Below are 72,089 nucleotides of genomic sequence, written 5' to 3'. Positions count from 1 at the left end.
TGATGTAAGCAGTAATAAGCTTGCTTTTTGTCTTCCTGGAAGGTACTGATTGCATGGCTGGTTGAGAAGTCTCCAGGGAGAGAACACGTGGATACTGAGATACTGAAAAGCAGAAAAAATAAATTGCAATGACTTTTTGTCTTAGAACAAAAAAAAAAAAAAAAAAAAGGACAAGAGAAGATGTTTAATGAAAGAACCTCTCAGAATGAATCAGCTCCTTGGAGTGCATTAAGTAAGCTTTACAAAACAGGCTGTTTCTATGTATTCACCATACAGGAACCTTCACTAATTCAGTGAATTAATTTTTTCAGGAAGTTTCTCAGAAGTGCCTCACCAACATTACTGGAGAATTAATCTTTATAATTCAGTTGTCAAGCAGTGTGACTGATCACCTGTAGTCTAATTCTTGCTCCCTCAATAAATGATCTCTGTTTCAAAAAGACATTTTCCTCTAAAAAAAATCATCCCCTAGTCACAAAATTAATCTTGAATTTAGGCAGCCTTGAAGATCAAAGTTTTTAACTTTGTGTTTATTAGTCTCAGGAAGTGAACATGTCTAGGGCATAGACAATGGATTTGAAGATGCAGGCTGACCCTCTCAAATAACCTTGTATAAGATTATTCAGGCTTTTGTAAGATGGGAGTATTAATAAATCAGAAAATATTTAAGATATTTATGATATTTAAGAGAATGATGGATTTGGATGTCCAAAATATCATACCAGGTAATGAGACTAGGGAAAGAGATTAAGGAGGAAAATACCTGAGATTTGATCAGTTCTGAGGTAGGCAGTTTGAGCAAGAATCTATCCAACACAAAAACCACCAGCGAAAGGTTGGGGAGAGATAAGAAGTTTTAGAAAGCAGAACAGAGATATGTCTCCCTTGGTGGTATTTAAAATGTGAACTGTCCAAAACAATTGCAAGAAGAAATCATATTCATTGTCCTTATGCAGAGCCACTGAACAGGCCCATCTCCAGTTTATTCATACATTATTGGGCTGCCAGAGCAGCACCTCCATTCACAGGCTCTCCAGGATGGTGAGAACAGCTGCAGAGATTCACACAAAAGTTTGATGACTACAGAAATCGTGCATGTGGTCTTTCCGTAAATCAAACTTAAAATGAAGTTCCTTCCTGCCACAATAATTTAGCAACAGTAAAGCGCTTGGTTACTGTAGAATGCTACATTTTCAAATCATCACTGTGTAGGAGACACACAGCCTGGGGATTTTTTCCACTTTCATAATCCCTGAAAGACAGTTTCCTCTAATTGTCCACTAGAAAATATTATTTCCTTTTCAGATGTGTAGACATACCATGGGACAGTTTACAATGTGCAGAGATGGCTGGTCTTCTACATTAAGTAACCATATTATTTGAGGGGCTGTCACTGAAAACTTCATTTGCTATACTGTCTAAAGTTTATGCAATATTTACTCACCTGAATGTGCTTTTAAATTTAATAGAGCTGCTACGATAATTAAGTCTTCACATAGAGGACAGACAATGTGGTTCTTGCTACATGGGAAGTGCTAAATATAGACATTTTTTTTTTCTGGTTTGGTTTCATGCAAGAGAACCAAGAATTTCCTCTGCTACACAACAGATGTGAAATATGCAGCAAAAAGATATTTCTCAACGAGAAAAACACACTTTTTTTCAGTTTGTGTGTGTGCGTGGGGTGTTTTGGGTTTTTTTTTTTTTTTAGTTTAGTTAATTTAGAACAAGACAACTTGATCATGAGAGAATAATGTCTGGAACCAGAATGTGAAAATAACAAAAGGAAAAATTGCTTTTCATTGAAACACTGAAATGGAGTGAAAAAAAAACATTTTCCAAACTTTAGTTTTAATTAACACCTATTAAAGTACAGCCCCACATCCAAAGCAAAAGTATGACATCTTATTCCAAAAAACCTAAATGGTAAGATATAACTCCCATAGAGATTTTCTTCATTTTAAGGATCTTCTAAGGATGCTTAAATGGGCATGAACCTCTTAATTATTTTGCTCTTAAGCATTAACTGGATAACCAGGTAATGTGACAGATATCAGGAGCAAAAAGTAAAAAGTATGGCACCAAACATAAACAGTTTGAAGGTGAAACTACCTTAGACTTGGTTGTTCCAATGTACATTTTTGTTGTTGACAGTTCTCCTTCAAATTAATGATATTCTTATTTCATCTAGGTTTTCTTTCTCTCCTAGATCACGCAGAGCAAATTGAGGAGGCATTGCTGCCTTAAGACTCCCTTCCACAAAATCCTCATGAGATGGTCACAGATGTGCCACAGATGTGCTAGGAGTACAATGGATCTATAGTTTGCTCCCTTTTTTTCACTCCCTGGAGCATGAAAGTTTTTGGGCCTGATGTTTTCCCTTTCCTGCAGTCACCTTTAAAAGCCCCACTTTTTCTGCTAATGGCACATCTAGTCTTGACATGAGAATGACAGAGTGATCCACAAAATGGTGCCAGCCTTCCCATCTCTTTTGCACTTTCTATCTGTTGTGCTTTCTTAAGGAAATGTGCATAAAGACTTGTATAAACATGAGTTCCAGCATTTATACTGTTGCACATGAAAATACTTGCCTAATACATGGAATGCTAGGAATGTTACCTGGGGTTCAGGACAGCATCTGGCATCTGTCACTAGCAAAGCTGACAAGGATAAAAACATAACACTGTAAATTCAATTTATAGGCATGGAATAATGGAAAATATTCATTATGGGTTTAACATGTTCCTTTTGCACTAATGTCTGTGTTTTATATGCAAAGATATATGCTGCCTATTTATAGGCCCAAACTACATCACACATATTTGGACACCAGACTGTGCCTGCTCAGATGTGCAAGTCCAGATTCATCCCATCCCCATCCCTGGAAGTGTTCAAGACTAGGCTAGATGGAGCTCTGAGCAATCTGGTCTGCTGAAAGGTATCTCTGTCCATGGCAGGGAGATTGGAATTAGAGGATATTTAAGGCCTCTTCCAGCTCAAAGCATTCCATCATTCACTCCAACTGATCGTGCCCTTGTAGGCAGCTCTCCACTTTCATTCTCTATTATCTGTGTAGGATATACAGGCAGGAAAGAGATTGTCTGCCTCCTGAAACGTGTCTCCAGTCCTGAAACTTGGGGTCCTGTCACCAATAGCCCAAAGCCCTCTGCCCCAAGTCTCCATCTTTAAATCAATATGAAAAATATTGGTGGGTTAGCCACCATCTGCTTGCTGACCACGTAGGGTGGGAGAGCTTGGGGAACCAGATGTTTATCTCAGGCACACCATTTAAGAAATCATTGGGAAAGCTTTAGAGTTTCCTTCTATTTGGTATATTGCAAGAGAGAGATGAGGGCATCCCTGGGCTGGTAATTCACCCAAGATGATGGACACTGGATAGTGACCTCTAATCCAGCACCACCTGGACCAGTAGACTTAGACCTTCCTCTTTCACCATCCTCACTGTGCTAAAACTGTACCTAACCTCCTTCAGACCTGTTATGTCATCTGCCTCACTTGACACACTGCTGTCACAGATTTTACCACTCCAGAAAGAAGACAAATTACATTTTATTCTTTTTCTTGGAGCATTGATATTGAAGTCTGCCTCTGTTGTTGAGTAGCTTGGAGCTGGCTTTCTTCTCTCAATTTCAAGTGGGTAGGCAAGAACATTTTTATCCTCGAGCTCTGGTTCACTGCTCAGAGCTGGCAGAAAATCTCATTGCCTTTCTTACTAGACCTTGCATGCCCACCTGAAATAGGTTTGCTGCAAGGAAGCAGGCAATTTCTGTCTTGGCTAAAGTCCTAGAGTCAAAATTAGCAGTTAATCTAGTTCAGCATTTGGAAGGTTCATGTCAGGATAGGTGTGAAAACAGTATGACTGGTTGTGGCAAGGCAAAAGAGAGTGCAAAGAGGAACTAGCAGAAAGTCTCTATTAAAAAAAGAAAATTACCGAGAGTCCTGTGTTTCTCATAACAAACTTCCATGCTGTGTACTGAACCAGATGTGTGCAACAAAACCTAGCTGTGCTTGGGTAATCTCACAGGCACAGAAAGGAAGTCAGTGCTGAGCATATTTCCAAAGCAGTCTCAGAAATACCAGTGTTTCTGAATGCTTCCTCTAGCCAATGGCTTTTCCATCATTGCTATGAAGTGACTGCTTCAATACCACTACTCTAATGCAGAACACCATGAATTATGAAATTCAGATTTAGCAGTGAAGAAACACTGTTCCAGAAACCAACCTCTCAAGCCAGTGAAGAAAAATGGCAGAAGTATGTTTTTGTTGACCAGTGTGCGTTTTCTTTTTTTTCTTTAACAGTACTAAATCAGTTTAACTTTGGCTTCTGCAAAATAAGCAAGTTGTCCATCATCACAAATAAGCAACTGTTGAAAGATAATTTTGGGTCTAAACATTCTCTCAAGGTTTTGTTTTTTCTTTTTTTTTAAATAGGGACTCCAAATTAGGCATGATTGGCCAGAGTGGTCTGCTATCAGGAGGTCCAGAGAACCAGACAGTTCAGCTGAAGTTAATAGGACTGCAGAGGAATTGTTAACATATTAAATTAGGCAGTCATTGCTGAAAACATTGATTCTTCTTCTCCCTGTTTAAAAACTGGTTCCATATGAAATCGAAGTATTCTGAAAATAAACTCTGATTTACTTCCTTGAATGTTCCTTGATCAGTATATCCATGGTGTGTTTTACTATTAGGCTATATTTGCACACAGGCAATTTGTTCCACTCCAAAAAATAGCAGCAAACTGTTAAAGCTTGCCAAGAGATCATAGCGACAGCTTAACAGATTGAGAGAGCAATTTGCCCATTTAGTACACAGACATAAATCTTTACACCTAACAGCTTTGTTTAAGGGCCAGCACTGCTTGCTCCTACACCTGAACCTGCCACCAACACATGTATGGTTGTGCTGGGAAAGAAGCAGCAGTGAGGGAGAACGCTTGGATTTACAAATGTTGACTTGAAGAGTGTTGCTCTCTCTTAAGTGATTTTACACAGATGCAGAGCTCATGCTGTCATCCAGACTTTTTATATTTAGTCCTCCAGTGCTTGTGGCTGTGTGAGCCATACATGTACAAATTCCAGCTTCGCCTTCCCCACAAAAATGCAGCTCTTTGGCTGAAGGATTATGGTCAGCTTGTGCCCCTGATTGGTCTCTCAGAATTCTGCAGAGGAGGGATCTTGGTACAATTTAGCAAACAGCAGGTACCACATTCCTTTCTCCAAAATCTTCTAAAAACAAGAGCAGTGACAGATTTCAGCACTGCCCCCCCCACAATATGCTCAGAGGGCTGGAGCACCTCTCCTATAAAGACAGGCTGAGAGAGCTGGGCTTGTTCAGCCCAAAGAAGAGAAGGCACCAGGGAGACCTAATGAGGTCATTCAGTACTTAAAGGAAGCTTATGAAAAGAAGGGAGAGGCACTTTTTATATGGGCAGATAGTGACAGGACAAAGGGCAATGGTTTTAAATGGAAAGGCAGCAGTTTTAGGTTAGATGTTAGGAAGAAATTCTTTACTCAGAAGGTAGTGAAGCACCTAAACAGGTTGCCCAGAGAAGCTGTACATGCCCATTCCCTGGAAGTGTTCAAGGCCAGGTTGGATGGGGCTTTGAGCAACCTGGTCCAGTGGAAGCTGTCCCTGCCCATGGTAGGAGGTTTGGAACAAGATGATCTTTAAGGTGCCTTCCAACCCCAACCTTCCTATGATTCTATGTGAAAATTATCGCTCTATTTTTAACTAAAATTATTAAGTTAAAAAGGAAGAGTTCTTTTATCATTAAAAAAACCCCCTACATAATTGCTACAGCTCAGTGCTCAGTAAGACACTTAGCTAAGAGGTCAGCACTAGGTAAGGGTAAGGATCCTCTTGCCCAGCATTATGTTCCTGAACAAGACCAATAGCAAATGCTCCAGGAAAGAGTGTAGCTGAAGGACAAGCAGGTGGTGACAGCTTTGCCATTCCAGTTCCAGCAATTACCATTTTAAGGATTTTCTGAATAGAGATTGGAGCTGGACAATTATGCTTAATAGCCCTTGATGGATCTTGCTAGTAGCTATTAACCAAAAAGGGAGCCTCTTTTGTCATTCTGTGACTGATTAGTTGCTTTGAAAGCCTTTATTGAGGACCTTGTGTAAGGCTTTTTTTAGAAATCTAGGTAACTGCAGAAGCCAAATCACTCTTATTCATACAATCACTAACTTTTTGAAATAATGCTATTAGGTTTCTGCAGCATGTGTTCCCAGGGGACTAAGCTGTGCAGGTGCCTCCAGAGCCTTTGTGGCACTACATTTGTTGCTCCCTGTTTTCTGGGGCAACTCCCACAGCCAGTTAAATAACAGCTAGTGGTTCAACATGTTCACATTTTAATTTGTTCAAAATAGCTGGTAAGCTGCATCTGATCTCACCAATATTATTAATGTCTTCAAAATCAGCCACAGTGCCCAAAGTATCAGTCCTAACAGCAGAACGATCCCTAAGTTCCTGCTTTCTTGCTCCAGCTAAATGCTTTTATGGAGCAAATACTAAAATCCTACATCTTTAGTTCTTCATGATTACCTTTTAAGGAGATCAGAACCTCTGTCTTGCCACTCCTGACTGGCAAACGTTATTCTTAGCTGAAACTCAAAATTGAGTGTAATAAGTCTTCATTGCCTTTAAAAATGAAAGAAAGGTCATTGATAAAATACACCACTAACAGCTGGTGTGAATCAGTGTAGCTTTAATAATATCCCTGCAGATATAGAAAAATAAATAAAAATTTTATCTTCTCTTTAAATACATAAATGTTCCCCATGGTTCTGCTGGCTGACTGGCTGGTTGGACAGATGGATGTATTTTAAGACTTATTTTAAAAAAAACTTATTTCAGTTATCAACTGGCTTCAGATCTCGGCCACCTGGACACACACTGGCTCATGCCCAGCTGACTGTCAACCAACATCCCCAGGCCCTTTTCCACCAGGCAGTTTTCCAGTCACTCTTCCCCCAGCCTGTAGCGCTGTGTGGGGTTGTGACCCAGGCGTGGGACGTGACACTTTGTCTTATTGAGCCTCATCACATTGGACATCACACTGGACTGTCCAGACCCCTCTGCAGAGCCCTCCTGCCCTCCACCAGAGCAAGATTCCCACCCAGCTGTGTCACCTGCAAACTGAGTGAGGGACTGCTCAATCCCCTTGTCCCTATTGTTGATGAAGATAGGAACCAGGACTGGCCCCAGCACTGAGCTGGGGTGACACCACTCGTGACCAGCCTCCCTCCAAGCTCATGCTGAATGCTGCCTGGAGCGCAGCCACTGTGAGGAGGTCCCTCTGGAGACAGGAACCTGCCTAATGCCCTGCCAGCCAGGCATCCTCAGGTACTCTCGGGCATCTCACCTGCCTGAACCTCCCAATACACAAGACAGGGTGATTCTGAAGAATATAGGTGGATTCTAAATTCTTGCTGGCTGATGAAAAATAAGGGTAATAAATCATTCCTTGATGAATTCCACTTGTTTCTTTAGACTTATGCCCAGGATAAGTGATACAAACACAAAGCTTCTCATGGCTGGACCAGTAGGAAGAGGGAATTAGACTGAAAGTTGTCAGTATTGGGTTTTAAAGGCATCCATCACACCCTGTTACAATGCTAGCAACAGTCTCCAATATGCCAATTATTTAGAAACTCTGAACCATACTAGTCTATACAAATTGAAGGGGGCTGATTTTATTACAAATATTTCTGCCTTTTCCAATTAAGAATGTAGCATTATGTAGTGATGTGAGACTGTCTTGTTAATTTACCCTTGGAGTTCATTTATTCCAGGCACACAATAACAGTAACAGAGTAGAAATTAGTTTTCCTCTCTCACTTGCAATGATTGTGATGGGGCTTAACAGGAATGTTAATAACAATCTTGACCCAAGCTGCATCTAATCTTCTGCTGCTATAAATGGAGTGACAGCAATTTGCACAATCTGATGATATTTTGTTCTTTGCTTCATGGCAATAGCTATATAAAACAATTTCAGATTATCCACTCTTTTCTAAAGAAGGATTAAATCCATACATATTTACAAAAAAAAAAAAAACCCTAAAAGAATGTTGTTAATCAATTTCTACTCAGTAATGTATTTTTCAGCATGATAAAAGATCATTTTAGAAGCACACCTGATAATGCTTTACCATTTAAATCCATTGCATTGTTTGATTTTGATCTACATAAACAGGTATTGCTAGAAGAAAAAATGACAAAACCCATAAAGTTGTAAGAGGGAGATAGAGAGGAACATTTATTCTATACTCCTATCTATTTGAATCTATTAGATTTATATCTAGGTCAGTCCTTGAATAATATGGCCTCTGAATTCCATTAAATTTCTGATAGCTCTATTACAATCCTTGCACAGTCCATCAGAAATAAGAATTTTATTCTTTCGTGTTCCACTTCTCTCTCACAATAGAGATCAAAACCTGGATATTACAATCTGTTGTCACAGACATTATTTCAATATTACTTTTTTGTTTAGAGGATCGAGGGGGGGAAAAAAGGTGGGTTTTGTAGATTTCCCTTAAAAATGACATACATTAAGTGAAATGTAGAATCGTACTGCGTACACAGATTCATTCCAGAAAATATCACCCCTGCAGAGTATTTTTCTGTTAACATTGTTGAGATAAAAAACACATCTTCGCATTGCCGATTTCCATTTGAACGCCGCCAGGAGAATTTCCATTCTTTAAGTCGCACTGCCCTCTAGGGGAAAGGATCTTTAGCTGTCGCTCCGTGTCATGCCGCGAGCACAAAAGCCACCGTGGCTTTTCTCCTCCAGTTCTGAAGGCTGAACACTCTGCTTCCTCCAAATGTTACGCTGATGCTTGGTACGAGCTCGGCATGAGTAGCGCAAAGAGGAGCTTCGTACAGTACAGCCATGTTTTATTTGCGTTTTTATTCTCTCACACGTTCTATTTGTGCGTGTGATGCCTTGCCCGAAGCATAAACCCGTTTAAGTAGTGAATCTTGTTGCCCTGTCGAGCTCACCCCTCCTCTCAGTGGTCTGGGGACTCGACTCAGGGGACAAAAGGGTTACCGGGGCTTTTCTGCTGGAGGTTAAACCTTGTGTAGCCGTGTTTGGGATCCTCCACAAGGCAGCTCTGGGCTCTCTGCAGATCTGGTGCTCACTGAAGGAGCTGATCACAGTTGCTCGTGCCGACCATGAAACTGACAGGTTTCTCTAGTTTAGAAAAATTATCATTTTCCAATAAACAGCTGACAAAAAGGCAGGTTTTAGTGAGAAGCTCCCTAATACAAAAAAGAAAAAAAAAGTTATTTCTGCTATTTGAATCCTGTTATTTTCTAAAAAGAAATAACCAGAGAGCTAGTAAAATAATGGACAACTATGATTATCATATTCATACAAACTCAAAAGGGTCACAGGGAAGAGAGATACCACACTGGGGAAGCCATTTGGGATATATATCTGGATATGATTAATTCCACCCCCCTTCAAATGAAGTAGAACCGGTATTTCACAATATAATTTAAAGCTGTCAGGCAACTGTATGGCTTGAAAATGGAACACAATTCCAGAAGAGAAATTCCTATAGCAGATCTTTTCTCTTTTACAATTTCTTAGAAAAGATGTGTAGTGAAGGAGGAGCAGGACGTGGTTCAGTGAAGTGTACATAATGCTTCAGTATCTTTCCACAGTAGATACTCCAAATAAGATAACAGAAATAATGACTGAATCAGAGAACAATGATGGTGTTTAGTATTTGAAAAAAAAAAAAGAAAAAGAGATCAGGGGTATGGAGAGAAATAGGCTGCCATGGCTATCAGAAATTCTTGTAAGGAAAAAGAGCACACTGTGAAAATTGTGGGAATACTGAAGCGGAAAAAAATCAGTAGCTAATGAAAACTCATCTTTGAAGAAGATGAAAGGTCCCACAAAGGAGAGGGAATGGAGATTATGCATTCATCACATGAAGCAAGCTGCAATGTTAGCTGTGAGCTGATGCTGCGCCTCCAGCACCTTGTGGCTACTGCAGTGGTGTTATGTGGGAGATGAACACAGCACACTTCACTGGCTCAGGTCGGTGCACAAGCAAAAGTGAACATGAAGAATTACTCTTGTGGATCTATTGGCCTCCAAAAATTTTCAATGTCCACTGATTCTGTGTACTTAGCTTTCACACAAATAGCTAGAACAATTTTATTAATTATTCCCTTTTTCTCACAATACAATTGCAGCCTTAAACCTTCAGCCTGCAAAAATTCCTTCTAGGCCTTTTCATGTTTGATTTTGAAAATAGGATTGCCTTTAGATTAATTACAAAGGACATATTTAACAACATCCATAGAAAAATCAAATCCGAGCCCAGCATGTAGTAGTGTAATGACTGTATGTTAGTAAGAAGGGAAAATTGTAAGAGACAGAAATGTTCTTAACTTGTAAAACAATGTATACTTCTAAGTATTTTTTTAAAAAATCCAATTTCTTTATGTATCCTTCTTAAGTGTCTAGTTTTGGATCTTAAAACTTTTTACAAATGAAAGGGTTGTATTTTTCAGCTGAGATGGTATCCTTGGTATTATAAAATCCTTATTATAAAATATTTTTAATAAATATAAGTATATATTATGTTTGTATTATTAAGTGTATAACCTACAGTCTCTGTTCCTCAACTGATTGTTTTAAAAGATTTTTTAGGCCTTACTTTTTCTTTCAGGACTATTTTCTTTTTTTGTGCAACTTTTTCCTTTTTTGGGGCTGTGTTCATCTACTGTGATCAGCAATTTCCATACAGTCTACATAACCCCAGCTAACATCTTTGCACACAGAGTGTGAGGGTCTGCACCTGGCCAGGGGTCTCAGTGACCTGTAAATATGACTTTTAGTACTATAATGGACATAGTTCAGCAATAGGACACATGGACATCAAGTATTTTGCCAAGTTCATAAAGTATCCCTAGACATACATTGATACCTTGATTTACTACATCCTTAAAGTTAGTTAGCTCCCAGGTGTCCTTGACTGTTTTATTGATGTACAACATTTTGCTTTACTACATCCAGTTTGCTGCACCTTGATTTGCTACATCCACATCTGACAACTAACAAGCTTTAAGCTTTATCTCCTGGCTGCCCTTGACTGACAGACGCTGGCTGCTGCTGTTCCCCTGGTTGGATCTCCTTTCTTGATTACTGACAGAAGAGGACACAGTCTCAAGCTACCTCAGGGAAGGTATAGCTTGGATATTAGGAAGAAATTTTTCATCGAAAGAATAATAAAGTACTGGAATGCTCTTCCCAGGGAGGTGGTAGAATCACCACCTCTGGATGTGTTTAAAAAAAGACTGCACTCGGTGCTATAGTCTAGTTGAGGTGTTAGGGCATGGGTTGGACTTGATGATCTTAGAGGTCTCTTCCAACCTCATTCTTCTGTGATTCTATGATTATTAGGCCTGAAGGCGTGCAGAGCCCCGAGCCCCAAGCACACCCGGCTCCACAGAACGCCGGCGCGTTCCCGTGCGGGCCGGCAGTGACGTGCCCGCGCCGTCAGGCGGCCGGAAGCGCCGCGGGGAGCAGTAAACAACGGCGTCGGGAGCCGCGGCCGCCGCTTCCATCTTGGAGGAGCCCGAGCCCACCGGGGACCATGGGCAGCGTCCTGGGCCTCTGCTCCATGGCGAGCTGGGTAAGGTGGAGTAAGCGGGCGGCGAGGGGGTCCCTCCCTGCCTTTCCCTGCCCGCCGCAGGCTCGGAGCCGGCGGCCGGTGCTTCCCCCCCTCCTTCCCTCCCTCCGCACCCGGGCCTCGCCCGTCGCCTCCCCGCGCCTGTGTCTGTCAGGGCGGCTGTGGCGCTGCCTTCCCTCCTCCTGCTGCGGCACGGGCAGGCTGCAGGCCCCTGCGAGGCCCCTGCCCGGCCCCATCCGAGCTCTGTCCGCCCCCGCTCCGCCGGCCAGGGCTCTCTCCCCGCCGCGCCGGAGGGGGCGGGCCCCGCCGCGATCCTTCTCTCGGGCTGCTCCCGGGATCCCCAGCGATCCGTCGGAGCCGTTTTACCGGCGCTGTGGGGAGCTTCGTCCCTAAGCCAGCCAGGCCGGCCCGTCGAACTGCTGGGCGCCGCTTAATCCGCGTTGCTGTGCGGGAGGTGCTGCGGTGTCCGCTGAAATGACCTCTCCCCGAATTTCTAAAGAGTCTGATCAGATGCTTTAAACTCCAGCGTTTTTTTCGGGAAAATCAAAACCTGCACGTTTTCACGATTCTAATATTTGTATTTAATGCCTCTTTCTTACGGCTTTGTCTGTAGCAGCTCCACCCTTTGTAGCATCTTTGTCTCGCCGAGCCATCCTTTCCTGGCGGCACAGTAATCCGTGGTAATGTGTCACCACGTCAGTCAGGTGATTTTTGTTCATGGGAAGCAGTAGATTGAGATGGCATTAAGACTCTTGGCACGATGTAGGAGAGCAAAGAAGTTGGTAACTGGTAACTTCAACTGAGACACTGCTTTTTTATCAATAAGTGATACGTCTTTCCAAGTCTAGTCCCTGTCTATATTGACACAGTCAAGTGGTTTGTGAGTTTTTAGATGTTTGCTGTAAGAATGTCAGTGGGATAGTGAAAATCTGAATTTTTTCATACCAAAAATATTGTACTATGCATGAATTAAATTAACTATTATTAAAGCATTCATACACACATTTCTAGTGATATAACAAAACCTCATGTCTATCCAAGCTTCTACATCTGAATGTGTGGGCTTTGGCTCCTCTAGTACTGTATGACCTTTAATTAAGAGAGATGATCCATATTCCCTTAATCTCATGTACAAATTTTATGAAATTATCATAAAACTGGAAAATCTGCATAAATTTACTTCCAGGCTAATATGCCTATAAATAATCAACTAGAACACTCATAATATCCTTTTACCTTTGCTTCATTTTGCTCTCATTAACATTTTCTTTCCACATTTAAAACCACAGCTAATCAGCACTTGAAGCCTATACAGCAGTTCTGAGCAGGAGATCTGTCCACGCTGGTCTCTAGGGATACATCAGTACAAACTCAGTTTGTCGCTCTGAGAAGGAAGCACACAGTGAGGGTGAGGGAGCCGCCGGACCGGGTGCACTGGGGTTGGTGTGGTGCGGGCTGTGGCAGGCCGGCAAAGCTCCCCTACCCGTGGGGACGCTGCTGTCACTGCTGCTCCTCCCCAGGGCCACGTGTTGTGCTGTGCAGAGCTGCTCTGCTCAGGCCTCCTGCCGTGCTTGTCTCTTCTGGGCTTTTGTGCTGTGCTGCTGTGTGTTACTGCTCTGCGCTTCCCTGTGCTGATCAGGTAGCGCTTCAGGTTAGCATTTTTAAGAGCAAGGGGAGCCTGTCAGAGGTGGAGGTGAGACTGAACCTGTAAGAGCAGAGCCATCTCAGCAGAAGTCGTCTTCTAGTGACAGCCTAGGTTGATAAAGCAGTGCTGTTTTCCCTCTGCTGTGTCTTGCTTCTATTGTTCTCTTCTCTGAAACAGCTGACCTGCTGTTTTACTCTTTTAATATTCTCTGTCAAGGCAAAGATCGTGATTAATTCAGTGTCTATAAGCATAAGAGTAGGGATGATGTAGCTAAACCCTAACTAGGCCCATCAGGGGCTTAATGTTTTTGCAAATAATTAATTCAGTATATAATCATTTAGTCATTACTCCAGTAGGAAGATTATGTTTGATTTTAAAAACTTGTTCTGTGTGCATCAGGGGCAATAAAATTTGTCCTTCCGTGATTTCGTGGGGTTTTCTGTCTTATCTCTCCTTAAGTATACATCTTGTTACATGTTCTCATGCAATTTCCACTGCTCTGGGGAATGAAGTGACTCGTTTAGCAGGCATGAATTAACTTGTATGCCCTGCTGGCTGCTCCCAGAATAGGTGTGTGGGTTTGTCTTTTCTTATTTTGCCTTAGTACACCAATGAGCTGCTTATTTCTCCTCAAAAATGTAAAGGGATATGAGTTGGTAGGTAAGTAAAGTTTCTGGAAGGCAGTAGATTTTATTCAGTTGTGTCTGAGTAACTTTTGTCTAAGCTTCCTTAAGGAAGCAAATGAAAAAGTACATGTGGAGTAACTTTTTGTCTTCATGTGTGACTCAGCTGAATCACATTGGGGAGTTAAGCTTTGATCTCCATAGTAGTATCTTCCTGTGTGTACTACTGAAATTTTTGTGTGAGTTGTGCTTTAAATTTAGGAAGAAAGTGGCACAAACTCACCTTGTCTCCTCTGCTGATAAGCTGAATTCCATGGGCTGAATGTTCCTTGGTTCCTGTTCTTTGTGAAGTCTGTAACAAGTAGTTTTGCCCATAGTATAGCACTATTTTATTGGAATGGTGTGTATTTTATTCTCCTTTGCCAAAGAAAGAGAGAATTGGACTGTAACGTGATTCCTTGCGTAAGTAGCCGGCTTGTATAAATAGTGTAGTGTATCAACAGGTGTCTCTTGTTCAGAGATGGATGTGCATGAGCTGTTTAGGGGCAAAACATTTTAAAAGCTGGTGTTGGAGCTCAGACACTCCTGTGAGTATGGCCTTTCTTGAGGCACATTGTTTCCCAGTGAGGTGGAGCCAGTCATCTTCATTTCAGCTACTCCAAGTTTCTCCTGTCTGTAGAAGCATTCATGCTTGTGCTTCCACTGAGGCAGGGAGCAAGTTGCTTGAATTATTTAGGTATTTAACAAACTCTGGGATTCCTTACAGAAGTGAATTTTCATAACCAGTGCTTCTGTCCCCATGTTTTCTGCAGCAGATGAGCCTAATCATATATTCTATTCTGCCAAACTCAACCTTTTAGTCAAAAGTATGTTTAGAAATATTAATGCAGACAGAATTAGTTCAAGAAAGTAATTTTTTGAACAGAGAACTGAGATATTTTTCACTTTGGTGAAAAATATTTTTATTAAAATTATTTGTGTGTGTAGGAAATAGTGTAAGACAGTAGTACTATAAAATTCTGATGCATTTTGAGACAATATTCGCCATACGTTTCCTGCTAACAAAGTGTAGATGCACCTAGTGTAGTTGCCTGCAGTTGTAGAGCAGCCTCAAATGTCCATCTACTTCATCTTTTATGAAGAAGAGGGCCTGAGTGGGATGATCTGGTACGCTGTCCAGTTGCATCTTGAGCACCTCCCATGATGGAGACTCTACCATATCCTTGGGGAGGTTGTTGCTGGGACTGGTTGCTCTCGGTCTAAATAATTTCTTTATTATATTGAGATGAAACCTCCTATAAATCAGTGCCGTCATATTATTTGTGCTGCACTGAGTGGAGGAGAAGGTAAAAAGGGGCAGTATAATAGCTTTTTACATCCTGAAATACTTATAATGAGAATCTACCTAGTTTCAGTTTAGAAAGATAAATGTAATGGTGAAGTTTGCTGATTTAAAGATGATTCTGTAGCTTAGTGGAATGAAGGTTGTTGGCTCCTTGGGAAGGAACACATGCCAAAAAGAATACAGGGAAGTTATTTAAACGGCAAAGTTTGTGGGTTCAGTGTGTGAGTCTGGTTGAAATTGTAGGAATGATAATTGGCCTTTTCCGGAGGGCTTCTCAGGAGGCTGCCAGCAGTGTTGTGGCAGTCTGTCTGCTTTTCCTGGCCACCCCTGAGGCTTTTCCGGTAGCAGTGGACTGCTGGCATTTTTGGTTGTCATATGACTAAAGTGCTGAGAACTCTTTCTGACACATGCCTGTCATACTGGGTGATTGGATTGGAATGTCCTGCTTGTGTGGCCTTGTAACTACTCCTGTCCTTACCTGACTGTGTGTCTCTCATGCAGTGATGGACACCTGTGGCTTTTGTCCCATGGTGGAGTTGTCCCTGGATGTGTGCTGGGGGAGAAGCTGGGTTTTAACCCTGTTCTGTATCTTTTTGCTGTGTCATGGTTTATTGTTGCTCAGAGTAGGGCAGTGATCGCACATTTTGATTGTACCTTTCCTCCTTTGTCTAATGTTTGCTTGTGGGACCTTGCCTTTCTTTTACTTCCCAAATTGTCACATTGCACGTGACAGAGAATTGTTCCCTGCTTCCCAACCCTTTCCTGGTGAAATAGCTCCCTTTTTTTCTTCACACAATTTTCTTTGTGAGAATTACATACAGGTAAATTTTGTCCTGTTTGTTTTTTCCCCGCTTGTAGTATTACAACTGTACAGCATTCCTATCCACTTCTGCTGTTGATATTTGGTATCAATAACGCATGTACTGCATATTTGCTCTGTTCTTACTGTTTGTAACTTTTACATTGCGTAAGTTAATTTTGCGGACTAACAGAATTATGTGATAGGTGAGTAACTGCTAATATGAAATAGTTTACAACTTAAGATTTAGGCTCTATCACCTGTTTTTTGTGTTTTGGAAAGATTTATGGCCCCAGTGAGGATTTTATCCCAACTGTGCCAAGTGCTGAGAGTGTACCTACATAACAGTTGTGCTCATATCTTTTTCCGGTGGTGTGTTTAGTTTCTGCAGCTGTGGAAGGGAGGGTGTAGTTGCTAACAGAAGCATTCCTTGCATGTCAGTTGGCTGAAATGAAATAAAATTCAAGAGAACAAATGAGCCTGAATCCAGTCTTTATTTCTTCTGAATGGCTAAATGATTACTTGTAATCATTGAGAAGTATTAGAAATCACTAATTTCACTGTGCAGCAGCACATCGAGAAGCGCTGTTGTTTGGTGGCTCTGTAGAATGTTGCAGTGACCAATGGTGGGATGCGCAAGATGAGTAATTTTCCATCATATCTGATGATCTGCACAGCCTGATTAAATATTGAAATCTAGTAATCCAAAGCTTTTTAAATAATTCATGTTCTATCTTTTTGTTCAGATACCATGCTTGTGTGGGAGTGCCCCGTGCCTGCTTTGCCGATGCTGCCCCAGTGGAAACAACTCCACCATAACTCGGCTGATTTATGCCTTCTTTTTACTTCTTGGCGTGAGCGTTGCCTGTGTGATGCTAATACCAGGCATGGAAGAGCAGCTGAAGAAGGTCAGGTTATTTATTGGCAGCATTTTTTGGTAGAACAAATGTCACAGATAATAGTAATTGACATCTTGAAAAGCATGGATTTTATTTGGAAATATGTCGTTTTGCTGCAAATTGTGCTTCACAGTCACCATTAATTTGTAAGTCAAATAAAGAAGTTGTAGGAAGATCTCTCTATAGATGAAAAGCACTCTTTTGAGGTAAAGCCTCTTCTTTAAGTGCTCAGAGCAGAAAAAAAAATTTGCATCAAACAAGAAAATTTATGTATGTGTAATTTCAAATTAAGTATTATTGAGATGCTTGTATTTATGGCACTTTATTGATTTTTATTGTGGTCATGATTAAAAAAAATAACCACACCCTAAGATGTCTTCTAGTTTCATTGGGCTGTACTAGTTAAAATTCTATTTTAAAGTCTGTAATGTATAACAAAAATATTTTTCACTCATCATAGTACCTGTTTTCCACTCAGGGAATTAGGAAGTGTTTGTAGGATCTTAGAGTTTATTAGCTGTATGAAGATGTGATATAAAACTAGAGAATGGTGATGTGAGTTACAGTAGAGTTTACTGATTCACTGAACTTGGATTGCATGTACTTCAGTTCTGTTTTGCAGTCTTTAGTTTTTTTCAATAGATAGTAGCTTTGGTTAGGCATAATTTTCATGGTTTTTTCCTTAAAATTATTCATCTGTAAATGTGTATTGTAGGTTGGTATACTTACCACATTAGAGCTTCAGTGAGAGCCATGTTAGTCACCTAGGAAAGAAAATTACAGCCTTCTGGAATATGATTTGACTTCTGAAAGATGTTGCTTATGTCCTGGTAGTGACCGGAGAGAATGTTCTCAACTGTTTCATATGGGAATTACAGATACACCTAATTGATGGTGATTGGAATTACGAATACACCTAATTGATGGTGATGGTACTTTTTTTGGGAGAGGCTGTGTCTGTTTTAGAGATGTAAGCAGGCTGCCACCTCCTAGCTATGTCATAAGCCTGATAGTAACTGTCAAGTCAAATTTATCAGTTCACAGATCTTTGATTATCTCTTGATTCAGATCTGCAAGGGAAAACTGCATTTCTTTGAGAAGTTCTGAAATTGCTAATACCATAAAAAACCAGTTAATAAGATCCCTGTCCTGTTCATGGAAACATTCAAGGTCAGGTGGGATGGGGCCTTGAGCAACTTGATGTAGTTGAAGATGGCCTTGCCCATGGCAGAGGGGTTAGTCTAGGTGACCTTTAAAGGTCTTCTCCAACCCAAATTATTTTATGGAAAAATTTATTTTATTTTATCCTTGTCTGTGCAGTGCAGTTTTTTTAAACTTGCATGTGTTTGATATTCTAGTTAGACTGCAGCTAATGATGCAGTCCTTCAATATCATATTTTCTAACAGTGCTAATAGTTACATAATGTTACAATATTAATGAATTGAGAATTGGAAATTTATTAATATTCCTTTACTGACGGAAAGCCTTTTAATGACGACTGATGCATGTTGTATTTTTCACAGATTCCTGGATTTTGTGATGGAGGGTTGGGAACAAGTATTCCTGGTGTGCAGGGCCACGTGAACTGTGATGTCCTGGTTGGCTACAAGGCCGTGTATCGCGTGTGCTTTGGCATGGCCATGTTCTTCCTTCTCTTCTCCTTGCTGATGATCAAAGTGAAGAGCAGCAATGACCCCAGAGCAGCAGTGCACAATGGGTAAGATGCAGAAATGAGTGCTGAGATGAGTTAGTGATTAATTTTTGTTTCATTCTACAGAGATTTTTTTCAAGAAATAAAAATATTTAAGAGCTTCATCTAAGTTATATTCGTCTTAACTTTGAAGTTTGTAAGGGCTTTTGTTCTTTTCTCCACAGTTTTCTTTAAAGGTTATAGCGGTTACACATATATATCAATATAGATGTATAAAACGTATCTTTTCTCTTTCTACTATCTCTTCAGTTGCCTCTCTGCAAAAAGAAATGAGTTAATGTATCTAGTTTCTGAGCTTTCCAGTGGATTTTCGTTTGTATTTCATTTTAGTTAAGATTGTCAGCTGGAAGAATATAGTGGAATTTCAGCTTGTGTATTGACACAAGTGGTGGTTTTCATCCAGGTTCTGCCTATGTGTAATGCAGCTCCTCGAACCAAGGAAATGTAAATATTTGTAAGAGGACATGATGCTGAAAAGCCTAAAACCATTTATGGTGCCAAATCTTGGTGGTCACAGTGATTGCTTAGACTACTGCTTTTTAGAGGTGACTGTATTTAACAGAAGCTGTGAATAGCTAAACCAAAAGTTTTATTTTCTATTCAGTATAGTAGGATTAAACATGTCTAACATAAAAAGAGAAAAAACTTCAAATTATTTCTGTAAGGGAAAATAATTAAGACTGAGCAGAATTTTGCTTTGTTTACTTTTGGGTTTTTTTGGAAAAGAAAAAGAGAGTAGAGTATTAAGGTATGTTAGCATGAGTAACTCAGTTCAGCCTTTCCCTCCACCCTCTTTTGTTCAGGAGAACATGCTTGTTGCAAACAAAAAGGAGATGGTTCAGCTACATTCTGTATCAGAGCTCTGTTGTTTTTTCGTTCTTTTTCAGAAAAAGGCACATGGTGATTTTACAAAATGAGGAATGTTTTTTACCTAAATTTTTTCTAAAGTGTTTGGGATCTTCTTGATAACCTTATTTGGAGTTGTGCTCTCCAATACAAATTTAGGTACTGTTTATGCAACCCATAGCAGTTTGCTCATCTTAGCCAACTGAAATCAGCACTAGGATAAAAGGAAAAATTTAACTGTTGCTGGTAGAATGTTTAATAACATTACTTTCAACGCTTCTGTAATAACTCGTTGCTTCAATAATATGCGTTACAGTGAGCTTTATGAAAAGCGTTATGGCTTTGGATTTTTGAAATTGTATGTTCAGTAATATTTTGAGATGCAATCTTTTTGTCAGTGATATGAAATATTCAGAATACTATGTTTTTGCATCTATGTGTACTAACTTTTATGCTTGAATGCAAGTTAAGCCCAGTAATACAATCTAGTGCCAATGTTCACCTTCGCTGCTTTATTAATGCCAGTCAGAATGGTTTCTTGCCTCAGGTTTATGATCACAATAGAAAAAAAAATCAGTTATAATGTATCTACCAGATAATTGCTGGCTTGTACAGAATGCACGGCAGCTTTAGGTGTTATTTCAGATGACTATTGTTTTCAGTCGTAGAATGGGGTAGAGCAGTAAGATCCCTTAAAAAAGCCTAGAATTAGAGATTAAATATATATAAACTTGAACCCATTTCTATAATTGAGAATGACATTGATTTTAAAAAAGTGGATTCTAAAACTACTTTTAGTGGGGTTTGTATTGCACTGTAAATGTTACAACTTACTTCAACTTTCAGACTGGATTTTGTCACTTGTCTATATCCCAGGGAGTTAGTCCTTTTTGTTCTGTATTCTACACTTCTGTCATCTCACATAGTTCCTCTCCACACAATTGGAGCTTGTTCTTCTGGTATCCATCACTTGATTGTAACAGCCAGCAGGAGAGATTAAACTTGTTCAAGTATGGGAAGAAATGAGAAGGGATAGAAAACTTGAAAAACTGACAAGTGTTTGACACGGTGGGGGTGTGGTACATATCTTTGTGCTGTTATATTCAGTGTTGAAGTGCATGTAGATGGCATCGTGCCTGTTTTTGGAGCTGCCTGTCACTGGGATCTGAAAAAATAGTCTTTACCTCCTTACAGTTTTGTTGACATAACAGTTTGAAGTTCTCTATGCAGGGTATATTTATACAGTTAGTGTTTGGGGTGTGTTTGGTGATGAAGGATATTCCCTTGTATGTTTTCTGGAAACATCTGATCTCTTTTGATGGTCTGTGAGTGCATATGTTTTACTGGAAGAAAAATTCCAATGACACTGCCCTGAAGCAGGGACTTGGAACTTGATTGGGTCTTTTCTGTTCAGGGTAATTGATTTGCTTTTGTTTTTGTGGTAAATCCTCATCAGCTCAGTAGGCCTAAAGAATCTGAAATTGGGTGGGAACAATCTCGACTTTTATATATTTCTCTCATGTATGAAGTGAACCAAGACTGGTAGGGAGCTCCAGCATAATATTTTATGTCATTGTAGGCACCAATCAGATCTTTGGTACTAAAAGTACAAAGAGATTTTTTAACCCATTTTTCTGATATGCAGACAATACAACAATCTCACTGCTCTGGTTTAAAACATTCTAAGGAAGAAAAAAAGCAGCTCACAATTGGCCTGATTTGGAATTCACAAGTAAGAAGATACCTCTGGGAAATGTGTCAAACTCTGTCAGTCTAGCACAGTTTAAGCATAATTTTTGGAGAACAAAAATCTTGGGCAGATAAAATTTTTATCCCGCTTCAAATGAGGCAAGTTAAGAGTGAGCAAATTAAAAAGAAAACAACCCTTAAAGAGGTGTATTTTATGTGTGAATTAGACCAGACTTAACAGTAGCCTTATTTTTTTATTTCCCTTTAGATTCTGGTTCTTTAAATTTGCGACGGCACTTGCAATTAGTGTTGGAGCTTTCTTCATCCCAGAGGGACCATTTACAACTGGTGAGGGAATATTTTCTTCCTCTGTATCATGGTGTAGTCATACTTAGTATGTAAGTGCATGCTGATGTCATACAGTTTTAATTCTAGGTGTGTAACTGTAGTGCTTCTCTGTGTTTAGGGACACTATGATGGGGGGTAAATAACCTATGGTCCTTAACTGGTTTTGTTTTACTTCTCTTCTAGTGTGGTTTTATGTAGGTATGGCTGGAGCATTCTGCTTTATTCTTATTCAGCTGGTCTTGCTTATTGACTTTGCCCATTCCTGGAATGAATCTTGGGTGGAAAAAATGGAGGAAGGAAACTCAAGATGCTGGTATGCAGGTAAGGAGAGACTGTACTACAGTCAAGTTTTAATTTAATTTCTTGTGCATTGTGTTAAATAATTCAGTAACCCACTAAATAGTTTATTTTACCAATGCAGACAGGGCTGCTTCATGCATGAGTATAATTTTCTCAGGTGTGTAGTTCAGCTCCATTGATGTCCTTCTGTTGTCAAGTTAAGTAAGGTGAAGCAGGGAGAGGTGCAGCAGCCTCTGAGTAGTAAGATCTATTCCCTGGGAGCAGGGCATGAGTTTCACAGAATCACAGAATGGGTGAGGTTGGAAAGGACCACAGCAGCTCATCTGATCCAGCCTTCCAGCTCAAGCAGGGTCATCCCGGAGCGCACATGGCACAGGATTGTGTCCAGATGGTTCTTGAATATCTCTAGTGAGGGAGACTCTACAACCTCTCTGGGCAATCTATTCCAGCGTGCAGTCATACACAAAGTAAAGTTATTTCTCATGTTCAGGTGGAGCTTTCTCTGCATCATGATTTCAGAATATCAGAGAAGTGGCAACTGCAGCCTTTTGGGGTTTTCTTGTTTTGTTTTTTGGGTTGGTTTTGGTGGGTTTTTTTCGGTTTGTTTTTGGTGTTTGTTTTTGGTTTTTGTTGATGGTTTTGATTTTGGGATGTTTGTTTGTTTTGGGTTTTTGTGTTTTTTTTTTCAGCCACAGGTTTTGCTAGCCCTTCAGTGCTGATTAAAAACAAAGTAACCTGCTAGTGCATCATAAGTAGAATCAGCAGAATCATCTCAAACAATTGTTTTTTCTGGTGGCCAGTAAGTCATTCTTTGAAGGTATATGCTGAGTGAAAGGTCAGGGTAGTGAAGGAGAGTAAAGTCATCTCACTGGAGAAATGTTATTTTAATAAAGTGTTTCAGATTTGATAGTTTAGGTGTTTCAAAAGACAGCATGGTCTGTCTTCATTCAGTGGCCACTTCTCTACGTAGTGTTTTTACTAAGACTAAGTAATTAGTCTTTTAATTAATTTACTAAATTACTAATTAATTTACTAAGTAATTTGGAAATGAGATTTTGTTTTAGCCTCTGTCAGAGAAGTATTTCTTCAGTTTCTTTTTTAAGCTGTTAGCCAAAGTGTGTCCAGTATAATTATGTTCCTTTATCCTCCTTGTTCTTCCTGGTTGCTGTTAGGGCACTGGAGAATCAAGCATGGCCTCAGGATTCCCATGTATTGTTTCTTTTTAATACTTCACAGGCTGTTTGAGAACTTCTTTTACGTTTCAGTGCCCATAACTTTCATTGTATATTGTATCCCACACTTGATAATCATGCAGTATTATTCCAATCATAGTGGTTTCTGTTATTAACCAGTTTAACTATGGTTTTGTTTCTTCACAGCTCTGCTCTCAGCTACAGCTATCAACTATCTGCTGTCTCTGGTAGCTATCGTCTTGTTTTATGTTTATTACACTCATCCAGAAGGTTGTTCTGAAAACAAGACATTCATCAGTGTTAATATGCTCCTGTGCATTGGTGCTTCTGTAATGTCAATTCTGCCAAGGATTCAGGTACGATTTTAATTCTGTTCCGTCCTGTATTACCACAACATAATTGTGCCTGCAGCTTTTGATTGCCTAACTTCCCTGTTCTGTGACTCCTTTATGTAGGAATCTCAGCCAAGATCTGGTTTGCTGCAGTCTTCGGTGATCACAATTTACACAATGTATTTGACTTGGTCAGCCATGACCAATGAGCCAGGTAAGTGTAGTAGCAATGTAGAGCTTTTTGGGTAACCGGTTAAGCAATAAATTGTACTTCCACCTCTTTCGCAGGGCAGCATTAGAGCAGGGTAACAGAATGTGCATGTGTTAGGGCTCAGCTACGTGTGCTGCTAGGCGCCCACTCTCCTGAGAGATAGGAAGGGGTGGGCAGCAGGGAGGGAGGGCAGGGTGTGCATGGCTGGTCCAGGCAAGCTCCCTTGAGGGGAAGAGGGAAGCAGAGTGCCACTTCTTCCAGGGTATGCTCACCTTTTCTTCCCCCCAAAGCTACACTCCCAGCAAGGACATAGAAAATAGCAACCTGGCCTTGCCCACACATCTCTGAGCTCCGCCCCCTCTGCAACCAGCATGCTAACCAAGGTCATGTCTTTTTCCCCTGCTTGTATGGCATGTAATTTCTGCTGTTTACTGGCAGAACTGCAGTATTCTAAAGCTTAGATTTTGCAGATCAGTGCAACTCCCCTGAGGAGTCTAGGAGTTTCATTTCTCTACCAGGTTTCATGTTTCTTAGGTGACCAAGATGCTACTGATTATATTTTTCCAAACTGAGGATTTATAACCAGTATTAATAAATGTTGTCAGTGGTTATTGTGACTGGAAACAGTTGAATATCTCTAAAAATAAAAAAGTGCAGGAATTCTGAAGATTAAAATAAATCACCAGATATTGATTTTAGTGGTTTTAATTGGGTCTCTGACCCTTTTGTCTTAGCTGTGGACAATCTTCTGTGTTTCTGTGTTATGGAATATATGAGTCATCTATTTCAGGTAGTGATTATGGGAAAATAAGACTGTCTACTCCTTTCAGCTGTTTCATCAGTGTTACCTGTGGATGCTGTCGGTTGGGAACCACCCATAATAAAAAACTGACTTACTGGCATTGTTTTCCAGTTCTGGGATGACTTGGGTACCCCATCTACAGAATATGTTTGTCAAACTTGTTTTCTAGCAGTAGAATTTCTGAAGTTTATTATGCAGAAATTTTTGTTTTGTTGCATCTAATTATGTCAGATGGAATAGTAAAGCAGTTGATGCATATCTTACATAAGTTCAGAATCCTTTTATCTGCTCAAAGATACAGATTTTTATGCCATGTACTGTCATTTCCCTGCTATAGAGAGATTCAGTAGGCTAAAATTAAATTCATATTTTACTTAAAGGCTGTCACAGTCACGACTTTCCTTTCTATTTCTGTGCATTCAGCATGGAAATGTGCTATCAAATATTTGTCCTGTTCTTGTTTTATGTAAGTTCTAATACAATTTCCCTCACAGACAGGCGCTGTAACCCCAGTCTGCTGAGCATCATTGGTTACAACAGCACCACCATTCCAACCCAAGGTCAGGTGGTGCAGTGGTGGGACGCACAAGGGATTGTAGGACTGGTTTTGTTTCTGCTGTGTGTTCTCTATTCAAGGTAAAATTCACTTTAAAAAAATACATTAATTTGTATCACTTCTTATTGTTGGATACTACATTGTATTTATTTGGGAATGTGTACCATGTCCTTTTCTGTCATATCCAGCATCCGGACATCCAACAACAGCCAAGTTAACAAGCTGATGCTGACCAGTGATGAATCAACGCTGATAGAGGATGGAATGCCCAGGAGTGATGGCTCCCTTGATGATGGAGATGATGTTCACCGAGCTATAGATAATGAGAGGGATGGAGTTACTTACAGTTACTCCTTCTTCCACTTCATGCTTTTCCTGGCATCACTGTATATCATGATGACACTTACCAACTGGTACAGGTATTTATGTTTGATTAGATGTTGTGCTGATAATGAGCATCCAAGAGGCCGTCTCTTGCTGGACAAGGAGACACAAGTTGCATGTTCTGGAATGTAGGTCTTGAGTGGGCATTCTCAAGGGAAGTGTATCTGAAAACTGTAGCCAGCCTTGTTCACAAGTGCCTGCCATATTTTCTAGGATGATTCTTGTCATTCACTGAACTGCTGAAATACATCCTGCTAAAGTGAACAGGACAAAGTCTTAAATTATATAACAGTTAAAAATTAGTAAACACTAGGCCTATGACTAGTACAGAGAGCTAGAAAAAGGACATGTTATATCAAGAGATCAAGGGGAAGGTGTTTCTTCCCATCTCCTCCAGTTCTGGGGGTTCCCAGTACGAAAGACAAGGACATACTGGAGAGAGTCCAGCGAAGGGCTATGAAGATGATTAAGGGACTGGAGCATATGTGATATGAGGAGAAGCTGAGAGAGCTGGGACTGTTCAGCTTGGAAAAGAGAAGGCCCAAGGGTCCCACTGGTCTGTCCACCAGTGCATATAAACACTTGAAGCAGGTGTGTAAAGAGGATGGAGCCAGGACTTCTCAGTGGTGCCCAGTGACATGTCCAGAGCAAAAGGCACAAACTGAGACACAGGTGGTTCCCTCTGAACATCAGGAAACACTTGTCCATTGCTAGGGTGACTGAGCACTGGCACAGGTTGCCAGGGGAAGTTGTGGAGTTTCCATTCTCAGAGGCACTCTAAAGCCATCTGAGGCAGCTGGATTTAGGTGTTCCCGCTGGAACAGTGGAGTTGGACTTGAGAACCTTCAGTCGTCTCTTCCAACCACAGCCATTCTCTGACGGGGCTTGGTGGAAGGAAATTTATGTTGTCTGATCCTTGAAAAAAATCCTCACAATAAAATAGTCTTCCTGTGTGTGAACTATTGCTAACAGCTAGATCAGATGTTCTTTAGAATTAAAAAATATAGCTGAAGGTCTCTAGTTATTTGTCAAAGAACAATTTGTATCAAAAAAGCAACACTAAAAGGTACTTCTTTCAGAAGCAACTCTTAGTAGATAGTCCTGCTGTGAAATTGATTTGTGGCCCTACTTGGGTCCAATATAACATCAAGATTATTAATTTCTCTAGGTGGTATGTGGCCCTATTCTTCTAAAGTTCTTCTAAGCCTTCTGATGTTTACATTTTTGTAATGCAGTTTCTCACACACTTTTCATGTAAATAATTATTGTTTTGAATTCCTTTCTGGAGGAGGAGAGAACTGATGAACTGTTGGTTTGACCAATGTGGTTGGAGGGGTGGCAATTTAATCCTCCAATCCATGGTCACTTTTGGAATTCTCTAAATATCGAGGTTAGGAAATAAACACGTTCTTTTTTGCCAGTGTCATTCATTTTGTGTTGTATTGCAACAGCGGTGTCCTTTGGCAAGGCAAAATGCATTCCTTTTGTCTCTAAGTGCTATCCGTTTACTGCCTTTCTGGAGATTTGTTAGAGATTCCTTGTAATTATTTCTGCTTTTTGGCAGCTTCTCATACCTCAGTAGTTTTTGTGCTGTTGTTGTTTTTCCACCTCCTGTGACACCTACTTACAGGTGGTGTTCCTGTAGAGACTGGTGTGAACTGCCTGGGAGAAGGGTCCTTTGATGTGTGAATTGAGAATGATCTTCTGTGGAAACAGTGTTGAATGGTAGCTTAGAACACAAGTATGTTATATTGAAAAAAAAATAGCAAATGATCCTTTTTCTTTTCCTTGGTTCACAGTCCGGATTCTTCTTACGAGACAATGACCAGCAAGTGGCCATCTGTGTGGGTGAAGATTTCTTCCAGCTGGATTGGCATCGTGCTGTACGTGTGGACTCTGGTGGCTCCGCTGGTTCTCACCAACCGTGACTTCGACTGAGCTGTGCTGCTCTGGAGGAAGGCTGTGTTAGCACCATGTGTCCCTGAAACAAACAGTATTCCGGGTAATAGTGCGAGTGTAAATACATGTGTGTGTGCTGTCCAGGTAGTATTCCCTGCTTTATCCTGCATGATTACCTTGAATCATGTCTTGTCATTTCAGTAAATGACTTCTTCTAGCTGAGCTCAAAGGTAATTGCTGTAACGATGGTTTTCATAGGATTACTCCTACTTTGAGTGCTTTGGGAGTACGAGACGAGACGTAAGATCAAGAGCTTTTGGAAGTATGTTTTTTCCCCTCAATTGCATTAAATGGTTGTAGGAAAAAAAGTGCAAGTGTTAATTAGGGTAATTAAACAGTGTTAGGTCAGGCTTTGCAAGTGAAGAAGGGTCTGCCTTTGATGATCCCTGTTGCCTTGATTCCAAAGTAAGCCTTGAGTAAGTGTTGTTAGACTCGAAGTGGAGCATGTGTGGGTTCACTGGACATCTTGCAGCACTTTGGCACTATCAGCCTGACTTTTCCCATGCCGAGGGCAGCAGTACCTTCAGCACAGATGTGAGGGGGGAAACTTGCACCTGGAGCTGCAGAGGAGCCAGTCCAGTGTGTCCCATTGCACACAGGAGGACAGGCACCCTGGGGAGAAATACCCTGGTATCAGATGCTCAGAAGCATGTTTTTAAGGCACCTGTTTACAATGTGCATCTACATAGTATTATTGGTTTTTTAAGTAGTTTAAGTAGCATAGCTGTGCTGTAATTTATTGCTGTTTTGTGTGCCACTTTCTTGGCTAAGCTACAATCACGAAGTTTGCAAGGAGCCGGGTGGTAAAAGCTGTGTAAGCCCTTTGGAGGAATTGAGTATTGTGATTTAAAAAAAAAACGTGGAGAGAAAGAAGCACTGAAGTTACAATAACTAAAGGAGGAGGAGGTTTGCATTTACTGAGGCTTCAACTGAAGGGTTTCTTAAAATATTTGGGGCTCTGAATCTTGAGATCTTTTACTGTATTAGGTATTTTGCTTGTTGTCCATTGCCAGAGATGGACTTGAGCCTAGAAAGTCTAAATCTAGGCATAGTTCCTGTGCAGTTACGAAATCTTAAAATGCTTTTGTGCTTGCTGCTTTGTAACTGAAGTACATAAGCTGTATAATTTCTCTGTTACTTGCTACAACTTGAGCCTAGAGCAACCTGACTGGGAGTGACCCTGGAGCCTGCAGCAGATGTCATGCTCATCCCTTTCTGTGGTGTTTGTAACTGTGACTTCCTGTTGCTATTCTCTAAGCTTTTATTTTAATTCTGCACCTGAACACTTACTGCAAAAAATTCTGACATGTCAAGTCAAACTTGAGACAGTAATGGAAAGATGTAGTAAAGGCTTGTAATAATTTGGAATATGTTGTTACCTTATTAATAAATAAATTTGGATGAAGATGGCCCATGACTTTTGATGTCTCTTGCTGCTGCCAGATGTGGCTATTGCAAGGGTTTGTGTAACCTTCTCATCCCCTCTTCTGGGGATGCTTTGTAGCACTATCAGGTTCTAAGAAGAGCCAGCAGTGCTGCAGAGCACACCTGAGTCTGTGGCTCTTTCAGGAGGTCATGTGTGACCCTCTGGGAGAAGTTTTCTGACAGTTCTATGCCCTTGGCAGCCATGTCCCAGCAAACACTAACATGCCTTGCACCTGGAACTGCATTCCTGCTTCAACTGCTGCCACCTCACTAGGTTACACCTGTTTAAATTTGGGTAAAAACCTGAACACCACTTCTTCTGAGTCCTGTAACAAAGCTCCTGAGTCCTGTAACAAAGAACAAGTTGCTGAATTCAGAAAATGAGCAGACTGCTCTGTCTATGGATTCAGCTCCTTGTACAAGTGGCCAGTACTTCTTTGGAAAAAAAACCTTGGATCCACAGCTAGAGTTGGGGAGTGGTTTTTGTGTTGCATGTATGAAGTTACTGAAACCCAGTCTTCTCTCTTCTTTTGGAGGCTTATCAATAAACCTGTCAGGCTGGAGATAATGAAACTATTTTCCAGAAACTGCACAGTAGACCTTTAACAGCTACTATGATAGGAAAACAAGAGGCTGTTAAACCCATAATCATCTGGCACGCAGAATAAAAGACAAACTTCTGACAAGTATCACACTTAAGTAACATTTATTTTGTCAGCATAGATGGTCCAAGTTAAAAGTACTCATGCAGTCATGGGGCCTGGCAGCTGTCAAGAACTTTTCCCCAGTTTGTGCTATGTGTGAGCACTTCCACTGAAGTGAAAGTAAGGCAGAACCAAGATTTAGCAAGGTACAGGCACTTTGTTCCCAGTTGAAGCAGGGAAAAAAAAAAGCCTACATCAGGTCCTGGTCCCCCCACCCCAAAAAAGCCTCATGTGTGTTAAACAAAATGTAAAAATTAAAACCCCCAAAATACAGAAAGTCAGTGTTCCCTAACCATACACTACTAATTTATGTCATCATACATAAGACAAGAAGTATAAGAAACCATAAACCAAAGCTCACTATTGACAAGTGTTGGTTACTTGCAGTACGAGCAATGTGGGCAACACCAAGTGTTCACAGCAGTGCAGCAGGAGCTTGGCTCAGCAGTGCCAGCTGTGCCTGGTGGCTTGTCTAACTCCATAGCTAAACAACTGCTTGTATAAGATAGGAAAGGTACTTCAGATTCCACATATCTGGTTACATAAAACAGTGATGTACAAAAAACTCTCATACCAAACAATATTCTAAATAAATAGTTCATGACTATATACAGAGCCTCCCTGACATCAGTTATCCAAGAAGGACATGTCTGTGTCCATGGGTGCTGGGGCAAGTTCGCACAGGTAGAACAGCGTGGCCTCACTCGCCTCTGCCTCCGTCAGTGGCTCCAGACGCACCAGTTTGCTCTGCGTGGGCTGTGGATCCAGGCTGCTCTCCAGGAGCTCGTCCCCTTCCAGGGATTTTTCAACAGTGGAAGGAGTTTCAGCTGTGAAACCTCCACTCTCAACAGCAGAGCCTGGGTTCCCATCAAGGAATGCAAGGAGTGGAAAAGCAGTGTAGTGTATAAGCTGCTTATCTGTGGGGAAAAAAAAAGCCCAGAATATCAATTCAGGTGCCTTTCTACATGCAGAAGGAAAAAACAAAATCCAACCCATAGTACTTATTTAAAGAATAATTACTAAAAAGATTAGGTGTTTGTGTATTTAAATAATCGTTATGTTCATGCATAACATAATTATTATGCATTATTAGTGCAGATTCACCTGCAAAACACCAGTTTCTCTGCATATAGTGCAGAGACAAAAATTTAAAAAGCAAATATACCAAGTATTGTGTTTGGTTATTTATCAGCATAACATAAAATCAGATAGGGAGCAAATAACTGAGATGGCTTTTAGAGTAATGGTCAACTGAGGAAACATTTCAATAGATGACTACAACTAACCTGATCTGGGCTTAGTACCTTGCGTTTCCTGTGAAGCTGCTGCACCAGCATTATTCTTGTTAGCTTCTTTTCCCTTTGTCTCCACCTGGGAACAAAGGCAAACTTTTAAAATACACTTTTAAAACCTGTTCCAGTGCCACTGGAGAACAGCTGAATGACTGTGACAAATATTATTTTTTTATTTGTGATAAGATGCAGTGGCATAATCAGTATTACCCACACTAACACACCTCAGCTGAGAAAACATGACATGGAAACACAGGCTACAAAGCAAGAACCAAAACTAATGCTTTAAACGAACTGGACAAATTCAAAGTGCTACATCTTTGTTTCACTGCTTATTACTGGTTTCTCTTCCCACCAGACAATACAGATGAAACCATTCTGATAAAAGTGCATACCATGTTTGCAAATAAAAAAATCTCGGGGATACAGAAGTCAAGAGACTGGTATAATGCAGAGGTAATACAAGTCTTAAAGGATGTTGCTAATTAATTAGGGTGCTTTTTCCTTTGCAGTTTAAAGCCCAACAGGATAAACTCAGCTGCAGTCTTCCTATTCTCATGCAAGTCTTAAAAGCCAGAGCACAAAATGCCATGATTCCAGTAAAGAAAAGAGCAAAAGATGAGTGAATTTTGCATCTCTCACTACTGCGTATGTTGAGCAATGGATTTAAGACTTACTTTGGTATTAGTGATATGATCATGATCTGTGGGATTCATCTGCACAGAACTTGTAAAAAGCTGAATAAGACAAAAGACATCCAAGTTTTAGGTATCTCAGTGTTGCTGTTAAGAATACAAGACCATTGCTTCTGTATGTGTGAGAAAAACCCCTGTACTTAATTTCACCCTCTATGAGGACTGGAGACTATTTGGAATTCCATGAATCCTGATCACAAAAGAAACAACTGTATGACATCTAACATGGTTTGCTGCAGTCTTAAAACACCAATTTCTACTAACATTGCGGCATGGATAATTCTCTAAGATGGATGAAATTGCAAGTGACACCAAGCTGGAAGGAGCCATCAGTAAGTAGAGATCAGAGGTGCTTTTAAGAGGGATCTCAGTGAAGTAGGAGAGAGGCCAACAGCACTCCAGCAGGTTCAGCAGCCACATGTCACCAGGACCCAGTAACCTCATGCACTGGGGCCCAGGTTAGGCTTAAGGAAAAAATGGACAGGGAGCAGCACTTCAGAGGGGGGACATGTGAGTCATGGCAGACAACACCCAGCTACCAGCCAGCAACATAGTCTTGCAACAGGGAGGAAGGTTCTTTTTAACCCCAGTTCATTGAGAAGACCAAAGATAATGTGCTGGGTTATTTCCAAGCAAGAGTATTAATTGACTTGACATCTAAGTTCGCATCACAGCAAATATCAGCATTATTTCATTAAGAAAGCCACTGTTCAGCAAAACTTAAGCATTCACTTGAGCAGTGGTGTAGCATTAAGACTTATACCAGTGCTCCAGAAACTCATAAATTTTTATAACTTTGCTTTGTAAAGTGAAGGAAAAAAATAATTTGTGATTTAAATCCATATTAAACAGCAACAATACACACAAATGTTTCCTATTGCCTATTATGAAAATACTTAATTTTAAGTCAAAATTACATCAACCAGGAGATCTGGATCTATGCTGAACTGTCGTCCTGACAACATAGCCTGGAAGTCCTCTAAACTGCAGTCGATACTGTCCAGATAATCCAGAAGTTCAACTCTAGAAGGCAAACAGTATTTTATTGCTGTATCCCTTAATAAAGTAAGAGAAATCCTTAAGTAAGCTTTACACAGATATACTACATGCACCTAAAAATCTTTACCAGAACTACAATGAACAAAGTCTTTCACAAGAAATGACCTCTGGAAAAATGAAGACTTTTAGCCTCTTTAGAAGAGAACCCAAGTCAGCAGACAGGTGCTCTGGGATAGGTATCACAGGAATCATGTCAACATAACACTATTACATGACATTAGCAGAGATTCAATTCTTGCATAGCTCTAATGGGTCTAGTCCACCTGCAGGAATGACAAAAATAAATCCTGACGATTTAAACCATCTCCACAACATTACACTGCCAGATTAAACATCTCAACTCACTCACTTGACAATTAAAATCAGAGGTCGCATCTTAAAATACTTAAAATAGAAAAATCTTCAGAAACTGGCTGAAATATTAGTAGCCTGTAAATTTAAAGTTCTCAGTAGAAACTGCTATTCAGTTCTTTTTACTTCAGTAAAATAATCAGTTTTAATACTAGAAAAAACAAAAGACCAGACTACTTACTTTCCAAGAAGATTTATATTCTGTGAAATTACTCCATTTTCATTGAGTATGGAATCCATCACAGAGACTGGGTCTTCTGCAGTTAAAGTTGACTGGTTATTCAGCTGTACAGCACTTGACATGAGTGGGCTTGTGCTGTCACTGACATGGCTGGCTGGATCATTACCTGGGACAGCAACTGATTCAGTGTTTTTATCCCCTTGAATTACAGGGGCATATTCATCTTCATTATCATCTTCCACAATTACAATATCAGGAGAATGGTAGCTACAGCTACAGCTGTAATGTGAGATAAATTAATTACAGCATTTCATACATATTTAAATGAGTATTATTCCACAGGTTTAGTTACCTCTCACTTTCATCAAGCTACTATTCAAGCTACTATCAGGAAATAAACTTTTCTACTGCTTTTTAATACTAAACACAACAAGATACTCAAAATATCTATTTTCCATTTATATGGTTCTGTAATGATCAATACAATTAATGCAGCTCAGTTAGCAGACACTCCTGTGCCAGATTACAATAATCAACTGCTAAAGAGCTATAGGAACACTGACACTTTTGTCATTAGAACCACTATAAGCTTGCATATAAATGTGAAGTATGTACCAAATCATACAAGGTCATCAAGCCAGACAGACAGTATATAATTTGCCTATTTCCTGTTGAACAGCATCAGCTCTGGAGTACCCGTAACAAACCATCTCAGTTGACAGTTTGCAGTTAACCTTATTATGCATACCAGGAACAAAACCTGAAAACCAAGAGGAGCGAGCCCCTCAAATGATTTGCTTTCATGCCTGTTCTGGTTCTTAACCCTTAAGAAGCTACTGCTTATGTTGCCTCTCTATCACAGCCTTTTTCTCATGAAGCTGCATTCAGAGAGAATGCATTCCCAGGCACCAGCTGAGCAAGAACAATGGTGCCAATTCAAGTATAAGGTACAAATATTATATTTTTTTCCTTGAGGCATAATGCAGACCCTATCAGTCCAATGCTAATTAAGAAGAGAGTTGCATCTAAATCCCTGGACCAAGTTTCAACTTGTTTGTGGGTGAAAGATGAAGAATTTCTGTAGTACTGGAGTACAGACAGGAAGGAATACAGTCACAAAAAAAAAAAAAAAAAAACCAACTGGACTTTAAAAAACCCAGAACCATGAAATTAATTGGCTTAATGCAAAGACCACATCAAAACCTGACAAACACATGTAAATTTTTCTCTGCAAAAACCAGGAAAAACAAGAAGTTGTTCCTGTCTGTACACATAACCAAAAAGTAAAGAAGACTTCTCTTACTCTGGCTTTAGTGTATTTAACTATTATGCAATTATACACATTGCTTTCACCAGTTTCCATCTATCCTCCTGATATTAAAACTCCAACAACCAATTAGCTATTTTGGAACAAATCCAGAGGTGAATAAGTCAAAAGCTAGTGTGAATTCACAGATTATGTTTCTGTATGTGCAGGAGTGCTGAATAATTCTAACCACTTCACTAAAAAAAATTATTTAAGACATCTAAATTAGTGCATGTTATACAACACTGAAAGTCATTTATCAACACACACTTGTTGAGACTTCTTACTTGGAAGAATCTGAAGTAGTATCTTCACTTGTTTCTGGTGTAACAGGAAGATTTTCTTCATCAGCCATGGGATGTTCTTCCTCACCCACATCCACATCCTCAGTAACGTCATAAATAACAATGTCATCTGAAATCTGTTCCCTTTGTTTTAAGCCCTCATTTCTGTTGAGAGGTACCTGAGAATTATTTTTAAGAGTCAGGGCACAGAGGGACACTGAGCTTCAGCATTTTGACAGTTATCACTGTATCTTACAATGCTTCACATCTAATGACATCTCAAAGAGCTTTTCTACACCTTGGAGATTACAAGCGGTTTGTACAAATCTATGTCTAATAGAAAAAGCCATACAAGTAAATAAACAAGCTGGAGAATAACAGTACAGGAAAAAGAATTGGTAAATACTACAGGCGTAGAAATGAAATTATACTAGCCCTATCAGATATGAGAACTAAAAATATTAAAACAGTGACTAAAACAGTACTTTGTTATAAAGCTACCAATTCTAGTGCCATACTACAGAACTTGTTTTAACAACTTCCTTGCCAATTACTATTTGGACAGCCGAAAACAACTTTCAGTGCTGTGACTCATTCAAACATAACAGGAACGTGACATGATTTTGCTGGGTTGGATACTGCCTTGCAGAGCAGCACACTGGACCCTGGTCCCTGGATGGGGCCAGGGATGCCACATTCCCGAGATAACAATGCAATATTATACATGCTATTTCTAATAGCACCACTCTTAAAACCAAACTGCTTTCAGCACAATCATGTATTTAATACATGGGTAACTGGCTTATATGTGCTTATGTTGGAAAGTGAGTGGTGAATATCAACCCCTTCAGCTTCTGAAAGGAAACAACACAGTCGATCACTTGTACAAGCTGACAGCTCTCAGTACACACCTGTGCTATAGCTGCCATACGACAATGAATGAGACAATGAATTTGATCCATCTGCCCACCTGCACTCCATCAAAACAGAGAGTACCCATAATGGAAAACTTACATGGTGGCTACTGTCAGCTGGTTCTTTCACAATTTTCTGAAATACATTCGACTTTGTAGGTCCATTAGTGTTCAGAAGTAGAGGCCTACATCAGAAAGAGCAAAGTAAGGCAGCAATCTCAAACACACCTCTTTGGTAATTAATCAACAAGGCCTGTCAGTTTATCAAGTGGACAAAAAGTTTTTAAGACCATACTTACCTCTTGCGTTTTAGACTCACTAGTTGGTTATTCTGTACCAGGGTAACAATGAATTGTACAATCTGTAAGGGAGAGAACACTACTGTTGGTTGCTTTACCTTGCAATTGTTTCTCATAAGTACCAAGGCATCTTACAGCAAAAGACACCAATAATAAAACCTATACATCAACAGCAAAACACCTTCTTTTCATAATAACTTTTATACAAAGCTGTTCAGAACACCTAAAAATCAAGGTATAAACCAGTGCTGATAACATCTAAATAGTTATCAACTGTTAAAGACTTTTCTCATAGCAGATGGTAAGAGCCAGCCAGCTTTTATACAACATCATATAAGACACAGAAAGATATGAAGCAAGTCAAATGATTAAAAGAATTCTGATTAGCAATGACAAAAGGCATAGAGGGATGTGGACCACATACATAACCTGAATCTGTAAATACTGGTTCTGGTGAAAGGCATTTTTGACAGATTCAGAAAAAAAAATACATGTACAATTAACTGTATGCATCAGCTGTAATTCCTTCTGAAATGTTAGCCTTCCTTCTCTTATGCTTTAAATCTAAGGCTTTGAAGTATGTATCTGGCTTGAAGAAACTGGGGAAAAAAATCAGTAAGTCTCTGCTACAAGGCTACTTGCAATGATGCCCTTTCTGATATGTTAAAAAATAGATCTATAAACTCTATGCATTTATATCAGTTTTGGTAGATCATAAATCTAACTGTTAAATAATCTAACTTAACATATTAACATATTATCAATAGGTTCCACTCAATTATCTATTTCTCTGGTAACCAGGCAGTCAGTAGGTCAGTTAAGTGGGGCAGCAGTGAACTTCCAATACAGAATCTTGTTATTTTGCAGTGAGAAAGTTTCTCCTGAGCAGCTGACAGAGAATTAGACATCTGACTCCCAAAGTAATAAAAAATGGATGGACCATATTATGGGTAACTTAATAATGGATGTAGGATGTTCTTAAGCCTCTTTCTTTGAAAATGTTCACAAGACTTTGGCCTTGTTTTCTGCTTATGCAATAAAATACCCTGAATGTTTGTATTACTAGGGTTTGTTCATCATATACCACCCTGTTGGTTTTTTTTATTAAAGAGAGATCTGACATTATTAAAAGCTAAGTGAGGGCAAAGCAAGGTAACATGGCAAAGCATTCCTACCTCAGAAGCACTCACTCAAGCACACATGACACTTGAATGAAGCCTTACCTTTCGAATAACTTGCTGCTGTTGCAAGTGTTTTGCTCTCAGTTCTGACACTTCCCTCCAAAGGGATTCATTCTCTCTGTTTAAAAACGATGATTTAAAAGTCACACTAAATCTAGTATTTAATTTTTGTTAAAGATCAGCTGGCTTCATTAAAACACTTTGAAATGTGTTTCTAGATTGGGGGTTGGTGTGGGAGTGTCACACAGGCAGCAAGCAGCCTTGGAAGGTAACTGTGAAACAAAGACCCAAACACGACAAATAGCCTGCAGAGAATTTCCATCAGCTTTAAGGGGAAAAAAAAGTAAAATTCCCAAATTTGGCAATAATCATTACCCATAAATTCACCATTTAAAAATTAATTATCAGCATTTACCGGTTACCTCTATTAGCTCCAGTAAAACAGGCACGTTAGGTGATAAAAAATAACAGGAGCATCTCAGAGGTAGCAGTTTTCATGAAACACTGCCATTTTAGAAACCTTGGTCTTCCAATAATCACAGGACTCCAGTACTGAGACAGTGTAAAAACTGCCCTATTTTAACCACAAGCCTTTTTGCTTCCACAGTGTATGCCATGTTAAGAGGTAGATAATGAGTACCAAAAGCTTCAATGAATATGGGTAGACAACATACCACCCTCCTCTATTTTGTAGTTTATTTTTCAACACAAAGGAGCAAACTCCACTGGTGTATGGGGTTTTAGAAAACCTTAAACTAAGTTTTCAGAACAGCAGCTCATATGCAGTGTGATGAAGGATACTACTCATTGCTCAAAGTGCTTCTATGTCCAACATACAATTTAAGAGTACAGTTCCATCACAAAATTAACAGCAAAAGTGAGGGATTTTGAACTTTCTCAGCTTTTTCACTAGCTTTCTCAACATGTTTTGTAGGACCAGGTCTTCTGATTTAGCTCCGGTTTCTACCTCAATCACTTTAAACTGATGGGATGTCAATATGAATGTCAAAGACCAACCCCTATGTTCTCATCTCTACAAACTGTCAGCTAATTAGCAACTGGCTGTCATTTCAGTCAAAGCCAGCCCTGCTCTGGGCAGTAATTTGGACCTGATGGCCTTCTGAGATTCCTTTCAACCCAAATATTAGTCTAGGATTTCAAAAAGGCAAATATTATTTTTACTCTAGACTGGCCAGATTCTAACAAAGACTATGCCCAAGCAAAATAAGTTTGCCTCTGAATATTCTACCACTCAACTCACTAGAACTGAAGTCTAGAAATGAGAGAATTTATCTCTTAATACCAAAACTAATCGGTGACCTCTGCCACAGAGGTACACTGTCATGAAACCATCTTCTAGAAGAAGAAATGGAGTTTCTACTGAGGTGATGTGACTTACAGTGCAAGACCATATGCTTATGTATCTTGTCTGTGTCTACATATTCTAAAGGATTATGTAATTTGTGGCACATATCTCTCTCACTGTTGAGAATAAATCATAATTTCTAAGCAGGCAGTAATGACATTCTACAAAAACTCTATTTACATTTGGATTTCCAATTCTGGTTTTTTTTGTCAATAAGTTAACTAATGAATTCCCAAATTAGATTTTATAAACACTTTTTCATGGGTATTAACTCTTCCACAATTTTAAACAGTGGGGCATGAGGACAAAAACAACAGGAAAATAAAAACAATGAGCACAGATATTAATTGTCCTACAGAAGTATTATATGCTAACTGCACAAACCAAACTGCCTCAAAACAAACACAGTAACTAATTCAAACTTGAAGACAAAAGCCAGCATGCTTTATACTAAGAGCTGATTTCAATATTCAGATTCAGCATCTATATGGAAATATTAATAAAGGTGTTTTTAAATTGCCTACTACCAGACAGGTCTGCAAACCGCAACACTGCCTGTAACTTTTAATAGTATCAAAAAGTTCAATTTTAAAGCAATTTTTCTATGGAAGTTAATGTTCCTAAAGCAATAACTGAAATTAGGCAACCAGAAATCAAGAGACACCTAGAATTATGTCTTTGTCCAGAATCTAGTATCACAATTACTCAGCATTAAGGATCAGATACTGATGAAGCAACTTACCTCTTCAAAAGAGACAACTGAGATTCAATAGTCGTTTGCTTAATTTGCACCTTTTGAGCACTGCATATTATTTTAGAGAGATCTTCCTGACGGATCTTGTTTTCTTCAGGTCTCGAAGAAGAAACCTTTAAAAGATTAGAATCCAGAAACAACACTTCCCTTAATTCATGCTTAACTATTATTGTCTTTTGCTGATCAAGTATATTTTCTTACTAATGTTGACAAAATATGCACTTAATTTAATAATAAACCAAGCATCCAAAAAACCCCCAAACCAGAAACACAGCTGTCACCACATTAGCTTTAGTTGTTACAAATATTTGTGTACACTACTGACTCTTCAGGCTCTACTTCATCATAACTGCATCACAATAACCTGGTGATAATAAGTACATCACCCTCTGCTGGTTTTGCCTGGCTTGGGGGTAATTTTCTTCATAACAGCAAACACGGGGCTCTGTTTTGGACTTATGCAGTTGTGCTGCAGTGCTGGCAATACAGAGTTGTTTTTGTTATTCCTGAGCAATGCTTACACATGGAGTCAAGGGCTTTTCTGCTTCTCACTTCACTCCACCAGCCAGTTGGGTGGGGCTGCACAAAAAATTGACAGGGCACACACAGCTGGGAGAGTTATCCCCACCTCACCAAAGGAGCATTCCATACCATGTGTTGTCATGCTTAGCACATAAAACTGAGGGGAAGAAGAAGGAAGTTGGGGAGGGGATGTTCAAAACGATGGCATTTGTCTTCCCAAGTCACCATTACATGTGATGAGACCCTGCTTTCCTGGGGATGGCTGAACACCTGCCTGCCCATGGGGAGTGGTAAATGAATTTCCAGTTTGGCTTTGCTTGTGTGTGTAGCTTTGACTTTAAACTGCTTTCATCTCAACCCACGAGACTTCTCACTTTTACTCTCCCAATTCACTTCCACATCCTGACATGGGGGGAGTAAGCAAGTGGCTGTGTGCGGCTGAGCTGTTGGCTGGAGTTAACCACGACAGGCAGTTTTATTTGCCATATTTCTATTTGCCATCTATATCCACGTGACTCAGTAACAGCAGAGCACATTTCAGAAGCATAACAAATGTGTTTATAGGTTTGCCCCATTCTCTTGGGTGTCCAATCTAATGCTTGCAGTAGCTTGGTTCTGAAACAAGGTACATAAGCAGTTTCTTACATTGCTGATGGTAAAGTCAAAGTATGCTCTGCACTTCTAATACTCATTTGCAAATTGTCATATTACATAACTCAAGCTTTTTTGCCACCTGTGAAACTTTACTATAATGACAGCAAAGTAGAGAAAAAAGCCTTGTCAAATCCCCCAAAATATCTTTAAACAAGCTCAAGATATAAATGAAAGCAGGGCAATTCATTTCCATAAAATCTGAACTTATTTGCACTCACAATCCTGCATTAAAATTTGACATGAACTTAGCTATTCATCAATACTGAATAACACAGGTTTTCCACATACTGGATCTTCACTAACCTTCCTTTTAATGTGTTCCAGCAAGTCCTCCCGGCCCTGCCTAAAATATGCATGCCGAAACTCTACTGGACCGTCTCGCTCCAGTTTGACAATTCCAGAATCAACATGGACGACTTTACGGAAGCCATCTTTAAAAAAAGCAAAAGAAAAGAAAAGAAAAACCTCAAAACCCACATTAAGAAACTCAAAGTATGCTTCCCAACTATCCTGTTACCAATTTTGAGGATAAGGCAGTATTAGTTGCAGAGAACACCAAGCACCTGCTCAAAGGAAATTATAACTTAACTTTTACATAGAGGATTTAGAACTATGCTAGAATGCAAAAATCCAGGAACTTACACATGTTTAACTGTCTGACAAAGCTTGCCATGTTGTTATGCTTGAAGTACTTGGGAAGAATCTCTTTTGCAAACCTCTGTTCATCCAACACCAAGAAACTCTTTCCATTCTAAAATGAGAGAGACACATTAAACTACTTAAAAACCATAGCAGAAAACACACTGGGCTTTTAGAATTAATCACCAGATTGGAATGTTTCCTTTGTGCATGCAGTACATTACTGATCTGCTTGCCGACAATTTTCCAAAACAAAAAGGGTACAAACCTTGCAGTTGCAAAGCAACTGAGTACTATCAATTTACATCATTACCTGTATCTGAAGGCAAACATCTCTATTGTTACACACAGCTTGAAGATATTAAATAATTGTTTACCAGCAATGATCAGTTTCACTGCAGGACAATACTATTAATTTTGAATGTAGTTTTGAAGCCCTGGTACGGAATCTTAACAAAGAACCTGAGCAAGGAAAAAATATCAACAACCAGCTGACAGTCCCATCTGCTTTTCAGTATAAAAGCATGATTGGTTTGATAGAATCTGTAGAGCAGATGAAGCTGTCAAAGAGGTGGAGGTGTCTATTGGGTTTTGGAGTTACCAAAAAGGTAGCCACCTAAAGCAAGATTCCCCTTCTGGAATGCCAGTTGTGAGGGAAGACTCATCCTTTATTTAATCCACAGGCTTTAACTAAAATAGAAGGATCAGCTCTCTGTTCTTCAATGACTGCATGCCATTTAAACTACAGGGCAAGTAATTGGCAGAATGCAAATTACCTACTTCAAAATGGTTTAGGTTTTGTCTACACATCTACAATACTCTCACCCTGTAGTTAATAAAAAGTCTTATCTTCAACAAATGTCAATACTTTTCCTGCATCTTCTTAAGAGGCCTTTTTAGTTCAGTGAGTCACTTCTCTTATCCTCAAATGCCAGCAGCTCTGTGATCCCAAGCAGCTTAAAGAACCAAGTATAAGAGCATATGAAGGTCCTTGTCCAAAGGCAGGTGTCCTTGTTTCAGCTAGGATATAATTAATTTTTTCTTAGTAGCCGGTAGAGTTTTGGATTCAGTGAGAGAATAAGGTTGATAGTAAGTTGAAGCTTTAGTTGTTGCTGAGCAGTCAAGGTCTTTTGAGCTTCCCAAGCACACAGGCACACAAGAAGCTGGGAGGGGGCATAGCCAGGACAGCTGACCCAAAGTAGGCAAAGGGATATTCCATACCAGAGAACATTGTGCCCAATATATAAACTGGGGGAGTTATCCAGCAGGAGGGCCAACTGCTGTTTTCGGATGGGCTGAGTACTGACCTGTAGGTGGTAAGCAATTGTACAGGGTATTTGTTTCTCTTGCGTTTTCTTTCTGTTTTATGACTGCTATCACATACCTTACTTCATTTCAATTTTAAATGGTTATCTCAACCCGTGAGTTTTACTTTCTCTACCAGGGGGTGGGGAAGTGAGCAAGTGGCTGAGCTGTACCTAGTTACCAGTAGGGGTTAAACCACAACAGCTTGTCCCAGCAAATCAGCAGGGAGCATCAGAAACAGGATGTTACAAATGGCTCTCCACTGGATGACTTAGGCACTTAACACTGAGAAGAAGGTAGGGAGATGAAAACTTCCAGTAATGCCTACCTACCTCCTGCTGAGAGCCAATCAGTGGAAGAAAAAGGGGAAGCAAAAGAAATGGCAAGAACAGACTATTTTAGCCAATGCTGTGTGAGAAATTCACAAACTGAAGGTGCTGAACCAAGTGACCTGTGACACCAACGGACAACTTCCATGTGATGCCTCACTCTATCATCACCTTGACATTGTCCAGGCCTAGCACATGAAAATCTGGGAAACACATCCACAAGCTCTTGTTGCTCTGACAGTCATTTACAGTCAAGCTGTTAAGTCTGTAAGCTTTGCTACACAGCTAATTACAACTGTCAACTCCTAGTGCCAATGACTCCAGCATACAGCGGTCCTTCAGGTGCTTCATTTGGTACTCCCCACCCATATCACAAGCAATCCCAATACCTCCCCCACAAGACCTGCTGGTCGCTAATTATATCAACTTTGATGGATGGACCTACCCTTCTAGAAACAGCAGAATCTCAAACAATTATTTTTACTCTTTTTAATTAATAAAATAACACAAGCATACCTACAGAGTTATTGGTATGTTTACTTTAGATAAACATAAACAATGGATTTGGAAATACTCCATTAAAAGCATAAGGCAGCAAAACCAGCATTTTTTTAATGTAGACAACATCAATTTTCATAAAGCCTGTAATATCTCTCTTCAAAAAAAAACAAAAAAAAACCCCATCCTAAAACAAAACAAAAAAAAAAACCAAACCAAAAACAAACAAACAAAACCAAAAAATAAAACAAAACAAAAAACCCCAAAACAAACAAACAAAAAAAAAGCTGCCATAATCTACTGAGGCCTCCTGCTTCCCTCTTTGGGACGTTTTGGCTGAAGGTACTGGTAAACCATTTTCATTAAAATATTTAAGACATTTCATTATTTCTAGAGCATTTAAGATAAGAAGCTCTCAATTGAGTTTAACTCAATACCACTTAAAGATATCGAGAGTAAGATTTTATTGAAAACAGCATATAGGGAAAAAAGTGAAGTAGCTATTATTAAAATATGTTCTTAGAACTGTCAATGATGCTCACTGTAATAACTTGCCAGCCCTTCATTGCGCTGTAAGAAGACTGGTGCCCAATTCGACTTCCCCCGTGGCCCATCCCCTTCCCGCCACCCCAGCAGGTGACACCGAGCCCGGGAAGCCCCCGGCCATGCCCCACGTGGCGGCCCCCCACCGCCCCTGCGGATCCGGCCCCGCGGGCAGCACACAGGAAACACCACCAGGCCTGAGCACGCCGCTCTTCCCATCCTCCGGAGCCCTCCCGCAGCGCCGGCTAACAGGGGCGAGCCCCGTTCCTAGCGCACCCACCACCTGCGGTGGGAAATCCCCCCGCAGCTCCACGTTCCCCACACGCCGGCTCCTGAACCGCACGGCAAAATCCTCCGGCTCCCGGGCCCCTTCCCAGCCCCACGGAAGCCCGAGCCTGCTCAGTCAGAGCCGCCAGACAGACACCCCCACCCTCCGCAGCGGCGCTGGAGACGCGCCCCCAGGGCGGGCATCGGAGCTCCTACTCCACATTTAAAAAACAAGGGAGAGGCTGAGGCGAGCCGGTCTCTGCCGAGCAGCTCAGCACAGCTCTGCTCAGCCCAGCCCAGCCCGAGCCCAACCAAGCCATGTGGCCGTGCCCTGATTTTCCGTCCTCCCCACGGGCACGCCGAGGCCCCTAGCAGGCCCCGATGCCGGCCAGAGCGAAGCGCAGGGTGATGGCGGGAGCTCCGCCACACGCGGGCGGGTATGAGGTGGGGGGGGGGGGTGGGGGGGGTGGGGGTGCCGTGCCGACCTGGCTCCAGGTGATGAGCTGGTTGCTAGGGGTCTCGCCCAGCAGAGCCCACAGCTTGCTGAGGAAGGCCGGGACCCCCGGGCTGGCGAAGGGAGGCGACGGCTGCTGGGGAGGCTGCGGGGGCGGTGGTGGCGGCGGCTGCTGCTGCTGTTGCTGCTTCATTGTCGCTCAGGAGCCTCCGGGGCCTCTGTCCGGGAGGGAGCACAACCAGACCGGCCTGGCCCCGCCCCTAGCCCCCACCCCGCATGCGCGTCGGCCCCGCAGCTCGAGCGCGTGCCGGCCCCGCCCCTTCCCTCTGCGCCTTACATAACGTCCCCACGTGCGTCGCCCTCACGTGTCACAACAGCGCCGGCACGGGGGCAACGGGGCCAATAGCGGCGCGCCTCGCGGCGGGGGGCGGGGCCGCGGCGCGCGGGCGCACGTTCCCGGCGGGGCGGCGGCGCGTGGCGAGGGGCGGGCGCGCGGCTGAGGGAGGCGGGCGGCTGAGCGGGAGCGCTCCCGCTCCGGCTGCCGGGGAAAGGCGGGCGAGTGCCCGAGCGGGCCTTCTAAGGCCTTATCGCAGCCTAGCGTTTCCGAACCGTCTGGGAGAAAGGTGAAGAGTAGCTGGTCAGCTCATAAACATGAGTACAGGGCGTTTGCAAAACAGGAACATCCAAACCAACTCTCCCCAAAAGCATATCAGGCAGGCCCTAAGCAGACCCCTCTGCATGGCAACTTGTGTTTAGACTTCAGACTTATCAGCTGCTGAAGCTGTGAAAAGAAACTGGGTATCTCAAGGAAAACAGCCTAATGAATGGTGAAATACACTTTTTTTTTTTTTTTGGATACTCTGCCAAGTATTTTGCAAAACTTAATCACATGTTAACTGCAGATAGTTTTTAAGAAGTTGCTCTATGGAACTAAAATCAGTATTTTCACAACAAACCTTCATCGACTGGTAGTGTTACTAATATTTTTGTGGAACTTTCTCAAAAAAGTCTCAAAGAATCTCAGTGAGTTTTATCTGCTTCAGTGAAAATGAAGCACAATGGCACAGGGAAGATAACAGAACCTTTAGTGGGGTAGGCGGCAGTAAAATTAAGTTCAATATTTCTGTTTCAAACTGTGTGTCACACAGCTTCCCTTTTGTCATATCGTTAGTAGCCTACTACAGCCTGTAACAAACCCTTTGACATTCACTAGATCACTCCTGAGAGAAATAGCAGTTGCTAAATTTATGGCTTAGCTTTTCAGGGTCAATATTTGGAGAGAGAAAAATTATATTAATGCCTTTTGAATTTAAACACAAATTTGCAGTAATTTTCCAAGTAATTTTTCATCTTGACATGCATGTGCATCAAGGTCTCACCAGATTCCATTTATCCAGATAAAAATGCTGGATAAGCTGAGAGAAGAATATGGTTGTGACTTAATCTGGACTCAGTATTGCTCTGCATCCTTATATTTCTTGTTTACAACTTCCATTTGAAAAGAGAAGTTGATCTGCAGAATTGTTGGACAGTATTTCAAAAGGTAGACCCCTATATTGAGGTCTTTGCCTGAGACAGAAGTGGAACCACGCACTTAATTTTTTTCATTTCCCTAGTAGATTGAACATCACCATGGTGAAAAAGTCTGCTGAGTAACTTGATTTCCAATGTCTTACAGTTGAGGCAAGTCTTTAAACCTTTCTTTCTAAACCTCAGTTTAGGAAAAAAGTTTTCTTCTGAAGCCTTAAGGCTTAAGAACTGGAAGTTATTTATTAATACTGAACATAAAGTGTTAGCAATGTATGACTCAAGTAAGGCTTCCATTAGGTTTGTATTTTACTGTCTTATGAGGTCTGAGCACAAGGTAATTGCTTGTCCCTGTTTATAAAGATTTTGGTTACCTTATTTTACAATACAGCCATTGCAAAACTCACCAGTCTTTAATCTGGGGCTGTTTGATTCCCAGTATCTTCATAAGCAGTCTGTAATCTTTTTCCACACTGCAGTAAATTTTTCCTCCACCTAGCTTGCAGAAATCTGGTAATTATCAGCTCTGAGACAGGCCAAGCTATTTAAATCTTCGATGATGCAGTTCTCACCCTCCCCTCTCGAGAAAAACATAACACTTTAAAACTTCTCAGGTACTGTGAAAAGTTGGGAATTCAGATCTCTTCCCATATCCCTGAACTAACCCCTCAAGCCCCAACAGATTTTGTTCCTCCTGAGCCTCATTCCCCCTCCCTTGGGCCCACAGATCCCCCAAATGTCTGAGGTCCAACTAAGACCTAGTGCTTGGGGACTAAGGGAGCACTGCCAACAGGAAACATCCGACTTCCAGCGCTTTTTTTCCACAGCTTTCAGGGAGAGGCTGCATAATTAGAAGCACCTCAGATCTGGGCAGAAGGCCAAAGAATAAAGTTAGATAGCTGTTCATATCACTGTCTGTTTGTTTTGACATCCCAGATGCCTAAAAATCACATCCATCACTGGTCTCTTCCTCTCATGCTCAAGCAGCAGGCAGCCTCACAGCACTCCCATGCTCTTATAGGAGCTTTGGCCACTGATTGTCCAGTTTTTGATGTGCATTAAGAAAAATTATTTGGGATGGTGTTATAAATGATCTAATCGGCAGCCAAATTTAAAAAAATTAACAAAGATTTATTTGATCGATAACAAACAAAATATTTCAAAAACAAAATCCCGCCACAGCCAAGACAGCATCAATTCTGGAATCTGGCGCTAGGTGAACCTGGATCCGACTGACAGAGTTGGAACCCGGTGGTTCACCCCGACTGTCTTGTACAGTACAGTCCGCTTATATCTCCAATATTTTCCTTGAGGCCTGAATAAGAGGATGTCCCTTGTGTTTCTTCATATGTAGAATTGGAACATAGGGATGCAAAAGTCAGTCCCAGTGTTTCCACAACCATCTAGGTTCTTCCTGGATGTTCTTTTTCACATGTATAACAGAGTCCATACAGATGCAAAAGGCAAGCCTGGATGTCTGTATAGCTGTCTTTCACATGTACTCGGGTGGTGCTGGTGCTTCGGGCTTACTGATGTAATGTGTTACTGGCGCCGTTTCTCCTGAAAGGCTTAATTATCTCAAGGACGTTCATGGCCCGGGAAGGCTTCATTCTTAAACTAAGGACTTGATATTCTCTTTAGCGTGGTCCACTGATTGAATAGAAATAGGACTATGCTCCCAGCCGGAGTGGTCAAGGGCATGTGGTGGATTCATGTAATATTTTATACATACACATATTTACTTATTGCATGAATTAACTATACATCTATAACAGATGGGGACTCTGTTCCACAGCACATTTACAAGTAGGGGTCGCAAGGCAGCCCTCATGTAACAATACTTTTCTGATGCGAACTTAACCTATCTTCTTTGACTTCTATTTTCTTCCCCTACAATGGGATATGCAGTAGTGGTCAACAGCCCTGCTTGTGCTGTTGGTCTGGCTCTTGTAAGTCTGAAGTGCAATCTCTGTGAACTCCAGTTACAACAGACCCTGAGTAAAGCCTGAGTCAACTCCCCAAGGGATACCAGTCTGAAGATTTTCCTTAAGACAAACAGCATGGTGCAAAACAAGAAACTGAAAATGACAGGAGAGACAAAGGCAGGGGTTCAGATTTCAAGGCAATACCAGGCTCTTTTTTGCAACCACTATTTGTCCTGCCTGAAAGGCCAGCATTTGAAGGTTATCTTTATTGATTCATCTATATTGATCCCTATGAAAGCAAGAGACAAATCAGACACTGAGCTTGCACAAATGTTACCCCTGGAACAAGCACAGGCAGCCAGCCACAAGTAGGCCATCCTGGATCAAACACTGCAGAGCACCTCATAGCCAAATTTCATGCAAGCCTTCCACCTATAAAAAATTATTTCACTACTTAAATAACTGAAAGTGTTCCTGGAAGTCCCAGCTCTGCATGCACTAGGATCTCCTTGAATCAAAAGTGGCCCTAAGAAGCCCAGCTTCAAATTAATACTCCTTGAACCAAGGATGGTCTGAGATGTCTGTATTTGTGATGAAACCAGGTAGAGTATGCAAGGTAGGTAATATTTCAGACAGCTTTTATAGAGATTAATGTCGTGGTTTAGGGCATATTTAGGAGGAAACCTCCAAGTGGGGTACCTCCAGAAAGCAAACCCAAACAGCCTCTCCCCCAAGTGGTTCGGGAAAAGATTTCCTTGGAGAAAAGTGGAAAAAGCTGTTTATTTAACAAAGCAAAGTATGCACAAGCATAAAAAAACCCAAATAATATTAAACAATAAAACCTCTCATTGTTCTGACTAGATGGCAAATTCAGCAAGTCCCTGTCGTGGGCTGTAGCTTGGCTCTCTCAGTCTCTTTTCAGTCCCTCCTGCGCTGTAAAATGCCACGTCCCAGGCCCCAGTGGGCCACAGGTATGAGCTGCTGATGCTCTTCTGGGTTTTCAGTCCAGAGCAGGTTTGGACAGTTCTACGAAAAAGAAAAAAACATAGTCCAGGGAACTTCACTTCCTCAGCTAGCTAAAAAACACTAACTGAAAAGCAAAGGAGAGCTTTCTCCTGCTGTCCATCCATGCTGCAGACAACACAGTCCAGGAGAGAAAAATGCTGAAGCTCTCTCTATGTTTTGAAAACAACCGCCTCTGACATTCCACCTCATCTCCTTCTCCCTGCACTTCACTCTCAGATCTAGTTTTAAAGGTGCAAAACTTATTTCTGGGCCAAACAGAAGAATGGACGTACAATTCAGCATGATAAAGTCACCCTAAGACAATTAATCTTCCAAAGTAATATCTATTCAGTTAGTGTTATGCCATCCTTGTGCATTTGATTCAAGTACCGCTCAGTGTTTTGGATGGCTGAGTGATTAATTTTCCTTCTTAGGCCCTGCAGGAAGAACAGATGGCACAGTCAGCACACCAGACATTTAATAGACAGTGATAAAACAAAGGCTGGCATCAAGTTTCAAAATTAAGTTTCGATAACTGTTCCCCATAGTATATTTAAAATTAAGCTATGATAACTGAAACCGTCTTCCATTCATGATCAATTTTACTTTAAAGGAAATCAATTTTACTTTAAAGGAAAATTCAGACCTACATTCATATTTACAAACCCTCCAAGACAGCTTGCTTTGCAAATAGCACAGAAGGGGTATCCATTTCTTATTTGCTTATGTGTGAGGAATATTTGAAACAGACTTTCCCAACTAGACAAGATCTTCCATACACCTTGAAAATGCTTGGTGTTTGTTAAAAGACTGTTTTCTTATAGTATGAGGGAAAGTTACAAACTTGGAAAAGGTATATTTTAAACAAGCTATAGCACTGTTTAGTTGAGATAGCATTCAATTAAACTTAATATCTTAAAAATTTCCATATTTAAAATGTCTGAAGCCATAAAAAACACCTATCTTAAAAAAAGAAGGCAAAATAATATCTGAGTTGAAACCCATTTCTTAACCTGCTAACAATGAGTTCCAGCCAGATTACCTGATTTTCAGGGTTTTCTACAAAGTTAATCTTTATATTGAAGCTTTTGAAAAGATGGTAGATTTGTAAAAAAGAGAGAAGTCCATGAACTGTACACCTGGGAGAAAATTTTATTGAAGTTTTAGAGCAGCTTGCTGTGACCAGGTGTTGGTAATTATGGAAGTTCTTTGGTAAGAAAAAAACCCAAAGTATTTGTGCTCACTTGGTCATCCAAACTTAACACTGTTTTACTCTAAAATGAAAAGTAGAAACAAAAACCTGTTAGCACAATTTTCTCTGCTTCAAAGAAGATTTTATTACACAGAAGTTCTGAGCATTGTGACAATGAGGGGCTCATAAATCAGAGTAAAGCATGAAAAGAAACTTTATCTTGCAGGAAGCTCATTTAAAACCACATACTAGATCCATGATTTACTTATTCTAAGGCCTCCATTTCATGCAATTTCACATTCCAAACATTAGGACCTCCATAAAATAACTGTTCTGTCAGCTCAATTCCAGAGCATGGCAAAGCTTTCTTCAAAGCAGAATTGCATTGTTTTGCAAGTCTCTTGCATTGGTTTATTCTTATCAGAAGCACAGTGGAAATTCTTCACAAAGTACCAGTGAGCAACCTTAGCCATATATTTGACACAGAAAAGCAACAATGTTCTCATTAAGTTTTAAAATTAACATTCTTTTCAATAATAAATTAGATTAGATTAGTCTGCTCTCAAGGCCATTCAGAGATATGATTTGAATGGATAAAAAACACCTGCTCTGTGGGTGTGGAGTCTGTCATATCATGTCTCCCCATGCTAATCTCCATTTAAAAACTCTCTTCAGCCTGTTTAAACCATAAAACACTGAGACTGAAAACAAAACAAACCAAACTGGCTAATTTCAATCTAATTTATCTGAATAGGTGGAACTGTAATACCCTATGTCTGTACCTGATCTACTGTTCTCATTGTTTGTTCAGGCCCCCATAAGTTTTTATAAAGAGAAAAAAATTTACTTGATTTCCAGAATCATGGCCAAATTTACTAGTTTTCCTGTATTTTCAGAGATACTAGAAAAAAAAGCAATGATTTGCTGTAGTTTCCACAGGATTTTGCTATTTTCTTCCCAGTTTGGTTAAAAGTACTGCTGAAGCAGCCATGCACCACAGTTGAGTGGACAGCTGCTGAGTGAAATGCTATCTATGCTGTAACTGCAATTGCAGCTGTCATCACCTTTGGTAAGTTGGTCAAATGTAATCAAGCCCTTATTGAATGTGCATCAATGTTGTCTGCTGTGCTAGGCTGATTATTCTTCCCCACACAAATTGAACATTAAGTTGAGAACCCCCTGCAACTGGTAGTTTTCTGTAGTATGCAGATGTAAGAGCTCAACACAGAGCACCTTGACTTCACAGTTCTGGCAGATTCTGTCTGTTTGCACATATTTGATGCCTTATCCTGGAATTTTAATGTAGTCTCAACACTGTGTCTCTTCCTCCACTCCCCTGCTCTAGATAAGAGCTACAGTCATAGCCCAACAGTAGATATTTTGGGGACATAACAAATAAATTAATATGCATTTGACTTCACTCCTCATCATTAAGGTCCATCCTTCAGTGTTGGGGTACAAGTGTCAGGTGCTCTGTTAGAGCACCTGAAAATCATGGAATTATGATTGTAGTCATAATTTGCTGTATAAGCAAAGCACTTGAAAATTAGAAAACCATGGAATCATTTAGGTTGGAAAAGACCTTTAAGATCATCAAGTCCTGCCACCAACCTAACACTGCCAAGTGCATTGCTAAAACATGTCCCTAAGCACCATGCTACTTGTCTTTTAAAAATCTCTAGAGATGAGGACTTCCCTGGGCAGCCTGTTACAATGTTTGACCACCTTTTCAGTGAAAAAAAATTTCCCTAATATCTAATCTAAACCTCCCCTGATACAACTTGAGGTCATTTCCTCTTTCCCCTTTGCTTATTACTTGTGAAAAGAGACTGACCTCCACCTGGCTATACCCTCCCTTCAGGCAGTTGTGGAGAGTGAGAAGATCTCCTCTGAGTCTCCTTTTCTCCAGGCTAAACCCCAGCTGCTCTTCATAAGACTTGTCCAGACCCTTCACCAGCTCAATTTCCCTTCTCAGGACATGCTCCAGCACCTCAATATTTTTTTGTAGTGAGAGGCCCAAAACTGGACGTAGGACTCAAGGTGTGTCCTTATCAGTCCCCAGTACAGAGGAGCAGTCACTGCTCTGGTATTGCTGGCCACATTATTTCTTATACAAGTGTGACATTACTGACAAGTATTATGAACCAGAATCTGTACTCTGAAAGCTGTATCCTATGTACTTTTACCAAGCCAGTAACACACAGTAGGACAATTCCACTTGCACATTTACTAGTTATATTACTGAAGAAGTCCTATTAACATAATAATACTTCTTTAAAAGAAACAAAGGTTTTTTTCCACATTACTGTTAAGAAACTGCTGCTCTTAACTTCAACTAAGTGCTGCTCCTTCACAGAGAGAACGCTGCAAGAATCCTAAGGACATGAAAGGCTCTACTTCAATAACAATTTCTCCCTGCTCTGTCTTCCCTTACAATGCAGTGTTATTCAATGCTTTTCACTCCCTTCCTGCTGTGCTACCTCCCACACTAGGTTGCAATAACTATTAGATCAAGGCAAAGTGGTTTAAAAAATACACACACAAAAATAATTCTTTAGATACCTGGGGGAGTAAGCTTTTATCCTGTATCAGTTCTATAATCCAGTTCAAGTAATTCAGATCCAAAAGCAGTTGCAGCATCCCAGCCAAAACAATGTCCTAGCACCGGAAGTGAAGAGTTAAGAAGCTTGAGTTAGGGCACACTATACCTTGGGATTCTCTCTCCTTCCAGCAAAGGATTTATGAAGAGAGGTGAAGCACATTAAAAGCAAGAAAATTCTATTTTCAAGTACTTAAAGTACTTGAAAACAGATCCTGACTAAAGCAGATCTCAGGCTTATTAACTTTATTATACAGAATAATTCCTTTTCACAACTATTCAGCAGACTACTCAAAATCCAGCTAGCTAAAAAAAAATAGGCAAAAACAGTTGAAAATTTTATTATTACCACTGTAAAAGCTTCATTTTAAAGATAATAATGAAAATGCTAGAACTAAATCTCCTTTTCCATGTGCATTTCTCTTGAAGCCTATAGTAGATATTGTGGAAGTAAAATGAAAGCATTGTTTGTATAATAGTCTTAACATTACCCTGAAAGCAAAACCAAACCACAAATCTACTCAAACATGCAGCCATAGTAACCATCAACAAAATCTCAGGAAAGCATTGTTTCATTATGCCTATAGACCTGACATTTTAAAATAAATAAAAAATAAAAAAATTCATGTTAGATCTGTGGAGTTTCTTTGGAACAGGGGAAAATATATGACCATAGCAGATTATAACTATGGCTAGTTGAAAAGGGTAAAATCATTGTATATGCAGTTGCCAGGTGGTCATGAAGTGCAGAGCTCCCCTTTGGAAGGCTTCAAGGCAGCAAAGGCCACAAATGCAACTTACTCTAACTACAGTTTGTACAGACTGGCTTTCTATGAAGTATTTTCTTACTCTCACTGTGAGGAAGGGTATTTCTACTTAACATCCATAGGACAGTGCTACAAAAACCAGCATGTGTATGAGACCAGTACCCCCTGCTCCTGACCCTACATTATATGGTCGGAATAACCCATGCCATTCTATAAGCTGAGCAGCTGCTCTCTGTAACCAAGCAGGCAATGTATTTGTTCACTTTCCCTCATTATCAGGCCCTGAAGGTCCTATGAACCAAGCAGACAAACCAAAGAGATTTCTTCTTCCCCTCCTAACACACCTCAAGGTTGCTGGGCACCAGGATAATTACTCCCTTGCCTGTCAGTCCTGGAGGCCCCAGACACCCAGTCAGGGAGGTGCTGTTGTTGACCCTGAGGGAAGCCTAACAGCACACAGAGCTGTAATTGTAAGTTAGGTTGTATTATAAATGCTATATTAGGCTACTTCGAAATTGGACTACCTTCATTCTAGGAATCCAGTGCCATTCTAGCAATAAATTCTTTGATATACTAATTATAATAGGTTGCTAAGAAAGTATAGCTTTAATTGTTACTACAGGTTATCATCATCATCATTCTGCCTAAGATCCCTAAAAGAACCTGTCTGTCCCCTTAGCATTGGGTGACACAGGTATAGATATCTTGGGACTGAACACATGAATTCAGTCTGTGCGTATACCATATATATCTATATAGATCTATATATAGCTATCTATGTCTATCTATCTATATATATCTATATCTACCAAGCAGTGGGAATACCCAGCTCTTAATGGAGTCCTCTCTGCCTGGATCAGACACCTTTCTTTCAGACTCAAGGGGACCACAGACCAATCACATCCTGTACCACATACATGTTCTACAAGTTCAGCACCTTGCCTCAAATGCCAGCGTAGGAAGTGAACAAAGTGTTCCATACTATCAGCCTTAGAAGTTACCAAGGTCGTTGTTTCTACTATAGCCTAGTCAGCTCTGTTCCCCTGGAAAATACTGTTTTTACTATCAGTGTAGAATAAAAAAAGGACAAGACTTTTCTCTCTTCTCTGAAAGATGCAGGAGCACTCTGGAAAAGCTGCTGTCGCTTCAGTAATACACCAGTCCTCATCCTGCTCCAAGCTGCCAAATCAGTTATGGTAACAGCTGAGCTTTCCAGATTTAGGGAGTGTTAGTTGTAGGACTCCAGTTTCTGACTCATCCTCACTGACAGGACAGCTGGAGAGGTTAAAGGCATCTGACAAAGGCATTTTGAGTCACCCCACTATCTAAAGGATAAAATCCGTATGATTTGAATCAAGAGTCTAACCCTTTGAGATAACTTATGGAAGCCATCATTGCTATACTTATTAACTAGCACAAGGGTTTGAAGAAAAGGCTGCATCATAGAAGAAAATAATATCAAATCAGTGAAGTAGGTGTGTGACAGTGATCACAAGGGTCCCAGGATGAGGGAAGAGACAAGAAAGTTGACTCCATGTTTCAGAAGGCTTGGTTTATTATTTTATTATATATATTATATTAAAACTATACTAAAAGAATAGAAAAAGGATTTCATCAGAAGGCTTGCTAAGAATAGAAAAGGAATGAATAACAAAGTTTCAGACTGACCGAAACAGTCTGAGACATGTGGACTGTGATTGGCCATTGATTAGAAACAACCACATGAGACCAATCACAGATCCACCTGTTGCATTCCACAGCAGCAGATAATCATTGTTTACATTTTGTTTCTGAGGCCTCTCAGCTTCTCAGAAGGAAAAATCTTAAAGAAAGGATTTTTCATAAAACATGTCTGTGACATAGATGGACTTGCTTTTTCAAAAAAGGTTGGTTAACTCACCAAGATTTGGATAGTGACATGCCAGATGTGACGTATTATGCACAGGTATTTAAGCCTCATTTTCCTGAGCATTCTTACAGAGAAGATCCAAATGTGGATGCAATTTTCATATGAGTGTTGAAGGGTCCTTACATGGTATCTGCTGTGGTGATCCAGATGAAGTAGCATCAGTTCTGCTTGTTCCTTCTTTCTTGATGTAATCTATGTTTGTGTCAGTGACATGGTGCTCTGCTCATCCCTGAGTGGCTGTTGATGAGAACAATACCAGTGCAAAGCTGTTTATATTGACTCAAACATATACAGAATTCTCATTTCAAAACCTTTTCTACCACAAGGGAAAAGGAACTGTTAGAAGACACTGATATTAAATACATAAGTATTACTACATAAAAGACTCTGTGCATATGTAGCTCTATTTAGGTAGTGGTCTGGATCTGGTAAAGAATACAGAGATATTGCATTGAATCAATTACTCAAGACTTTTTTTTTAAAGCCATGCATAGGCATTGTCAGACAACACAAATTTAACTCTGCAATGTTACTGAATTAAGCATGTCATACACTGACAACAAAAGTTTTTGTTGTTTGTTTTTTTTTTAATGGAAGAATAAAATGTTTTGTTGCTGCATAAACAAGTAAAGGACAAACTCTTTATGGTTTAAAGATATATGGCAAGAGTCAGAAGCTGATACACACTGTATATGCCAAGCCAGTTCTGTGTACTATTTTATCTCTTTTCTAAAGGGAAAGCTTCCTAGGGCAAGCTGTCAGAGCATTGGTAAAAATGGAAAGAGCCATTACATCTAGCCCTACCACCTGTTTTGTTTTTCCACTGTGGGATCACAAGATCTATGACTCTTGCTTAAAAGCAGTTTAAGTTCAAGGCTCCACCAGTGGAAGCCTTACTTGTGAAGTATGCTCAGAAATCCTAGGGAGCCTGCTGCAAAATCTGCAGTTTGTGAACTACAGGCAGCTGTAAGTTTGTTAGTGTTTTTAGATCAATAATTACTGAGGTAAAGCAAGAAGTAGCAACCTCTGCTGCTCTGTAAATATACAGTGCTATATACCACAAAATCCCAAAATAATGATTTTTTTTGGATGAGGATTAGCAAATGAAAATCACCCACCTCTCAGAAAATATAACTTGCTAGCTGAACAGGAATATATCCTCTTTTAGGCTCCTAGCGTCTTGGAAAACACATTCAGATTCTCCCTAAGTCTGAGACACTTCTCACTGCCTGTCCTAATCACAAATAAACTTTTCCTCTTTGCTTTCCACTAACCACAAGTCATTTTACCAGAAAAAAAAAAAAATCCCCCAAAGACACCATCAACAACTGTCACAAATGCTGATTTTAGATTAAAAGCTTCCAAATAAGATTTTTATTAAAAATAGTGGTTGTTCGATTTTGTAGTAGCAGAGGAATGTGTTTGGGCAAAATGAACGACAAAATTTTATGTTTGATTTTTATTGTTAATGACTTCACACAACAGTGTCTTAGCATCATCATTTGATGTACTCTAAAACATTTATAGGCAGATGAACTGTAAGGAATGTGACCAAGGAAAGCCAGCTCATGCTGTAGGGTGGAACAGATAGTTCTAGCATACTAAAAATAAAAAGAAAGCATTAACTCATCATGTGCTGTGCAACCCCAAATTATTTAGAAGTGTTCCAATAAAAGGTAACCATGATAAAAGTTCAGACCTACTGAAGAAAACAACCAAAAATGACTGAAGCCAGCCACATGCCTCATGCATAAAATAAGCAGAAGTTTTAACTAACAATTTAATTTCTGTGATTTTATGCACACATTAGGATGACATTCATCCAATCATAGCTTTTTCTTGGTAACACGATTAGTAACCATGCCAGACGGGAGTTTAAATGCAAGTGATGAGCAAATTTTGTGTTGTACACAGCCCACAGCTGTTTTTTTCTTAAATGACTGACTTGTCTTGCACATCAGTTGTAGTAACTTCTTATGGAGTAAGTTCCATTTTAACCCATGTTCATATTACTGTGCTGATGCACATTCTCTCTCAAACTGTATGAGCTAAGGCATAAAAAAGGAGAGTTCTTCACTAAAGCAAAGGATCCTACCAGCAAGTCAAATTATTTGATATCACAGAATCATGTCATTTCAACTATATGTTAATTTTCAGCATTTTTGGAAGTCACAAGCAACACGTGTGCATGCACAGGCGCCTCTATGTGCATACACAGTAAATAGTCAACAAACAAATGATTTTTTTTCCCACAACTTTATACTGAAAATAGGAACCAGACCTGGATTATTTCTTAGAATGTTTCAGCTAAGAATCTTGGCAATTGGAGAGAAGGCTCAGGAGCCTTAGGAAAGGTAAATCTTTTAAACAAGAGAAAATGCTTCAAACCACAAGAGAGTAGACAAATTCTACTGACTGTAGCAAGGAAGTGGGTGACATAATTTAATGACACCACAACCTTGTGCAAATCTTGATCTAGTTTTCACTTTGTTTACAAAGTGGTGGCTGTTTTGTATACCCCACAGCAGAGATGTGAAATCAATTAGACTGAGTTCCTCAGAACTGGCAGCAAGCTTCTCAATCTCTGCCTTCTTGAAGTGCTCCCTCATACTATTTGGGTAGCCAGCTCCAGGAGCATACAGACTGCAATCACTAAATTTTCTTAAACTTTTGATCTGTTCTCTTGGAGTCAAAACATGGTGGTTTGCCTATCAATTTATTTGGTCTTTTGATTCTAGCAAAGAAGTTAAAGCATGGCAACGAAACAGGACACATTTGCTCAACAGCTTTTCAACACCAGCCCACAAGAAAACATGGAGGAAAATTTATCCCTGTTAAAAAGCTTCATTAAATTACCATTCTGCAAGATAACCTGACATCAGCAAAAACATATGCCAAAGATTAAAACACTTAAGCATATTCTAGAAAGGCAGCTTTAAACCAAAAGACGCCCGGTTCAAATTTGTTGGATTTTGCCTGGCATGTGTCAAGTATTACTGATCTGTCTGAAAGAACAGCAGTTGATTCAAAACAGCAACAACTTCATGTCTTTGTTTTGTTCAAGAAGTTGTATCTCATTAGCATGTCAGATGGTAGTTCCAGAGTCCACAATGTATGTTCATTCTGGCATACCCATATGCTGAGTACTACTCAAATTCCCTTTTAAGAGTCTAACTAGAATACGTGTTCTTAACAGAGAAGATGCACTAAAAATTGGCACTTGCACTCCTTGAGTAGGGAGCCAAAAATAACCATTCCCACTTCAGACCAGCACTGAACCCAAGCTGCCATTCCGGGGCCTTGGCTTTTTACATGGCAGAACTCCACACTCAACAGCAAGAACTGAAATGCATCTGTCTCATGACTCATTTGGAGCAACTGTTTGACCACAACAACTTACAGTGACTGAACACACTGTCCTCACCACTGCCCATTTCTGCCTTAACTCCACTCACAACAGAAACAGAAAACCCAAACAAATAGAAAATCCCAAAATTCACTTTTCAACTCATAACATACCAGTTAAAAACAAGTAATACCCTGAGAACCAGCATGCCTGTAAGGAAAGAGTCTCCACAGAACCAGAAAAATGTTCACATTGCTCACCCTTGTTCTGTTACCAGTAGGAACTGTTTCCAGCCTCTTTGTATCTTACTAGAACTTGCAAAACCTCTATTTCTGGTTCTTAACTCATGAATAGAAAGGACGGGTAGGATTATGGAGCAGCACACTATTTTTAGCTATCTCATTACTCTTTTTCAACATTCAAGCATATGTAATATCCACTGATCCTTCCCAACATGCCCTCCTGCCCCACAGAATAGTCTTCCTTTCTCCTACTACTACTAATTTTCCTCTTTTTAGTTCAAAATAAGTTAACTCAAACCAGCTGTGATCACAAGCGCAAAAATGCTGAACCAGCTGTCATGAATCAGGGCAACTTCAGCCACAGCTGAAGGCAAACAGGATACAAGAAGGAAGGACATCAGTTCAACTTGATTACGGAAAAGCTCTCTCCTCCTTGTTACACAATGCTAAACTTCAAAACCAGTATGCTTCCTTGCTTAGCTAGATCTAAAAATTCTGGTACTGTTTTTCTCCTAAAATGAAATACACTGTTCTCTACTCTTTAGCCATCCTTTTCTGCGTTTGAGATATCTGCTCCAACTCTTCACTGATCAATACCACCAACTCCAGCTTTAACTTTGGTTCTGCTTCCTATCCCATGACATTAATTTTCCAAACTCTAAAAGGAAAAAAAAGGCATCTCAGTGGTTGCTTTTAGGTGAAAAAACTTCAAACAGAAACAAACAAAAAAATCCCAGCCCCAAGCTTTTCCTTGTACAAGGCTGCATTTTTCTTTGAAACAATTAAATCTTTATTCAGTGTAAAGCAAAATAAAAATAAAATTAATAACTGTATGGCCCTATTTATGTTGCAAGGAATTATTGAAGTTTAGCTTAGATTATACAAGGAATGTGAGGAGGAGACTGCTACAGTCACAAACAGAAATGACACTATTGAATAACCTCTAAAATGGCCTTGCTTCAGCACTGCTTAGGGACAACAGAGAGAGTAGATCTTTGTAGAATCACAGAATCAAGTAGGTTGGAAAAGACTTTGGACATCATCAAGTTCAACCTATGACCTAATGCCACCTTATCAACTAGACCATGGCACTAAGTGCCATATCCCTTCTTTTCTTAAACAGCTTCAGGGACGGTGACTCTACCACCTCCCTGGCAGCCCATTCCAGTAATAGGTTTGCTCTTGAGTGTAGGTATTACAGAGCATATGAGGGCTTTGAACTTCGGTCATTAATAACACAAATTAGTTGATCAACATCAACAAGGATCAAGAATGGACTTCCTAACACTGTATTTCCAAATTCAGAAATTTGATTCATTGAATTTACCAAAATCCATTTTTCAGAGAAAAGTAAATTTTCTGACTCTTTGATCATCACCACTACGTTTAACAATATAATTTTTGTCATCAGGGTTGTTTAGTGCTTTTACACGGTCCTCTCGTGACTGCATCTCATGACGGCCACCAATAAATTTTTCTGCTCTTTCAGGAGGGCATACTATTTTTATACAGTCCCTCAAAAACTTCTCTCTGAAGACTCCAAACTCCATTTCTTTCAATATTTTAATAGTATCAGAAGTTTAAAATAAATAAATGTTTTAAAATCCAGAAAATTGATCTTTTCTAACCCCAAAAAAGGATCTGGCACTTTAAAATTCAGTAAGGAAATGAGTGCTCCCAGGTGAAAATCCAAAGGATATGAAAAAAAAAATCATTTAATTTAAAATTTTACCCATGCTTGCTGAATTACAGCCCCTTACAACTAGTATGTAAAAGATTAAACTCAAGTTACATAACGTTCTTCTCAATAGTTCAGATATTAAGTAGCATAGCAAGACTTTATGTAGTATATCTTTCAGGAAATTAATATTTTCCAGATGAGTCTAATAATAAAGCTAACTCCTCAGTTTCCAAATATTGAGATTACTGTGCTAACAGTATAGTGTGACTACTAAAACATTTTTTTAAACTTTAAGATTCTTTGTCTCAAGACTGAACAAATGCCAATTCAACACTGCATGATATTAACTTGAAGGTTTAAAAATAAACATATTTTCAAGAACAGCAAGTTAGAATGACCATGCATAGGTAATAAGAATTACTGTCATATGTGGCATATTTTCACAATGCCACGAAGAATATGCTTTTTCAATCAGATGTTTGACCCTGAAAAGTACACAGCAGAACAAATGAGTACTGTTCCAGTTAACACCTGGTTTTTCCTTTTAATTTAAACACCCACACCCCTTAACACTGAGACTGCCCAAAAATTGCACTGATACTATGCAGAATGGAGTGAGAGCACTCTTACAGGGAGGTCACAAAAGTTAGTTCATATTTTTCAGTGTACACACTCCTTGTTGTTTTCATATTGAGTTATTTAGATTCCACATTGGCAATGAGAAAAACAAACACTGCAAAAACTCCATTAGCTGCATCAGCATTGTTTTAAGTGATGATAGTTATTACTAAGCTAAAAAGCTAATGAGAGTTAGAGCTTAGGGACAAATGAAAAACCTCTGAGAGGAAGAATTCCTTTCTCAACATCTTTAGGGAGGATCGAGAAGAACTGACTGTATGAATTCACTTCTATGTTAATTGTAACATCTATCCATAAGCTATGAATTCAAATGCAGACTGAGTGAGCTGGAGGCATGACAGAACAAATTTGGGTTGAACATCACCAGTTACTCTAGAGAGGATCTGTAGGTTCTTGGGGTTTGTGATAGAACAGTTACTGCCTGAAAATACAGGGAAAACAGGCATAAATTTTATGGGAATAGAGACCAGTATTTTTAAACGTCTATCTCAAGTGTATGGATCATGAATTACTTTTAAGGGACCTGCAAAAGACATCTAGTAAAAACAAATCTAAATCTATTGATATTACAAGTGCTGAATGTATGTGTTCTTACTTATCACTTTCATGACCAGTGACAGGACTTGAGAAAATAGCATGAAGCTGTGTGGGGGAGGTTTAGGCTGGATATCAGGAAAAGGATCTTTACCCAAAGGGTGACTGGGCGCTGGAACAGGCTCCTCAGAGAGATGGTCACAAGCACCAGCCTGACAGAGTTTAGGAAGTGTTTGGGCAACACTCTCAGGCACATGTTGTGACTCTTGGGGTACCTGTGCAGGGCCAGGAGTGGGACTTGAGGAGTGGTTGCACATTTTAATAGGAAAGTATGCACACAGTTTATGAAAATGTATGTTTTTGGGCACTATTTACTGCTCTTACAAAAATCAGATTTCTCAATAACTAATTAGATCACAGTTAAAAAGACCCCAAAAACTTACATACTGAACAGCCATTTGCCTTAAATTGCCTGCAAAAAAAAAAAAAAAAACCACCCAAAAACTTGCTAATGAAGCAGAGGTACTATACAGGGATTGTTGACAGTATGAAAACCACCAAAGCAAAGGTGTCTTGCTGACTCACTCCTCTTGATCATTTTAACTGCCTGGACAGATAGGTCATATTGAGATATCTTATATACAAATGCACACATTTATAAGATAAGGAAAGACATTAAATATTTAACCTGAAATACCTCAGAATAATGAGGTATAAGTCAAGAATTCTGAAGAGAAGCAGTATAAACCCCCACAATATTTTACCTGTTTAAGCCAAAATTTGTCTTGGAAGTCCATACAGCTGGCAAACCCAGGTGGACACCAGTATGCTCCTCTGTGTCAGAAGTACTTAAGTAAGCTAAACAGAATCACACAATTTTAAACCATAGCAAGTTTTATGTTTTAGCACCGCTCTGGAGCTATGGTTACTCACTGCCTCAACAGAGCTATTGATGCCTCTTTGTTTCTACATTAAGATCAATAATTTCCTTTCAAAGGGCTCTTTTTCCCTTGAAAGTTCAAGGGAAATATTTCAGTGGATCTTAAAAAAGCCTAGCATTTACAGAAGAAAAGGTGAAGGGAAACTGGAATTTTGTAAGCAACATTAAACTCTTTAAAACAATCATGCTTCTGTAAAGCCTATTTACATGAAAACAGAGATCTGTGGAGATAAAACAGGGCAAGTAAAGAGACCATTACTGCCACATTCAAACACTTCATTTGTTAAACTGCTTTTAAGTGTAATCATTATCTCAGACAGGAAATAACCTTGCATAAAGTAGATCTCATAAACAAGTTTCTAATATCCCTCAGTAACTGAAAGGTAACAATAAATGTTGTCCCATGAGGCATTTTACTGCTGATGCACAGAAATTAGTTATAAAGCAAACATGACATGGTGATATATTACACTTGCTTGTACCTGAAACATGGATGACCTTTAGGTTCCCAGAGTTATAAATCTGGGTCTCACTTACTAAAAATATGCTCTAAATTGATGGTGAAACATGCCAGAGGCGATGCAAAGCAAAATTCTCCATTTCAATTTAAACATATTTTGTTTCCCAATTTACTTACAATTCACATTGATTAAAGAGGACTTTACATCTCAAGTATAAAATCCCCTAGACCTGAAAAGAAAGGTGCATATGGCAAACAAGAGAGGAGGGAACTGGTGTGATTACCTAGAAAAGCATGTTCAGACTTGATAATGGTCACCATGTTGCTGTACATTTAGGCCATGAAGGCTGCAAGTCAGGCAGTGTTTCTATGGAGAGGTAATTGCTTTTACTAGACTAACTAATATAACTGGGAAAAAAAAAACCTGATGAGCGTCTGGGCACATAAGCCTTCCAAGGTCACCATGTGACCAGAATCTTGTATGGCAGCCTGTCCCATTATAAGCCGGTGTAATAAAAGACAACTCCCTCCCTCCACAAACCTCAGCTGATATATATCATTTTATCACACTTAGTTTCTGCAAAGTGATCATAGTGAAAAATCAGGATACCGGTTTAGCAAGATTCACGTACTTTCATAATGCAGAATCTCTAAAGACTGTTACGGCACTTCATCGAAATGTCATGCACAGCAAAAAATCTAGGCCAAAAAAGAAAAAAGCCTTGATATATCAGAAAGCATTACATTTTTGGGAACTCCCTAGATTGAGAAAGCAGCACTCATAATGACACTCTTATGTTAATTTTGTAATGCAATTCTGTGGAAAAAGGCAGCAGGAAGAAATGGAGTCCCTGGGGTCCGTGAAGAACTTCATTATTGTAATGGTGTTTAATAAAAGAAATTTTTGTATTACAGAAGCTGTTTCTTTTAGAAAACATGAAGCAACAAGGGAAAGGAAGTTGGCTAACAATCGTCATGTACAGATGATTCACCTGAGGAAGCAGAAATTATGTACTGACAAATTATCCAAGGTACTGATGCTGTTTGTCTCCTGAATTAGCTTTAAAGTTCAGCTCTTCAGGAAAGTGTTCAAAAGCTGTGAAAAGGTCTCAGTGAGGTACCAGCCCTCAGCTGGCTCCTTGGCTTTCACCACTAGGGGTTCTCCAAGAAAAAAAGTTGTAGAAGAACATGCTAAGCAGTTTAGATTCCCTGACTTTCTTTTACAAGATGTTAAATTCTGCTTAAGAAATGCATTCTCATAAATCAGTTGCACATCAGACTTAACTGAGTAACTGCAACAGGCATAAGGCACTCCAGGCATGCTACATTTCAGCCACCTTCAGGCATCTCAAAAGATGACATCTAATCTAATGAGTCTGGATTCAGGGAGCCATGAACATCTAAAAAGTAATTTATTGCGTACTGGAAGAAGGTGACTTTAGAGATCTAATTTTCAAGTTAGAGTTCTTCAGTTTAGTAGTTAGATTATTTCTTGTCCACCCTGCTTGATATCTGGTCACAAAGAAAATTATTACTAAGTTGGTTAGTATAGGGATCCTAAAGGTGTTATTTAGGAATGTGGTTCAACATTGCTAAAAAAGGGCAGTGCTTTACATAAATCAGATGCGGTGGTCCAGCCTATGAAATGCAGAACACAGTAAGCTGTTAGCCACCACATTTCATTAGCAAATCAGTCCAATCCCATTAGGCAGACCCCTGTGGCAAACAACAGTGGTGCAGTTTTATAATGGGATCATTTTCCAGAGAAAAATTGGAATTACTGTTTCCCAGCAATACCCAAACATACAAGGATTTTGACTGTTGAGGATGAAAAGAAGAGAAAAGAAAACAAGTAACCTCCCACCTATAAACCAAGAAAGAGCACACATGTTCAGCTCTGATAAAAATCTACTTTAGAGGGGTTTAACATACTGTTTTAATGATCAAACTGTGGAATCCATTACATTGTGCTTTCCTTGAACCTGATGAACTAACACCTTGTCAATCTCCTCTAGATCATGCTTACCAATTTCTATGCAGGGTAAAAGTCCCTAAAACAACCAAAATGGTTGTTCCCATTGATTAAAAGCAGTGGAAAAGAGACTAAACAAATGCTTAACAACTTACTTTAGTCAGTATCTTGTTGCTATTGTATTGAGGACAGCTAAATGAAGCAACACACAGACTCCTAAGTCTCAGAAGGTAAAAAAGCCAAGTTTATTTAAAACCACATGCTTTTATAGACAATTATGAGACAGGTGGACCTGACTGGTCCTCAACCAATATTCCTCACAGCATTGGCTAATTAGACACACCACCCTTTTGTAAACATCCCTACGAGAAAACAACACCAGCTGCAAAGATTAGGAATTAATTCCTTCTCTGAAATTTCCCAAAACTTCACAAAGCAATGCCTGGGAAAGTTTATCTGACTTTCTTCTCTGCCCAGGTCTCAGCATCCACAACATCTCCCTCACATTCTCAAATGGTTCATGGAAAGAAAAGCACATATCTGTGACCAGTATCCCCCTCTGTGGTTAGCCTAACTAACAGCATTTTGTAAGTCAAGCCACCACTCTTTGTGTCTGAGCAGAGAATTCATTCCCTTCTCCCCCGTTATCAGGTTGCAGTGAACCAAGCAGACAAAGCAAAGAGATTTCTTTTTCCCCTCCTGACCCGTCTCAAGGTTGCTGAGCACCATGACAATTGCTGCCTTCCCTGCCAGCCCTGAAGGCCCCAGGCACCTGGCCAGGGAGGTGCTCTTGTTGACTCTGAGGGAAGTCATAACAGCACACAGAGCTGTCTGTAAAATCAGCAAGTTCTAAGTGGAGAACTTGGACCCAAACTGCTGCTGGACTGAGAGACTCAACGCCTCCCTACGAGCAGGGATACCTTCTGCTGGAGGTTTGAGGAAGTCACTTGTATTTTTGTATATGAATGTGAGTCTAGATTATGATTATTATATTGATACAGCAAACCACATATTAAGACCTGACTCAACCTGTAGAGGGTCCAGGTGTTTAGAAATTGTAAGATTAATTGCATTGCAAGTGCTGTGTTATGCAGTTATAAATTGTGCTACATTGATTCTGCTTCTAGATATCCTGTGCCATACTAACTGTAAATTCCATTCTATACTACTCATAGACTGTGAAGAAAATAAAGTTTTAATTGTAACTACATGTTAGTGTTATCATTGTTATGCCCAGGATCCTTAAAAGAACCTGTCTGTCCCCTTTGTGTCATATGACAGACCAGAAGGAAAATGAGCTTGAAGAACCAGAACAAACAAGTTTGTGCACTTCTAACATTCACATTAACTAAAATGAGGTCTTTAAATTCCAAAATAAGAACACTGTTTATACAGCTCTTTAGACACAGCAGTTAGATTTGCATGAACTGTCAGCATTTCGGGATCAGACACAAATTGTGCCTCCTGAGACTGCAGTTTGTGCATTTGAACCTTTACATTTTTAACTGAAGATAATGTGTTAGGTGGCTCACCATGAAAAGTGTCTTTTGTACCACAGTGCCAACAGAGAACTACAGAGGCTGTAGCCACAGTGTTCAACCAGAAAAACTTCATAGTTGCAATACTGACACTCTCCAGGAGCACCCATAAAGTTGGTTACAGTATGAATATGACTGACCAAGAGTCCAAGGCTAGAAGATATCTGTATCTGATCTGTGAGATCAGATGCTCTAAGACCAAGCAGATGTGTAATATTTCAAAGCAAAGAACAAACTCAAGCAATTATTACCTAGAAGCTTAATTTGAAGTTACTTTTCTTAAATTGAAGTTACTTTTCTTTTAATTTTCACAGCAATTTTTCCTGACCTTTATTGAAAAAGGAGGTGTTGTTGCTTTCCAGAACCATATTGCTCTTGCTTAGCCAAGCCCCATATTGTATATGTACATATTGTATACAATATGAACTCATATGGTACAAATTGTTGAAAGTAATTTAAAAGTAATGAAAAACAAACACAAAGTTTAAGGTAAATGGCATGGCTTTGTGTGCAAATAGAAGGCAAAAAACCCCAAACAGTTAAGACTTGCATTAGCAAGGAGAACGGTACATTCAGTTGCCAAAACTGGACACAGATGGGGCCACAGTTTTGACCTTTATGAAAAAGAAAAACAAAACAAAACAAAAACTACAAAACAGATTGAAGTTTTTCCCCAGAATGGGACTAGGAGGTGGGGAGAGAGAGCAGGAGAGAAAGAAATCTCCCTTTGGGTTTTGAATGTCACTTTCAAATATTCTAAAGTCTAATGGCAATTGAGGTATCCATATTTTGACAAAGACCCAGAGTGAAAAAACTCAAACACCTCCTACTCTCCACAAAAACATGTCCCTACTAAAGCCTTTGGCCTATGTTCTTAGCTTGAAGATAGTACCTGGATTCTCAGTCCAAGTAAATTGCATTATGGATCCTGATACCCCTGAGGAGCTACTTTAAACACAGTCTCTAATATATAAAAGTTCTCAAGCATTAGACTAAAAAACTCAGTGCTTTGAAAAGAATGACACACCTTTACTCCAGCCAAGGACCCCAAACTGAACAACTGAAGAACTGAAAAGGACAGAGTTCGCAGCAAAGAAAACTTACAGATTATTATTTGGGGGCAGAAAACAGTTAGAGGAGACAGTTAACAAAGGAACTGAAAGATGAACATATGAGGATTGTACTCTGCCAAAATCAGAAGGGCTTCTGTTACATAATGTAAACACGCACATGAATTCTTTTTCCTCTCCCAAAATCTTATCTTTTAGTAAGTATAAAGTCCTTTTCAATTTATTTTAAACTTTTTATATCTGTTTCTGAAGTCTGTCACTGAATTACCAATCATAACATATAAAATATTTTTTACCTGTTAAGCTACGATGAATGCAAAAATTAAGGTCAGAAGAAGTCAAGTGACAAAACACCCAAGAAAAACCAGCAGTGAGAAAAAAGAACCCCAGCACCAAAACCCAAAGACAAAATATTTTTTGCTGTCTTAGGGTAAATAAAAGTATTTATTTTCACAATATTTGGAACTGTTTTCTTGCATTAGGATGTGACAGACTGGTTGCTCAGACAATTTATGCAAAAAGAAAATAGAATCACAGCAGGTTCTTCAAATGTATGTATAAAATGTTAGTAAAACATTTGTGCTGTGTTGACTTGTAGCTTACATGTGTATGACATGCTCCTAAATTTTACTGTAACCAACAAAGAGAAACTAGGTAGGAAAACTAAAGTGAAAGAACACTGTGAGAAGTTATCATAAAAAGATGTTACAATCTTGTAAGAGGAGAACACCAATGTAGGAACAGATTCGGCAGATGAATAAGACAGTAACCTGTAATACATTAATGAATTAGACAGTGCACATGTAAGTGGAAACACTGCATTTTCTGCAGAAAAAATAAGAGGAACAGTCATTTTACTCACAGGTTAACAACACAAGCCTTTAGACCAGAGCAAGTACTTTTTGTCCCAAGGGTATGTTAGGCTTTAAGGCAAGGCTTTAAGTACTGGGCTTTGAAGCTGTAAAGATTAATCCTGCCTATGCAACTAATAATTGTCCTCTGTACCTGGGCTCTGACATTGGACAAGACAATCAAGCAGATATATCTACAGTAAAACTGATAGAAATGTGACTAAGACAAACCAATGTATTTTTAGGGCTATGGTAACAGTTTTTTATGAACTCCAAAATGCCAGATTTCAGCATATAGGGGCTTAATCTTTGCACAGGAAAATAATCAGCACCAATTCAGAGGAACAGAGGATGCAGGGTAATAGTTCAGTGAAGGCTAACCTATATGGAAGACAGAACAGAAGACAGATATTTAGTAACTCTTCATTACTAGCAATTATTTGAAATAACCAAAGTAATGTAACATTTTATATAATACTAATAACTTTTAAAAATTGAGCTAATTATGTGTTTTCATTCTTGCTCTGCACTTGTCAGAAAGCTTAGCCTGACTTTCAAAACCTCATATTGCCTTTCCTGCCAGTGGAATTGCTGAGCTAGTAAAACAAATGCCCAGAATGGCACACTGCTAATCTAACAACTGGGGCCTCATATTTGAGATCTGGATTAATAAACATATTCTGTTTTCAATCTTTGGAGTCAAAAGAGCAGCTTTAGGTTTATACAGTTTAGTTTCTTAAAAAAAAACCAACCCAGAAAAACGAAAAGCCAAATCAAAAACCAAAAAAACACCATTCAATCCAGTAATCTGTCCATACAATTGCATTCAATTTTTCATTCCTATCTCTTGCCTTAGAAGACAAAAGGCAAACTAATTCTCACCTTTTCGATGTGAAGGTTAAGTTACTAGACTGTGCTTTCAGTCTTCTTGACATTACAACCCAATTCTGGATGATTACTTCCACTTTGATTTAGTATTTTGAGAATGGTATTGTAGAAGCACTGAGTGCTTTGGCTACTATCTTTTCACCTAAGAACACACTATTAGCTATTTTAGAGTCCTTAGCTATTTTAGAAAACAGTATGTTGTTTAAAAAGAATCATCAATGTGACATCATCGCTCAAACTGACCTAAAGGTAATCAGTAGCCTCAAAAAAAGACTGTCATTTTACTGTATTAATTAATTTTGTTCTCTTAATACTGTTTCAAAAGCAGAATAAAATTGGCAAGAAAAGTTGGCATACATCTTTCCCAAACTGTTTTAGTGAGCCTCAGTCAGAATCACTGAGTCTTTACCAGGGGCATTCTGTGATGCCTTGAAGTTGCTGGCGTGATATGGACCAAGAAAAAGATAGCAGGCAAAGTATATCTGAGCCTTAAGGAGATGCTGAAGGTGGCTGAGCTTACTTAAAAGACAGATCTGAGCAGCTTTTTTTCAAAATCACTAAGACTTCAGTTTTAGTACAATTTGTTAATTTTTTTAAAACAGAACCATTCGTGGGTTTTGGCTCTCATTTCTGTGGAGATTTTTTCCATTCAAATTATATGAAAATAAATATGAATTAATTTTCTTTCTAGGTTTCTTTCTTTTTTTTTTTTTTTTTTAAGGCAGAAGACAACAGGAAAGCAAACATTCCTTTCTTTTTGTGATTAGAAGTATAATATTTGGTGAAGATGTTTGAGTAAAATTTTTTTGTATGAAATTGCCCCCCAAAAACAACACTGGCCCAAGGGAGCCTCCTTAAACTAAAGAGATATGACATAAAGGCAATTTCAAATAAAAGTCTTTTTGGGTAAGAGACAGACGTATTCAAGTTAGTCTTTCTGGGCAAAACGTAAGCGTGTTTTTTACGTGTGCCTCTAGGTGGTGCTAACGCTATTCCAGTGGTTAAAAACACAGTTTTAGGAAATATTTCAAGCACCAGCAAAAAACTTCTGCCCCCAGCTTTTGAGTAGAGGGAAGTGCATCATTGCAACAGACCGCATATTGATGATTTGCAACTTAGGAGAATACCCACAATTAAGTTCTGATAAATGTGTTTAAGTAATTTAAAGGTCTTGTTTGAACCCACATATTGTTTCAGAAATGGAGTTAAAAGCCCTTCTTTAAGCAGATGTCAAATTAAAGAGCTGCAGCATGCTGGATATTACTTTGCTTGCTGTTTGGAGCAGCATCTTACACAAGCACTAATCTAATGACTGAGGTCATGTTTTTACCATATTACAGCTTGCATTTTGATTTTGCCTGAAAGTAGGATAGAGTAATTCTTATGTTGTAGGATCTGTGGCACTAGAGTCACAGCTCTGTCTACCAACACTTTTAAGGCCTTTGGGAAACCAAGCCGTTGTAAGCCTTAAAGTATTTTGGTGAAAAAGCAAAGCAAAACTTTCTTTCTCTTCTTTTTGGAAGAGATTTGTGCACAGTATGCAGAAAATGAAGAAGCCTTTTATGCCTACAGTGAAACGGACTCTGTTCTTTCATACTAAATAAGACATGATTATTCATTCAGACATGTTTCCTTTGGACTGTACTGTAAAATTTCTACATAGTTCAGGATACTTTTTTATCCTCCTGCCTCATTCACACATACTTCCCTTGGCAGCCTAGGATACTTGGCATTCTGATGCTTACTTAATGGCTTCTGGATACCAAAAAGTGGAAACTCGCTTCTGAGTCACTGTTGTTGACTGATAATTTTCTTTTTTAGCATTTCAGTTTCCAGTTGAGGGAAGGTTCAGAGACAGTTTGTCCTGTAACTCACCTCAATGCTTTATTAAATTAAAAGGAAATCTATTCAAAGCAGTGTCTCATTTGTGAGATGTAGGTGGGCTGCACAGCCTGGTGGGAGAGGAGACAGCTGGGTGGCAGAGATGTACCTTAAATCCAGTGCCCCAATGCAGTGCCAGCCAGGAAATGCTTTGTGCTTGGTGCTGTGCCTGGTGGAGTGCAGCATGAACAGGCTGCGAACCCACTCCCTTCCTGCCACACATCTGTTTCAGGTCAGGCCACAAAATGACCTCACGGATTCACCAGGGAACTTGGCAGTGCAGTGTTGTCCGGGCAAGTTTTGGTGTCACTGTATACAATATAGTAAAATTCCACAAATTTCTCCAAATTTAATCAATAAGGTTTATTTAACCATGGGTAACCAACTCTGTTGACCTACAAGTTGCATGTGTGTTTGTATGACTGAAAGCAACAGACATGAATTAAAGAAAGTTCAGAGAAACTGTGAATGTGTTTCTGGACAAAATGAGAAATTTCTCATTTTCCTGAAGCCCCAGGATGGGGTGGGTGCAGGCAGGGGATGTTGGTATGCATATGGTCAGCAGCTGAGGCCACTCCAGCAGTAATGTTTGTCTCATTTCCTACAGCAGATGATTCCTGTGATTTCGTGAATACTGAATAGGCAATAAAGCAAAATTATTATAACCAGGAGAACAAGTATTTCATTTTGCTGTAGTGGGGCTCATTCACTCAAACTTGCCTTTCCTTTGCTTTTCTTGACTCTATTATTTTCAAAAGTACGTTGTCC

At 39.8% G+C, this 72,089-nt stretch overlaps 2 protein-coding genes across 6 annotated transcripts; one reads left to right on the top strand and one right to left on the bottom strand.

Annotated features, from left to right (window-relative positions):
* The first annotated feature begins 11,559 nt into the window (after positions 1-11,559).
* SERINC1 (serine incorporator 1) lies at positions 11,560-28,750 on the top strand. The gene is made up of 10 exons (XM_084203533.1): positions 11,560-11,693; positions 16,849-17,010; positions 18,526-18,719; positions 21,517-21,596; positions 21,780-21,917; positions 23,276-23,445; positions 23,545-23,635; positions 24,929-25,070; positions 25,179-25,409; positions 27,174-28,750. The coding sequence occupies exons 1-10, from the start codon at positions 11,655-11,657 to the stop codon at positions 27,310-27,312; spliced, it is 1,386 nt and encodes a 461-aa protein (XP_084059659.1). The 5' UTR covers positions 11,560-11,654; the 3' UTR covers positions 27,313-28,750.
* Positions 28,751-29,453: 703 nt separating this feature from the next.
* Positions 29,454-44,597, bottom strand: HSF2 (heat shock transcription factor 2). Of its 5 annotated transcripts, XM_084202832.1 has the most exons (14): positions 44,387-44,597; positions 40,963-41,071; positions 40,624-40,751; positions 39,133-39,257; positions 37,067-37,142; positions 35,844-35,905; positions 35,645-35,729; positions 34,634-34,809; positions 33,207-33,319; positions 33,041-33,116; positions 32,367-32,472; positions 31,432-31,491; positions 30,749-30,833; positions 29,454-30,379 (listed from the first exon to the last, which is right to left on the bottom strand). In XM_084202832.1, the coding sequence occupies exons 1-14, from the start codon at positions 44,546-44,548 to the stop codon at positions 30,090-30,092; spliced, it is 1,653 nt and encodes a 550-aa protein (XP_084058958.1). In that variant the 5' UTR covers positions 44,549-44,597; the 3' UTR covers positions 29,454-30,089. The 5 variants fall into 5 exon arrangements, with proteins under 5 accessions (XP_084058958.1, XP_084058954.1, XP_084058955.1 ...); XM_084202828.1 differs by having other exon boundaries at positions 33,041-33,319; XM_084202829.1 differs by having other exon boundaries at positions 30,767-30,833; positions 33,041-33,319.
* Positions 44,598-72,089: the final 27,492 nt, after the last annotated feature.

Source organism: Fringilla coelebs, assembly GCF_963513975.1.
Source record: "Fringilla coelebs genome assembly, chromosome: 3".
In the NCBI taxonomy this organism is placed as follows: Eukaryota; Metazoa; Chordata; class Aves; order Passeriformes; family Fringillidae; genus Fringilla; species Fringilla coelebs.
Note: the sequence above shows the minus strand (reverse complement) of the source record. Positions and strands in the feature narration are given on the sequence as shown.

Excerpts from the sequence above, each read along its gene's own strand:
- SERINC1 (XM_084203533.1), top strand. The coding sequence starts at position 11,655 with ATGGGCAGCGTCCTGGGCCTCTGCTCCATGGCGAGCTGG. Across the intron at positions 17,011-18,525 it reads TGGAAGAGCAGCTGAAGAAG|ATTCCTGGATTTTGTGATGG; the intron begins GTCAGGTTATTT and ends TATTTTTCACAG. Across the intron at positions 21,597-21,779 it reads AGAGGGACCATTTACAACTG|TGTGGTTTTATGTAGGTATG; the intron begins GTGAGGGAATAT and ends CTTCTCTTCTAG.
- HSF2 (XM_084202828.1), bottom strand. The coding sequence starts at position 44,548 with ATGAAGCAGCAACAGCAGCAGCAGCCGCCGCCACCACCGCCCCCGCAG. Across the intron at positions 31,492-32,366 it reads ATCCAGATCTCCTGGTTGAT|CTTTTTACAAGTTCTGTGCA; the intron begins GTAATTTTGACT and ends TGTCTTATTCAG. Across the intron at positions 30,834-31,431 it reads ATCATATCACTAATACCAAA|GTGGAGACAAAGGGAAAAGA; the intron begins GTAAGTCTTAAA and ends CTTTGTTCCCAG.